The 72,089-nt window shown below is 48.0% G+C and overlaps 4 protein-coding genes across 4 annotated transcripts; 1 reads left to right on the top strand and 3 right to left on the bottom strand.

Annotated features, from left to right (window-relative positions):
• The first annotated feature begins 14,609 nt into the window (after nucleotides 1-14,609).
• Nucleotides 14,610-23,925, top strand: LOC123752957 (uncharacterized). The gene is made up of 5 exons (XM_069304383.1): nucleotides 14,610-16,127; nucleotides 21,529-21,669; nucleotides 22,030-22,209; nucleotides 22,450-23,469; nucleotides 23,509-23,925. The coding sequence occupies exons 1-5, from the start codon at nucleotides 14,610-14,612 to the stop codon at nucleotides 23,923-23,925; spliced, it is 3,276 nt and encodes a 1,091-aa protein (XP_069160484.1).
• A 27,131-nt stretch (nucleotides 23,926-51,056) lies between these two features.
• Nucleotides 51,057-51,473, bottom strand: LOC138352123 (antifreeze protein Maxi-like). Its single transcript, XM_069304382.1, has one exon. It carries the CDS (start codon nucleotides 51,471-51,473, stop codon nucleotides 51,057-51,059), a length of 417 nt encoding a protein of 138 aa, XP_069160483.1.
• Nucleotides 51,474-52,248: 775 nt separating this feature from the next.
• Nucleotides 52,249-55,525, bottom strand: LOC123763732 (uncharacterized). The gene is made up of 4 exons (XM_069304381.1): nucleotides 55,467-55,525; nucleotides 53,743-53,988; nucleotides 52,692-53,426; nucleotides 52,249-52,594 (listed from the first exon to the last, which is right to left on the bottom strand). Exons 1-4 carry the CDS (start codon nucleotides 55,523-55,525, stop codon nucleotides 52,249-52,251), a joined length of 1,386 nt encoding a protein of 461 aa, XP_069160482.1.
• A 9,285-nt stretch (nucleotides 55,526-64,810) lies between these two features.
• LOC123763733 (pulmonary surfactant-associated protein D-like) lies at nucleotides 64,811-65,389 on the bottom strand. Its single transcript, XM_045751052.2, has one exon. The coding sequence runs from the start codon at nucleotides 65,387-65,389 to the stop codon at nucleotides 64,811-64,813; it is 579 nt and encodes a 192-aa protein (XP_045607008.2).
• Nucleotides 65,390-72,089: the final 6,700 nt, after the last annotated feature.

The raw sequence follows: 72,089 nt of genomic DNA, 5'->3' as shown, positions 1-72,089 counted from the left end.
ATATATATATATATATATATATATATATATATATATATATAACTGAAAACTCACACCCCAGAAGTGACTCGAACCCATACTCCCAGAAGCAACGCAACTGGTATGTACAAGACGCCTTAATCCACTTGACCATCACGACCGGACAAAATGAGGTGATAGCCGAGGCTATTTGAACCACCCCACCGCCGGCACTCGGATAGTTATCTTGGGCATAGCATTTTAACAAATCACCTCATTCTTTGGGGCACACGTGAGGAACACAAATGCGAACAAGCCTGAATGGTCCCCAGGACAATATGCAACTGAAAACTCACACCCCAGAAGTGACTCGAACCCATACTCCCAGAAGCAACGCAACTGGTATGTACAAGACGCCTTAATCCACTTGACCATCACGACCGGACAAAATGAGGTGATAGCCGAGGCTATTTGAACCACCCCACCGCCGGCACTCGGATAGTTATCTTGGGCATAGCATTTTACCAAATCACCTCATTCTTTGGGGCACACGTGAGGAACACAAATGCGAACAAGCCTGAATGGTCCCCAGGACAATATGCAACTGAAAACTCACACCCCAGAAGTGACTCGAACCCATACTCCCAGAAGCAACGCAGCTGGTATGTACAAGACGCCTTAATCCACTTGACCATCACGACCGGACAAAATGAGGTGATAGCCGAGGCTATTTGAACCACCCCACCGCCGGCACTCGGATAGTTATCTTGGGCATAGCATTTTACCAAATCACCTCATTCTTTGGGGCACACGTGAGGAACACAAATGCGAACAAGCCTGATTGGTCCCCAGGACAATATGCAACTGAAAACTCACACCCCAGAAGTGACTCGAACCCATACTCCCAGAAGCAACGCAACTGGTATGTACAAGACGCCTTAATCCACTTGACCATCACGACCGAACAAAATGAGGTGATAGCCGAGGCTATTTGAACCACCCCACCGCCGGCACTCGGATAGTTATCTTGGGCATAGCATTTTACCAAATCACCTCATTCTTAATGGATTAAGGATTAAGGCGTCTTGTACATACCAGTTGCGTTGCTACTGGGAGTATGGGTTCGAGTCACTTCTGGGGTGTGAGTTTTCAGTTGCATATTGTCCTGGGGACCATTCAGGCTTGTTCGCATTTGTGGTCCTCACGTGTGCCCCAAAGAATGAGGTGATTTGGTAAAATGCTATGCCCAAGATAACTATCCGAGTGCCGGCGGTGGGGTGGTTCAAATAGCCTCGGCTATCACCTCATTTTGTCCGGTCGTGATGGTCAAGTGGATTAAGGCGTCTTGTACATACCAGTTGCGTTGCTTCTGGGAGTATGGGTTCGAGTCACTTCTGGGGTGTGAGTTTTCAGTTGCATATTGTCCTGGGGACCATTCAGGCTTGTTCGCATTTGTGGTCCTCACGTGTGCCCCAAAGAATGAGGTGATTTGGTAAAATGCTATGCCCAAGATAACTATCCGAGTGCCGGCGGTGGGGTGGTTCAAATAGCCTCGGCTATCACCTCATTTTGTCCGGTCGTGATGGTCAAGTGGATTAAGGCGTCTTGTACATACCAGTTGCGTTGCTTCTGGGAGTATGGGTTCGAGTCACTTCTGGGGTGTGAGTTTTCAGTTGCATATTGTCCTGGGGACCATTCAGGCTTGTTCGCATATATATATATATATATATATATATATATATATATATATATATATATATATATATATATATATATATCTATATATATATATATATATATATATATATATATATATATATATATATATATATATATATATATATATATATATATATTCACAAAATTCGCGGCAGAAATTTCTGACTATTTACAGGTGGCTGCAGAAAGCTACCCGGCCATCCCCAGCGTGTGGGACGGCGGGGATGGGTGAACACTTCCTCTTATAACCAGCGTGGCGCCTAGCCAGGAGATGACCAGGAAACTAACCTCTTCAGCAGGCAGGAGCGGCAACTATTTTATCCATGAGCTGAGACGAAACTGCTCGGGAGATGAGACCAGTTTCTTCCATGCTGACCCATGCTGACCCAGGCTGACCCAGGCTGACCTGGGGCTAGATTCACGAAGCAGTTACGCAACTACTTACGAACCTGTACATCTATTCACAATCTTTGGCGGCTTTGTTTACAATTATTAAACAGTTTATGAGCTCCAAAGCACCAAGAGCCTGTTTATAACAATACCAACAGTTGGTTGGAAAGTTTTCATGCTTGTAAACTGCTTAATAAATGTAACCAAAGTTGTAAAAGACTGAGGAAAGATGTACACGTTCGTAGGTACTTGCGTAACTGCTTCGTGATTCTGACTCCTAGCCTCGGTCACGAGGGGGTCAGTGGCGCTCAGGCTCCCCCGCGGCCAAGCCTGGGTCAGTGTTTCCAGGTGTTGCTCCCACTCCTTCAACACCACACTGCTCTCTCTCTCTCTCTCTCTCTCTCTCTCTCTCTCTCTCTCTCTCTCTCTATATATATATATATATATATATATATATATATATATATATATATATATATATATATATTTATATATATATATATATATATATATATATATATATATATATATATATATATATATATATATATATATGTATAAGAGTTTGTGAGGGTACCACCTCTGGTGCCAATGTGGGGACCCATAGCCTCGGAGAAGAAAATAAAAAGTATTCAGAGGAGACCTTGTGGTTTCTCACTGAACACTAATATTATCTTCTCCTACCACCCCCATTCTTTTGTATGTACACATATATATTTACTTTATTTGAACTTTGTTACAAAAAAGGAGTTACATATGGGTTACAAAGATGGTTGTCATAGGTTGTCGAGTTCCTCCAGCTCCTCAGATGGCGGGCAGGAACCCTGGATGCAGTGCGCATTTCCCCTCTGTATCGCCACACTGAGGCGCTGGAAAAGAAAGCTTGCAGCTCTCGGGTCCCTTGTTGTTTCAATGAGCCTAGAACCCAGTTCCTTCAAAAAACTAGTAGCACTTTTACCCCAGGCGCCGAGCGTCTCAGAAGCAATGGGGACAAAATTGTAGTGGTGATCCAGTTCTCTATACTTACGGGATTTGGCTGCTTCCCTGTGGGTGGCAGCGCCACCTGGTTGTGCAACACTGAGGTTAATGTAGGTGTTAGCCAGGGTTGATACGCACGTGTAGTCCCATACCAACTGCTTGCCATTCTTCCAGGGGTTCACTGTGATACCATCCGGGCGACCAATAAGAGCATCAGAGTTACGGGGCGTTAGGTAACGGGGCTCTCTTTCAGCTGGGCATCCAGCTGTGGTGAGGCTCCTCTTGATGATGTCGTTAACTTCACTGTGCCTCGAGTGCCATCCCCCTGTGCTTTGGCAGAGTAGGCCATGGTGACCGTACCTGTCAGCCACCACCTCGCCGCAAATACACCTATATCTGGTGTGGATTGGGGCAGCAAGGCGGAGGGCCACAGCAATTCGGAGGGCGTGTGGTGTGAGACGCGTGCCAGTTGCCGACATTGGGGTTGCTAACAGGAAATCCCCTGCATGTGGTGCTGCTACTGCTGTGAGGCGAGCAATGTCGTGTTGTGTTGTTGCAGCACCCAGGCACTCTGCAGCAACTTGGTCTACAATGGGACCATCCCAGCTGGATTGCTTGTGGGATTTTGGGGATGGTGGTTGAGGTGATTGGCCTGCACGAGAGGCCCACTCTGTGGCACAGCGTGTAAAATTGGGATCATGTACACCTGCCAGCTGATGTAAGTGGGCAGGTAGAATTTCCTTTACAAGGTCGTCGGATGCTGATAAGGAGGACAGGAAGGCTGGAACAGCAATTTGCGTTGCTGTTCGAACTCCGAGGCCCCCAAGTCTTACGGGAAGAGAGGCTTGTTTCCATTGTAGGTCATCGAGAGAGAGGTTAAGGGCTTTTTCTAGCATTGATTTCAGTAACCGGTCATACTCACTTAGTTTTTGGCTACTGTAAGATGGTGAACACCTCAGAAAGTAGGTTAACCTGGGGAGGGACAGACATCTGGTGATGAGGTAGAGTGCATCATGAGCATCAATATCCTCAATCCTCCCATCCATCCTCTTAAGGTCGGCGATTTTCTTATCAAGGACCTCATCGATGGCTTTCAACCCCAGGGGAGCTCCTAGGAGTGTGCTGTCTTCAGGTTTAGTTTTATGGATATTTGGCAGAAGACCCTCTATTCTCTCTACGATGCCCTGGTTGGAACATATTATTTCACATTTAGAAGGGTTCAGGGTGAGGCCTAAAACTGCACCTTGCTCCTGGATTTTTCTGATGTCCTCCAGGAGGGAGTCTTGGGAACCAGCTAGGGTATATATATGTATATATATATATATATATATATATATATATATATATATATATATATATATATATATATATATATATATATATATATATATATATATATATATATGCGAACAAGCCTGAATGGTCCCCAGGACTATATGCGACTGAAAACTCACACCCTAGAAGTTACTCGAACCCATACTTCCAGGAGCAACGCAACTGGTATCTACAGGATGCCTTAATCCGCTTGACCATCACGACCGGACAAAAGGAAGTGGTAGCCGAAGCGTTGTGAACCACTTCCCCGCTGGCAGTCAGATGGTAATCGTGGGCAAAGCATTTTATCAAATCACCTCATTCTTTGGGGCACACGTGAGGAACACAAATGCGAACAAGCTTGAATGGTCTCCAGGACTATATGCGACTGAAAACTCGCACCCCAGAAGTGACTCGAACCCATGCTCCCAGGAACAACGCAACTGGTATCTACAGGACGCCTTAACCTGCTTGACCATCACGACCGGACAAAAGGAAGTGATAGCCGAAGCAATTTGAACCACTTCCCCGCCGGCACTCGGATGGTAATCTTGGGCATAGCATTTTATCAAATCACCTCGTTCTCTGGGGCACACGTGAGGTACACAAATGTGAACAAGCCTGAATGATCCCCAGGACTATATGCGACTGAAAACTCACACCCCAGAAGTGACTCGAACCCATACTCCCAGTGTGCCCCAAAGAATGAGGTGATTTGATAAAATGCTATGCCCAAAATTACCATCCGAGTGCCGGCGGGGAAGTGGTTCAAATAGCTTTGGCTATCACTTCCTTTTGTCCGGTCGTAATGGTCAAGCGGATTAAGGCGTCCTGTACGTACCAGTTGCGTTGCTCCTGGGAGTATGGGTTCGAGTCACTTCTGGGGTGTGAGTTTTCAGTCATATATATATAATATATATATATATATATATATATATATATATATATATATATATATATATATATATATATATAAATATATATATATATATATATATAAATATATATATATATATATATATATATAAATATATATATATATATATATATATATATATATATATATATATATATATATATATATAAATATATATATATATATAAATATATATATATATATATATATATATATATATAAATATATATATATATATATATATATATATATATATATATATATATATATATATATATATATATATATATATATATATATATATATATATATATATATATACACATAATTTCGAGGAAGCACCCAAGAGAGTGCCAACACTGCGTGAGATACACAGTAATTCAACCCTGATATCTTTCTTATAAATATATAATTCGCTTCAGTCAGCCGGATGATCAGCCCCAGATTATGCAGAAATCATCACCGGAGGAGATGACGAGGACACCGTGTCCAGGACTGGGATGATAATTATCATTACGTGGTGAAGGCATGTTGCAATATGCATGTTGCACACTGAGCTGCATCTATGTTTGTCCGGTTAGCGTGTAATCAAGTGGTCGGTGCACAGAGCACTCACGAGACCTGCACCTCTTGCCTGCAGGCCACACACGTCACACACGTCACGCAGCCCACCCACGTCATGCAGCCCACACACGTCACGCAGGCCACACACGTCCCACAGGCTACACACGTCACACAGGCCACACACGTCACACAGCCCACACACGTCACATAGACCACACACACGTCACACAGGCGACACACGTCAAACACGTCACGCAGGCCACACACGTCACACCTGTCACACAGGCCACACACTTCACACAGGCCACACACTTCACACAGGCCACACACGTCACACAGACCTCACACGTCACACAGCCCACACACGTCACTCAGTTCACACACGTCACACAGCCCACACACGTCACGCAGCCCACACACGTCACACAGGCACCACACGTCACACAGGCCACACACGTCATGCAGGCCAGCACACGTCACTCAGCCCACACACGTCACTCAGTTCACACACGTCACATAGCCCACACACGTCACGCAGCCCACACACGTCACACAGGCACCACACGTCACACAGGCCACACACGTCATGCAGGCCAGCACACGTCACTCAGCCCACACACGTCTTACAGCCCACACACGTCACTCAGCCCACACATTTCACACAGGCCACACACCTCACGAGGCCCACACACGTCACGCAGCCCACACACGACACGCAGCCCACACACATCACGCAGGCCACTTAGCCCACACACGTCACTCAGCCCACACACGTTACGCAGGCCACACACGTCACGCAGTCCACACACGTCACTCAAGTCACACACGTCACGCAGGCCACTTAGCCCACACACGTCACTCAGCCCACAGATTTCACACAGGCCACACACGTCACGCAGGCCCATACACGTCACGCAGCCCACACACATCACGCAGGCCACTTAGCCCACACACGTCACTCAGCCCACACATTTCACACAGGCCACACACGTCACTCAGCCCACACACGTCACGCAGGCCACTTAGCCCACACACGTCACTCAGCCCACACACGTTACGCAGGCCACACACGTCACGCAGCCCACACACGTCACTCAGGTCACACACGTCACGCAGGCCACTTAGCCCACACACGTCACTCAGCCCACACATTTCACACAGGCCACACACGTCACTCAGCCCACACACGTCACGCAGGCCACACACGTCACGCAGCCCACACACGTCTCTCAGCCCACACACGTCACAAAGGCCACACACGTCACTCAGCCCACACACGTCACGCAGCCCACACACGTCACTCAGCCCACACACGTCACACAGCCCACACAAGTCACGCAGCCTACACACGTCACTCAGCCCACACACGTCACACATGCTACACTTTTCACACAGCCTACACACGTCACTCAGCCCACACACGTCACGCTGCAAACACACGTCACACAGCCTGCACACGTCACACACGTCACGCAGCCCACACACTTCACTGAGCCCAACCATGTCACGCAGCCTACTCACGTCACACAGGACACACACGTCACACAGGCCACACAAGTCACGCAGGCACCTACACGTCATGCAGCCCACACACCTCACTCAGGCCACACACGTCACACAGGCCACACACGTCACTCAGCCCACTCACGTCACACAGGGCACACACGTTACACAGGCCACACACGTCACACAGCCCACACACGTCACACAGGCTACACACTTCACGCAGCCCACACAAGTCACACAGCCCACACACGTCAGACAGGCCACACACGTCACACAGCCCAAACACGTCACACAGCCCACACACGTCACGCAGGTCCGCACACGTCACGCAGCCCACACACGTCAGGCAACCCACACACGTCACACAGCCAACACACGTCACACAGCCCACACACTTCACTCAGCCCACACACGTTACGCAGCCCACACACGTCACACAGGCCTCACAAGGCACACAGGCCACACACGTCACGCAGGCCCACACACGTCACGCCGCAAACACACTTCACTTAGCCCACACACGTCACGCAGCCCTCACACGTCACACAGCCCAAACACGTCACACAGCCCACACACGTCACGCATGTCCGCACACGTCACGCAGCCCACACACGTCACGCAGCCCACACACGTCACACAGCCAACACACGTCAGGCAGCCCACTCACGTCACTCAGACCACACACCTCACGCAGCCCACACACGTCACTCAGCTCAATCACGTCCCACAGGTCACGCAACCAACACACGTCACTCAGCCCACACACGTCACGCAACCCACACCCGTCACAAAAGCCACACACGTCACGCAGCCCACACACTTCACTCAGCCCACACACGTTACGCAGCCCACACACGTCACACAGGACTCACAAGGCACACAGGCCACACACGTCACGCAGCCCACACACGTCACTTAGCCCACACACGTCACTCAGCCCACACACGTCATGCAGGCCACACACGTCACGCAGGCCAGCACACGTCACGCAGCCCACACACGTCTCAAAACCCACACACGTCACACAGGCCACACACGTCACTCAGCCAACACACGTCATGCAGCCCACATACGCCACTCAGCCCACACACCTTACACAGCCCACACACTTTACACAGCCCACACACGTCACACAGCCCACACAAGTCACGCAGCCTACACACGTCACTTAGCCCACACACGTCACACATGCTACACTTGTCACGCAGCCTACACACGTCACTCAGCCCACACACGTCACGCAGCAACCACACGTCACACAGCCCACACACGTCACGCACCCCACACGTCACACAGCCAACACACGTCACGCAGCCCACTCACGTCTCACAGCCCACACACGTAACTCAGCCCACACCCGTCACGGAGGCTACACAAGTCACGCAGGCCACACACGTCCCACAGGCCACACACGTCACACAGGCCCCACACGTCACTCAGCCCACACACGCCACGCAGCACACACACGTCACGCAACCCACACACGTCACTCAGCACACACACGTCACTCAGCCCACACACGTCACTCAGGCCACACACGTTACACAGGCCACGCACGTCACACAGGTAACACACGTCACTTAGGATAACACGTCAACCAGCCCACACACGTCACACAGCCCCCACACGTCACACAGGCCACACACATACTACAACCCACACACGTCACACAGGCCACACACGTCACGCAGGCCACACACGTCACGCAGGCCACACACGTCACACAGGCCACACACGTCAAACACGTCACACAGGCTACACACGTCACACAGCCCACCCATGTCACGTAGGTCCACACACGTCACATAGCCCACACACGTCACGAGGGCCGCATACGTCACGCAAACTACACACGTCACGCCGCCCACACACGTCACGCCGCCCACACACGTCACACAGGCCACACACGTCACACAGGCCACACACGTCACACAGGCCCCACACGTCACTCAGCCCACACACGTCACGCAGCCCACTCACGTCAAGCAGCCCACACACGACACGCAGCCCACTCACGTCAAGCAGCCCACACACGTCACGCAGCCCACACACGTCACTCAGCTCACACACGTCACGCAGGCCACACATGTCACACAGCCCACACACGTCACACAGGTTACTCAGTCACTCAGCCCACACACGTCACACAGGCCACACACGTTACACAGGCCACGCACGTCACACATGTAACACACGTCACTTAGGATAACACGTCAACCAGCCCACACACGTCACACAGCCCCCACACGTCACACAGGCCACACACATACTACAACCCACACACGTCACACAGGCCACACACGTCACGCAGGCCACACACGTCACGCAGGCCACACACGTCACACAGGCCACACACGTCAAACACGTCACACAGGCTACACACGTCACACAGCCCACCCATGTCACGTAGGTCCACACACGTCACATAGCCCACACACGTCACGAGGGCCGCATACGTCACGCAAACTACACACGTCACGCCGCCCACACACGTCACGCCGCCCACACACGTCACACAGGCCACACACGTCACACAGGCCACACACGTCACACAGGCCCCACACGTCACTCAGCCCACACACGTCACGCAGCCCACTCACGTCAAGCAGCCCACACACGACACGCAGCCCACTCACGTCAAGCAGCCCACACACGTCACGCAGCCCACACACGTCACTCAGCTCACACACGTCACGCAGGCCACACATGTCACACAGCCCACACACGTCACACAGGTTACTCAGTCACTCAGCCCACACACGTCACACAGGCCACACACGTTACACAGGCCACGCACGTCACACAGGCCACACACGTCAAACACGTCACACAGGCTACACACGTCACACAGCCCACCCATGTCACGTAGGTCCACACACGTCACATAGCCCACACACGTCACGAGGGCCGCATACGTCACGCAAACTACACACGTCACAAAGCCCACACACGTCACGCCGCCCACACACGTCACACAGCCCTCACACGTCTCGCAGCCCACGCATGTCACTCACCTTACGCACGTCACGCCGCCCACACACGTCAATCAGCCCACACACGTCACACAGGCTACGCACGTCATGCAGCCCACACACGTCACGCAGCCCATACACGTCACACATGTCACACACGTAACGCAGCCTACACACTTCACTCAGCCCACACACGTCACGCAGCCCACACACGTCACACAGGAAAAACACACGTCACACAGGCCACACACGTTACGCAGCCCACACAAGTCACGCAGCCTACACACGTCACACAGCCCACAAACGTCACTCAGCCCACACACGTCACGCAGGCCACACACTTTACACAACACACACACACATCACACAAGCCACACACGTTACGCAGCCCACACACGTCACTCAGCCACACACGTCACACAGGCCCACACACGTCACGTAGCCCACACACGTCATGCAGCTAACACACGTCACACAAGCCACAAACGTCACACAGCCCACACACGTCATGCAGCCCTGACACGTCACGCAGCCCACACAGGTCACGCAGCCCACACACGTCACGCAGCCCACACACGTAACGCATTCAACACACGTCTCTCAGCCCACACACGTCACGCAGGCCACACACGTCCCACAGGCCACACATGTCACGTAGACCACACACGTCACACAGGCAACACACGTCACTTAGGATAACACGTCACGCAGCCCACACACGTCACACAGCCCACACACGCCACACATGTCACACAGGCCACACACGTCACACAACCCACACACGTCACACAGGCCACACACGTGTCGCAGGCCACACACGTCACACAGGCTACACACGTCACACAGCCCACCCATGTCACGCAGGTCCACACACGTCAGAAGGGTCACACACGTCACGCAGGCCCACACACGTCACGCAGCCCACACACGTCATGCAGCCCACACACGTCACACAGGCCACACACGTCACACAGACCTCACACGTCACGCAGCCCACACACGTCACTCAGACCACACACGTCACACAGCTCACACACGTCACGCAGCCCACACACGTCACTAAGTCAACACATGTCACACAGGCCCTACACGTCACGCAGGCCCACACATCACGCAGCCCACACACGTCATGCAGCCCACACACGTCACACATGCCACACACGTCACACAGGCCATACACGTCACACAGACCTCACACGTCACACAGCCCACACACGTCACTCAGCTCACACAAGTCACACAGCCCACATACGTCACACAGCCCACACACGTCACACAGCCCACACAAGTCACGCAGCCTACACACGTCACGCAGCCCACACACGTCACTCAGACCACACACGTCACGCAGGCCACACACGTCACACAACCCACACACATCACACAGGCCACACACCTAATGCAGTCCACACACGTCACACAGGCCCACACACGTCACGCAGCCCACACACGTGGGCTGCGTGACAGCCCACGTCACAAGAGAGAGAAGGGAGAGGAGGAGGTGTTGTAGCTTTGCTACTAAGAGAAGGTTGGAGTCTCGAAGAGATGGTAATTCAGAACTGTGAAGGTTTCAGTGACTACATATCAGGCACCACAGCAACTGGAGGACAGAAAATTATAGTAGTAGTCATATATAACCCCCCACCAAATGACAGAAGACCCAGACAGGAATATGATAGAAACAACTTGGCCACCATCAATATAATAGAGAGAGCAGCTTCTGTGGCTATCAGGAACGGATCCAGACTTCTAATCATGGGAGACTTCAACCATGGGAAGATAGATTGGGGGAACAGAGACCCACATGGAGGCCCAGACACATGCAGAGCTAAGCTGCTGGATGTGGCAACAAGAAACTTTCTAAGTCAACACGTCAAGGGACCGACAAGAACGAGAGGAGGGGATGAACCAGCCTTGCTTGATCTGATATTTACCCTAAATGAGTCGGATATAAGGGAAGTTAAGTTGGAAGCTCCTTTGGGAATGAGTGATCATAGTGTACTGAGCTTTGAGTACCTGGTTGAGCTAGGAATTATCACCCCCAAAAAAGAACTGGGAAACAAAGGGCTGGCGTACCGAAAGGGAAACTATGAGGAGATGAATAAATTCCTATGGGATATACATTGGGACACAGAACTCGGAACCAAGTCCGTACAAGACATGATGGACTATGTCACCCAAAAATGTCAGGAGGCTGTAAACAGGTTTGTCCCAGCCCAACAGGAAAAAAACAGAGAAGCAAAGGAAGAATCCGTGGTTTAATAGGGAATGTATGAAAGCAAAGGAGCTGAAGAAAAGGGCATGGAGGAACTTCCGTAATAACAGAACACCAGAAAGTAGAGAGAGATACCAGAGAACCAGGAACGAGTATGTTAGTGTGAGATAAGCAGCTGAGAAAAGGTATGAAAATAATATAGCTAATGAAGCCAAGACCGAACCAAAGCTACTACACAGTCACATCAGGAGGAAGACAACAATGAAGGAACAGGTGATGAAACTTAGGGTGGGCGAGGACAGGTACACAGAGAATGACAAAGAGGTGTGTGAAGAACTCAACAAAAGGTTCCAGGAGGTCTTTACAATAGAACAGGGAGAAGTCACGGTGCTAGGAGAGGTGGCAGCAAACCAGGTGACCTTGGAAAGGTTCGAAATTACAAGAGATGAGGTCAAGAAGCACCTATTGGAGCTGGATGTGAGAAAAGCTATTGGGCCGGATGGAATCTCACCATGGGTATTGAAAGAGTGTGCAGGAGCACTTAGCTTGCCACTCTCCATAGTGTATAGTAGGTCACTGGAAACGGGAGACCTACCAGAAGTATGGAAGACTGCTAATGTAGTACCAATATTTAAAAAGGGTGACAAACAAGAGGCACTGAACTACAGGCCAGTGTCCTTAACTTGTATACCATGCAAGGTGATGGAGAAGATTGTGAGAAAAAACCTAGTAACACATCTGGAGAGAAGAGACTCGACATGGGTTCCATCCCCATCGTTCCATCCCCCCTGAACCCCATCAACATGGGTTCAGGGAGGGTAAATCTTGCCTTACAGGCTTGATAGAATTCTATGATCAGGTGACAAAGATTAAGCAAGAAAGAGAAGGATGGGCGGACTGCATTTTTTTGGACTGTCGGAAAGCCTTTGACACAGTACCACATAAAAGGTTGATGCATAAGCTGGAGAAACAGGCAGGAGTAACTGGTAGGGCGCTCCAGTGGATAAGGGAGTACCTAAGCAATAGGAAGCAGAGAGTTATAGTGAGGGGTGAGACCTCAGAATGGCGGGAAGTCACCAGTGGAGTCCCACAGGGCTCTGTGCTTGGACCTATCCTGTTTCTGATATACGTAAATGATCTCCCAGAGGGTATAGACTCATTCCTCTCAATATTTGCTGACGACGCCAAAATTATGAGAAGGATTAAGACAGAGGAGGACAGCTTGAGGCTTCAAGAAGACCTGGACAAGCTGCAGGAATGGTCGAACAAATGGATGTTAGAGTTTAACCCAAGCAAATGTAATGTAATGAAGATAGGAGTAGGAAGCAGGAGACCAGATACAAGGTATCACTTGGGAGATGAAATACTTCAAGAGTCAGAGAGAGAGAAAGACCTGGGGGTTGATATCACGCCAGACCTGTCCCCTGAAGCTCATATCAAGAGGATAACGTCAGCAGCATATGCCAGGTTGGCTAACATAAGAACGGCCTTTAGAAACTTGTGTAAGGAATCTTTCAGAACATTATATACCACATATGTCAGACCAATCCTGGAGTATGCGGCTCCAGCATGGCGTTCATATCTAGTCAAGCATAAGACTAAACTGGAGAAGGCTCAAAGGTTTGCCACCAGACTAGTACCCGAGCTGAGAGGTATGAGCTACGAGGAGAGACTACGGGAATTGAACCTCACTTCGTTGGAAGACAGAAGAGTTAGGGGGGACATGATCACCACATTCAAGATTCTCAAGGGAATCGACAGGGTTGATAAAGATAGGCTATTTAACACAAGGGGCACACGCACTAGGGGACACAGGTGGAAACTGAGTGCCCAAATGAGCCACAGAGATATTAGAAGGAACTTTTTTAGTGTCAGAGTGGTTGACAAATGGAATGCATTAGGAAGCAATGTGGTGGAGGCTGACTCCATACACAGTTTCAAGTGTAGATATGATAGAGCCCAATAGGCTCAGGAACCTGTACACCTGTTGATTGACGGTTGAGAGGCGGGACCAAAGAGCCAGAGCTCAACCCCTCGAAAGCACAACTAGGTGAGTACAACTAAGTGAGTACACGTCATGCAGCTAACACACGTCACACTAGGCACAAACGTCACACAGCCCACACAAGTCACGCAGCCCACACACGTCACGGAGCCCACACACGTCACGGAGCCCACACACGTCACGGAGCCCACACAAGTCACGGAGCCCACACACGTCACACAGCCCACACACGTCACGGAGCCCACACAAGTCACGGAGCCCACACAAGTCAAGGAGCCCACACAAGTCACGCAGGCCACACACGTCACTCAGCCCACACACGTCACTCAGCCCACACACGTCACGGAGCCCACACAAGTCACGCAGGCCACACACGTCACTCAGCCCACACACGTCACGCAGCCCACACAAGTCACGCAGGCCACACACGTCACTCAGCCCACACACGTCACTCAGCCCACACACGTCACGGAGCCCACACAAGTCACGGAGCCCACACAAGTCACGGAGCCCACACACGTCACTCAGCCCACACACGTCACGGAGCCCACACAAGTCACGGAGCCCACACACGTCACTCAGCCCACACACGTCACGGAGCCCACACAAGTCACGGAGCCCACACAAGTCACGGAGCCCACACACGTCACTCAGCCCACACACGTCACGCAGGCCACACACGTCACTCAGCCCACACACGTCACTCAGCCCACACAAGTCACGGAGCCCACACAAGTCACGGAGCCCACACACGTCACGGAGCCCACACACGTCACGGAGCCCACACAAGTCACGGAGCCCACACAAGTCACGGAGCCCACACACGTCACTCAGCCCACACACGTCACTCAGCCCACACAAGTCACGGAGCCCACACAAGTCACGGAGCCCACACACGTCACTCAGCCCACACAAGTCACGGAGCCCACACAAGTCACGGAGCCCACACACGTCACTCAGCCCACACAAGTCACGGAGCCCACACAAGTCACGGAGCCCACACACGTCACTCAGCCCACACAAGTCACGGAGCCCACACAAGTCACGGAGCCCACACACGTCACTCAGCCCACACAAGTCACGGAGCCCACACAAGTCACGGAGCCCACACACGTCACTCAGCCCACACAAGTCACGGAGCCCACACAAGTCACGGAGCCCACACAAGTCACGCAGGCCACACACGTCACTCAGCCCACACACGTCACTCAGCCCACACACGTCACGGAGCCCACACAAGTCACGGAGCCCACACAAGTCACGGAGCCCACACACGTCACTCAGCCCACACACGTCACTCAGCCCACACAAGTCACGGAGCCCACACAAGTCACGGAGCCCACACAAGTCACGCAGGCCACACACGTCACGCCGCCCACACACGTCACTCAGCCCACACAAGTCACGGAGCCCACACAAGTCACGGAGCCCACACACGTCACTCAGCCCACACACGTCACTCAGCCCACACAAGTCACGGAGCCCACACACGTCACGCAGGCAACACAAGTCACGCAGGCCGCACACGTCACGGAGCCCACACAAGTCACGCAGGCCACACACGTCACGCCGCCCACACACGTCACGCAGGCAACACAAGTCACGCAGGCCACACACGTCACGCAGGCCACACACGTCACGCAGGCCACACACGTCACGCAGCCATCACACGTCACGCAGGCCACACACGTCACGCAGTCCACACACGTCACGCTGCCCACACACGTCACACAGCCCACACACGTCACGCAACCCACACAAATCACGCAGCCCACACACGTCACTCAGCCCACACAAGTCACTCAGCCCACACAAGTCACGCAGCCCACACACGTCACGCTGCCCACACACGTCAAGCTGCCCACACACGTCACGCAACCCATGCAATATGTATTGTACGTAAGAGCAGTCCTGGAGTATGTTGCCCCAGCATGGACTCCGTACCTTGTCAAGCACAAGACGAAGCTGGAAAAATTTCAGAAGAATGCCACTAGACTAGTCCCAGAACTTAGAGGCATGAGATATGAGGAAAGGCGTCATGAAATGCACCTCACGTCCCTGGAAGACAGAAGAGTTCGGGAAGACATGATCATCACAAAGAAAATTCTCAAAGGAATTGACAGGTTAGACAAGGATGGATTATTGACACGGGTGGTACACGCACAATGGGACACAGGTGGACACAGAGTACCCATATGAGTCACAGAGACATTATATAGAACTTTTTCAGTGTCAGAGTAGTTAGTAAATGGATGTAATGGATTTGAGTCAAGGACGGGTTGCATAGAGAGGGGTGTTTGGCAGGTGCATGTAATCACTTGGGCCTTTGTTTGGAGGACAGGCTGCCACTGACTGTGTTGGAACCGTTAGTGTTAACATTCAACCCCGTCATGGGTCTGGACCCACCACTGTGTTGACAGTCAACCCGGTCATGAGGTCTCGAACCACCACCATGTTTACAGTTTACCCGGTCATAAAAACGTGTGACCAGACAAATACACCTAGAAGCAGCAGTCTCGTGGCGCAATGGGTAAGACACTCGCTCGCGCTTCGCGAACGATTTGGCCTGGGTACATATCCTGTCGCGGGAGGATTAACTAGGCGCCAATCCTTAACTTTATTCTTCTGTTCATCCAGCACTGAATGGGTATCGGGTTGTTAAAAGATTTGGCAGGTCGTTTTCCAGGAAAACTTAAGAGTAAGGACCTGCCCGAAACGACATGCTAGTAATCACCTAGTTGTGCTGGCAGAGACTGAGTTTCGGCTCTTTGGCCCCGCCTCTCAACTTTCAATCAACTAGTGTATAGACTCTTATGCCTACTGGGCTCTATCATATCTACATTTGAAACTGTGTATGGAGTCTGCCTCCACCACATCATTGCCTAAATACAATCCATTTGTTAACTACCTTGAGAAAGGGTGGTTTATTGGCCTTACAAACATGTGAAAACTATTTTATACATAAATAAAATAAAAGCGGCATTTAGTTATGATTGTGATGTAGCGTTCATATTGCGGTTCTTTAATTCAACTAAACCATTTCAGTTTGAACGGCGCCGGTGTCCACATAGTTATGCTCCTGAAACAATGTTAACACTTAATGGTCATCGTATCCAAGCTCATGTTCCATAACAACTATATTAAAACCAAGTACCAGAGGGTTATGTTTTATGGAGGAGTATAGAGGCCCCCCTTAGTTATAAGTCTCCTTGGGTAGTAGTCTCCTTAGGTATAAGTCTCCTTAGGTATAAGTCTCTTTAGGTATAAGTCTCCTTAGGTATAAGTCTCCTTAGGTATAAGTCTCCTTAGGTATAAGTCTCCTTAGGTATAAGTCTCCTTAGGTATTAGTCTCCTTAGGTATTAGTCTCCTTAGGTATTAGTCTCCTTAGGTATAAGTCTCCTTAGGTATAAGTCTCCTTAGGTATAAGTCTCCTTAGGTATAAGTCTCCTTAGGTATAAGTCTCCTTAGGTATAAGTCTCCTTAGGTATAAGTCTCCTTAGGTATAAGTCTCCTTAGTTATAAGTCTCCTTAGGTATAAGTCTCTTTAGGTATAAGTCTCCTTAGGTATAAGTCTCCTTAGGTATAAGTCTCCTTAGGTTAAGTCTCCTTAGGTATAAGTCTCCTTAGGTATTAGTCTCCTTAGGTATAAGTCTCCTTAGGTATGAGTCTCCTTAAGTATAAGTCTCCTTAGGTATAAGTCTCCTTAGGTATTAGTCTCCTTAGGTATAAGTCTCCTTAGGTATAAGTCTCCTTAGGTATAAGTCTCCTTAGGTATAAGTCTCCTTAGGTATAAGTCTCCTTAGTTATAAGTCTCCTTAGGTATAAGTCTCTTTAGGTATAAGTCTCCTTAGGTATAAGTCTCCTTAGGTATAAGTCTCCTTAGGTATAAGTCTCCTTAGGTATAAGTCTCCTTAGGTATTAGTCTCCTTAGGTATAAGTCTCCTTAGGTATGAGTCTCCTTAAGTATAAGTCTCCTTAGGTATAAGTCTCCTTAGGTATTAGTCTCCTTAGGTATAAGTCTCCTTAGGTATAAGTCTCCTTAGGTATAAGTCTCCTTAGGTAATAGTCTCCTTAGGTATAAGTCTCGTTAGGAATAAGTCTCCCCTCCCTTAGGTATAAGTCTCCTTAGGTATAAGTTTCCTTAGGTATAAGTGTCCTTAGGTATAAGTCTCCTTAGGTATAAGTATCCTTAGGTATAAGTCTCCACAGGTATAAGTGTCCTTAGGTATAAGTCTCATTAGGCATAAGTCTCCCCCCCCCCTTAGGTATAAATCCTCTTAGGTATAAGTCTTCCCCCCTTATGTATAAGTCTCCTTAGGTATAAGTCTCCTTAGGTATTAGTCTCCCCCCCCCCTTAGGACTTATACCAAAGTCCCGTTAGGTATAAGTCCCCTTAGGTATGTCTCCCCCCTTAGGTATAAGTCTCCCCCCTTAGGTATAAGTCTCCCCCTTAGGTATAAGTCTCCCCCTTAGGTATAAGTCTTCCCTAAGGTATAAGTCCCCCCCCTTAGGTATAAGACTCCTTAGGTATAAGTCTCCCCCTTAGGTATAAGTCTCCCCCTTTAGGTATAAGTCCTCCCTTAGGTATAAGACTCCTTAGGTGTAAGTCTTCCCCCTTAGGTATAAGACTCCTTAGGTATAAGTCTCCCCCCTTAGGTATAATTCCCCCTTTAGGTATAAGACTCCTTAGGTGTAAGTCTCCCCCCTTAGGTATAAGTCCCCCCCTTAGGTATAATTCCCCCCTTAGGTATAAGACTCCTTAGGTGTAAGTCTCCCTCCTTAGGTATAAGTCTCCCCCCTTAGTCCCCCCTTAGGTATAAGTCTTCCCTTAGGTATAAGTCCCCCCTTAGATATAAGACTCCTTAGGTATAAGTCTCCCCCCTTAGGTATAAGTCTCCCCCCTTAGGTATAAGTCTCCCCCTTAGGTATAAGTCCCCCCTTAGGTATAAGACTCCTTAGGTATAAGTCTCCCCCTTAGGTATAAGTCTCCCCCCTTAGGTATAAGTCTCCCCCTTTAGGTATAAGTCCCCCCCTTAGGTATAAGACTCCTTAGGTGTAAGTCTTCCCCCTTAGGTATAAGACTATACCCTAAGAAACAATTGGTATGGGGCTTGGGATGGCATGGGATAAGCCACATGCCCGCTTCCTTAGCTCCCTTTCTGAAGTCTAGACTAACAAAAACGAATTTAAAAGTTGTAATCACCAGTGACTCTTCAACTTTATTCATAAAATCAAGTAAACACGCACCAATGGGCGTTCCCTTCATATATCTAGCCAGCACCCGCGGCCAGAGAAATATACAGACGGTTTAAATTGACTTCGCTCCGCATGGAAGGAAAGAATCGATTAAAACGGCAGTTTTAGAGTCCATTGAACGTTGTGAATACTCTGGCAGTCTGATGACAGGAACTAGACTCCTTGTTTGCAGACACCACGAGGAGGAACTTGGAAGATTGTTGAGGCGTATTTAACGAGGGGAGTTTGGGTTTGAACTGTCTTAGTTAAATTAAGTAGGAAGTTGAGCAATTAACCAGTTTCCTCACAGGTCAGAAATACGAAATTATGACATTGAAAATGTGCTCATCCAGTTATGCCAAGGAATAAATGATAACACAAGCAGTCGAATATTTCATCTGAAACCAATGAAAAATTGTTTTATTTTCATTACAAACGAAGAGAACAAAATTATTACAATAAGTAGAAACAATTAGATAATAATAATATTAATAATATTAATAATAATAATATTATTAATATTAATAATAATAATATTAATAATAATAATATTAATAATATTAATATTAATAATAATAATATTAATAATATTAATATTAATAATATTAATAATAATAATATTAATAATATTAATATTATTAATATTTATAATAATAATAATAATATTAATAATAATAATATTAATAATATTAATATTAATAATATTAATAATAATAATATTAATAATAATAATAATAATAATAATAATAATAATAATATTAATAATAATAATAATGAGACAATCAGTAGGAACCATGCTTCCTATGGTCTGGGTACTCCCAAGCACACGCCTTACACCTGAGGTTCGAATCCTCCTCAAAGCTCCTACTGATTTTGTCCATGATATATTACGTTAATGTGATTTCTTTGCGCATTAGAAATTAAGAGTTGCGGGCGGGACCTTTATGCCACAGTGCTGGCGGGTTATGTGTTCACTTCAGAACATTTCAGAATAGAACATTCATTTCAGTTCAGTTCAGCCCTAGAACATTCAGATCGATCCAAGATTACATTACAGCATATAGTGGCTTAGTCCTGACGCCTGACAGCTGGATTCGTAGTCCTGAGGTTCCTGCTTCAATCCCCGGTGGAGGCGGAGACAAATGGGCAAAATGTTTCTTTCACCCAGATGGCCTGTTACCTAGCAGTAAATAGGTACCTGGGAGTTAGACAGCTGCTACGGGCTGCTTCCCACGGGGTGTGTAACAAAAAGGATGCCTGGTCGAGGACTGGTCCGCGGGGACGCTAACCCCTAAAATCATCTCAAGATAATCTCAAGATAGAGATTTAAGGCGTGTGCTTGGGAGTACTCAGCATGCAAGTTTGAATCATGCACATGTCACTCAATGATTTTCTCAATAATAATCAAAATAATGAGTACCGTGACTTTCCATACATGTTTATTGATGAAGTTGTTAATTACGTGGAGCGTAACGTGCATGTTCTGAGACTGATGTGTGTTAGAGGGTCCCACGTTGCCATACGTGACCCTCCAGTACATCCCAAAACGATGCCTGGTCCTCCAGGGAGACCCAGGAGGATGCCTGAACTTCCAGGGCATTCCATAAGGATGCTTGAATCTCCAAGACGTTCTAGAAGGATGCCTGGACCTCCAAGGTGTCTCAGAAGGATGCCTGGACCTCCAATGTGTCCCAGAAGGATGCCCTGACCTCCAAGGTTTCCCAGAAGGATGCCTGAACCTCCAACGTGTCCCAGAAAGATGCCTGGACCTCCAAGGTGTCCCAGAAGGATGCCTGGACCTCCAAGGTGTTCCAGAAGGATGCCCTGACCTCCAAGGTGTCTCAGAAGGATGCCTGGACTTCCAAGGTGTCCCAGAAGGATGCCCTGACCTCCAAGGTTTCCCAGAAAGATGCCTGAACCTCCAAGGTGTCCCAGAAGGATGCCTGGACCTCCAAGGTGTCCCAAAAGGATGCCTTGACCTCCAAGGTGTCCCAGAAGGATGCCCTGACCTCCAAGGTGTCCCAGAAGGATGCCTGAACCTCCAAGGTGTCCCAGAAGGATGCCTGGACCTCCAAGGTGTCCCAGAAGGATGCCCTGATCTCCAAGGTTTCCCAGAAGGATGCCTGGACCTCCAAGGTGTCCCAGAAGGATGCCTTGACCTCCAAGGTGTCTCAGAAGGATGCCTGGACCTCCAAGGTGTCCCAGAAGGATGCCTGGACCTCGAAGGTGTCCTAGAAGGATGCCTTGACCTCCAAGGTGTCCCAGAAGGATGCCTGGACCTCCAAGGTGTCCCAGAAGGATGCCTTGACCTCCAAGGTGTCTCAGAAGGATGCCTTGACCTCCAAGGTGTCTCAGAAGGATGCCTGGACCTCCAAGGTGTCCCAGAAGGATGCCTGGACCTCCAAGGTGTCCCAGAAGGATGCCCTGACCTCCAAGGTGTCCCAGAAGGATGCCTGAACCTCCAAAGTGTCCCAGAAGGATGCCTGGATCTCCAAGGTGTCCCAGAAGGATGCCCTGACCTCCAAGGTGTCCCAGAAGGATGCCTGGACCTCCAAGGTGTCCCAGAAAGATGCCTTGACCTCCGAGGTGTCTCAGAAGGATGCCTGGACCTCCAAGGTGTCCCAGAAGGATGCCTGGACTTCGAAGGTGTCCTAGAAGGATGCCTTGACCTCCAAGGTGTCCCAGAAGGATGCCTGGACCTCCAAGGTGTCCCAGAAGGATGCCTTGAATTCCAAGGTGTCTCAGAAGGATGCCTTGACCTCCAAGGTGTCTCAGAAGGATGCCTGGACCTCCAAGGTGTCCCAGAAGGATGCCTGGACCTCGAAGGTGTCCCAGAAGGATGCCTGGATCTCCAAAGTGTCCCAGAAGGATGTCTGGACCTCCAAGGTGACCCAGAAGGATGCCTGGACCTCCAAGGTGTCTCAGAAGGATGTCTGGATCTCCAAAGTGTCCCAGAAGGATGTCTGGACCTCCAAGGTGACCCAGAAGGATGCCTGGACCTCCAAGGTGTCTCAGAAGGATGCCTGGATCTCCAAAGTGTCCCAGAAAAATATCTGGAACTCCAAGGTGTCCCAGAAGGATGCCCTGACCTCCAAGGTGTCCCAGAAGAATGTCTGGACCTCCAAGGTGTCCCAGAAGGATGTCTGGACTTCCAAGGTGTCCCAGAAGGATGCCTGGACCTCCAAGGTGTCACAGAAGGATGCCCTGACCTCCAAGGTGTCCCAGAAGAATGTCTGGGACTCCAAGGTGTCCCAGAAGAATGTCTGGACCTCCAAGGTGTCCCAGAAGGATGTCTGGACCTCCAAGGTGTCCCAGAAGAATGCCTGGACCTCCAAGGTGTCCCAGAAGGATGCCCTGACCTCCAAGGTGTCCCAGAAGGATGCCCGGACCTCCAAGGTGTCCCAGAAGGATGCCTTGAATTCCAAGGTGTCTCAGAAGGATGCCTTGACCTCCAAGGTGTCTCAGAAGGATGCCTGGACCTCCAAGGTGTCCCAGAAGGATGCCTGGACCTCGAAGGTGTCCCAGAAGGATGCCTGGATCTCCAAAGTGTCCCAGAAGGATGTCTGGACCTCCAAGGTGACCCAGAAGGATGCCTGGACCTCCAAGGTGTCTCAGAAGGATGTCTGGATCTCCAAAGTGTCCCAGAAGGATGTCTGGACCTCCAAGGTGACCCAGAAGGATGCCTGGACCTCCAAGGTGTCTCAGAAGAATGCCTAGATCTCCAAAGTGTCCCAGAAAAATATCTGGAACTCCAAGGTGTCCCAGAAGGATGCCCTGACCTCCAAGGTGCCCCAGAAGAATGTCTGGACCTCCAAGGTGTCCCAGAAGGATGTCTGGACTTCCAAGGTGTCCCAGAAGGATGCCTGGACCTCCAAGGTGTCCCAGAAGGATGCCCTGACCTCCAAGGTGTCCCAGAAGAATGTCTGGGACTCCAAGGTGTCCCAGAAGAATGTCTGGACCTCCAAGGTGTCCCAGAAGGATGTCTGGACCTCCAAGGTGTCCCAGAAGAATGCCTGGACCTCCAAGGTGTCCCAGAAGGATGCCCTGACCTCCAAGGTGTCTCAGAAGGATGTCTGGACCTCCAAGGTGTCCCAGAAGGATGCCCGGACCTCCAAGGTGTCCCAAAAAGACGAAAGGACCTTCAGGACGTAAAATATAGCGTCTCCACGTCCCTAGTTCAGGATAATTGTCGTTTGGGTGAAACTACATAGTGTAAAAGTTGGAATTGAAGTGTATGTGTGTGCGAGTGTGTGAGTACTCACATAGTTGTACTCTGGTTCTTTGGTCCCGCCACGCAACCGTCAATCTACTGATGTACAGATTTCTGAGCCTACTGGGCTCTATCATATCTACATTTGAAACTATGCATGGAGTCAGCCTCTACCACATCACTTCCTAATTCATTCCATTTACTAACTACTCTGACACTGAAAAATTTCATTCTAATATCTCTTTTGCTCATTTGGGTACTCAGCTTCCACCTGTGTCCCCTTGTGATTGTGCAATCCGTGTTAAAAAACCCATCCTTGTCAACCCTGTCAACTCCACATGGAATATTGTATATGGTGATCATGTCTCCCCATGCTCCTTGTCTTCCAGCGATGAGAGGTGTATTACACGCAGCCTTTCCTCGTAACTCATGCCTTTTAGTTCTGAGACTACCCTAGTGTCATACATCTGAACTTTTTTCCAGTTTCGTCATGTACTTGACAAGGAACGGGCTCCATGCTGGGACCAAATACTCCAGGATTGGCCTTACATGCGTGGTTCTGAAAGATTCCTTACAGAGGTTTCTGAAGGCAGTTTTGATGTTATCCAGCCTCGCATACGCCGCCGATGTTATTCATTTGATCAATTCCTAGATCTTTTTCACTGTCCGTTTCGTGAAGAACTTCCTCTCCCATTCGGTATCCCGTGTCTGGCCTTCTATTTCCCGCATCTAGAGTCATTACCTAACATTTACTCGGGTTGAACTTTATTAGCTATTTGTTGGACCATTCCTTTAGCTGGTCTAGGTCATCTTGTAGCCTCGTACTGTCTTCCTCTGTCTTATTCTTCCTCGTAATTTTTGCATCCTCAGTAAACATTAAGAGGAACGAGTCTATACCCTCTGGGAGATCATTTACATATCTCAAAAACAGTATAGGTCCAAGGACTAATCCCTGTGGGATCCACTGGTGACGTCTCGCCAATCTGAGACCTAACCTTTCACAGTGACTCGCTGTCGTTTGTTGCTTAGGTACTCCCTTATCCAGTGGAGTACCTTCCCTTTCACTCCTGCTTGTATCTCCAGCACTACTCTCTTATATGGTACTGTTTCAAAGGCTTTGTGGTAATCCAAAAACATGCAGACTGCCCACCATTCTCTTTCTTGCCTATTTTTTCCTGGTCACAGAATTCAACTAATCCTGTGAGGAATGATTTGTCATCCCTGAACAAATGTTACAAAGCTGATGTTGTGTTACAAAGTTCTTTCGCTCCAGATGTTCCACTAGTGTTTTCGCACAATCTTCTCGATCATCTTGTATGGTATGCACTTTAGGGACATCTGCCTATAAAGTGCCTCATGTCTATCACCCTTCTTGAATATCGGAACTTCATTAGCCGTCTTCCAAATTTTTGGCATTTCACCTCTTACCAGTGATTTGTTATACACTATGGAGAGTGGCAGGCACAGTGCTTCTGCTCCTTCCTTCAGTGTCCATGGTGAGATTCCATTCGGGCCTACTGCCTTTGTCACATCCAACTCTAGCAGATGCTTCCCTATCTCCCTACTGGTAATAACAAACTCATTTAGTGGTGTTTGGTTAGATATTCCCTCCCTTATCTCTGGGACTTCTCCTTGCTCTACTATGAAGACCTCCTGGAATTTCTTATTGAGTTCCTCGCACACTTCCTTGTCGACAGTAGTGAATTTGGCTACCACGTATCCTCAGTTTCATTACCTGTTCATTCACTGTTGTTATTCTCCTTATGTGGCTGTGCAGCAATTTAAGTTGCGTCTTTGTCTAGTTTGCATTTTCATATTGTCTTTCTGCCTCTCTTCTCACCCAGACGTATTTATTCGTTGCCCTCTGATATCTTACTCTGCTCTCTAGTGTTCTGTTATTTATATAGTTTCTCCACGCCCTTGTACTTAGTTGCTTTGCTAGCTTACATCTCTGATTAAATCATGGATTTCTCGTCTGCATTTCACTTTTCTCCAGTTGGACTGGGAAGAACCAGTCTGATGGTTCATTAAACTTCTATGTGATGTAGCCCATCATGTCTTAGGCCATCATTCATTTGAGCTATGTTTCCCATGGTATATCTGATAAGAATTTTCTTATCACCTCATAGTTTCCCTTTCAGAATGCCACCCTTTTGTTCTCTGGTCCCTTCATTGCGTACATTAACCCTACTTCGACCAGACACTCAAACATCAGTACGCTATGATCGATCATACCCATTGGGGCTTCGAAATCGATTTCACTTATGTCAGAGTCATTCAGAGTGAAGACTAGGTCGAGTCTCGCAGGTTCATCGTTGCTTTTCATTCCTGTGGGTTCCCTGACAGGTTGACTTAAAAAGCTTCTTGTCGCTACTTCCAACAGTTTAGCTCTCCATGGGTACCTTGTTTTCCCGGTCTATCCTTCTGTGATTGAAGTCCCCCATGATGAGCAGATGGGATTTAGTTCTACAGGCAATAGTGGCTGCTCTCTCAATTAGTGTTAACTGCCATGTTGTTTCTGTCATTCTCTTGCCAGGGTTACTACAACTACTCTTAGTCCTCCCATCGTCATGGTGCCTGTTTAGTCTCTGGACCCCTCGTAGCCTGAGATAGCCATCTCCACGTAACTCCCTTCCTATTTTATTAGTAGAGCCACTTCACCTCCTCTGCCTTCCATCTCTCTCCTTATTATTGTATAGATCTTAGTGACACACCACATTCATTATGATTCCGGAGAGTTTTGCTTCCGTCAGTCCGATTAAGAACATAAGAATAAAGGTAACTGCAGAAGGCCTGTTGGCCCATACGAGGCAGCTCCTATTTATAACCACCCAATTCCACTCATATACATGTCCAACCCACGCTTGAAACAATCAAGGGACCCGCCCCCCACGTTACCCGGTAATTGGTTCCACAAATCAAAACTCTGTTACCGAACCAATATTTACCCAAGTCTTTTCTAAATCAAAACTTATCCAATTTATACCAATTGTTTCGTGTTCTGTCATGTGTTGATACTTTTAATACCCTTTTAATATCCCCTTTGTTATATCCATTCATCCACTTGTACACCTCTATCATGTCAACCCTGGTTCTTCGCATTTCTTGAGAATGTAATTTAAGCTTTGTCAATCTTTCTTCATATGACAGGTTTCTAATCTGGGAGGATTACCTTTGTCATCCTACACTGGACGCGTTCTAGTGAATTTATATCCATTCTTTAGTATGGCGACCAAAACTGAACTGCATACTCTAAATGGGGCCTAACCATAGGAAGATATAGCTGAAGAACAACGCCAGGTGTCTTATTAGTAATAGTTCGATTACTAAATCCTAGTGACCTATTTGCCTTATTACGAACATTATGCATTGATATTTTGATTTTAAATTCTTATTAATCATAACACCCAGATCCCTTTCGCAATCCGATTTCTCAATCTCAACACCATCTACCTCGTATCTTGTAACTATATCATCATTACCTAGCCTCAAAAATTTACATTTGTCAGCATTAAATTGCATCTGCCAATCTTTTGATCACTTCAAAACCCTATTAAGATCGTTTTGGAGTAATAGGAAGTCTTTTTCCGTGTTTATTTCCCTCCCGATTTTTTTATCATCGGCAAATTTACAATTTTTGCTGCTCAAACCTGAATCTAAATCATTTATGTATATTATGAATAACAGAGGACCCAGGACAGAGCCTTGAGGCACTCAACTTACAACATTTTCCCTCCGACTTCCCCACTTATGCTAACTCTTTGTTTCCTTTGGTATAGCCATGCCCTTATCCAATTTAATATAGTACCCCCAAAACCGTGAGCCTCTAACTTTTTAATCAGTCTTTCATGTGGCACTGTATCAAATGCTTTGCTACAGTCAAAGTACAAAACATCACAAACCTTACCACTATCAACTGCCTCAACTCTGCTGGAATAAAATGATAGCAAATTTGTTAAACATGAACAGCCATTTGTAAAACCATGTTGTGAATCATTTATTAATTTATATTTTACCAAGATGAAGACGAATGGTATTTGCATTTATCGATTCAAGTAACTTTCCCTCAATAGACGTTAAACAAATTGACCGATAGTTTGATGCAAGTTATCTATCTTCTTTTGCAGTCGACGAGTCACAATAACGTGGCTGAAGTATGTTGACCAGACCACACACTAGAAAGTGAAGGGACGACAACGTTTCGGTCCGTCCTGGAAGTTTCTCAAGTCGATTGTGACTTGAGAATGTGTCGCCTGGACCATTCACAATCGACTTGAGAATGGTCCAGGACGGACCGAAACGTCGTCGTCCCTTCACTTTCTAGTGTGTGGTCTGGTCAACAATCTATCTCCATTCTTGAAAATTGGTACCACACTAGCAACTTTCCACGACTCTGGTACTCTGCCTGACTCTAATGATTTATTAAATATGGTAGACAATGGCTCGCAAAGCTCTTCTTTGCATTCTCAGATTACATCCTGGTTACATTTAAGATCCTAGATTGTTGGGGTTCCCAGATTCCCAGATCCCATCCAAGATTACATCAGGGTTCCCTTTTTTGAGCTCTTTCCCTAAGTTCACTTGCCTTGCTTGTAATCCCATCCACGTTTGAGTACAATACCTCGAAACTGACTATCTTCTTCACATCCTCAGTTTCTGTTGTTTCTACTGGAGTAGGGGCAAGGGGTGTCCTTGGTGGGAGGGCTTAGGAAAAGGGACCTGAGGGATCTGGGGTGTGAAGGGGCTGGGAGGATCGGGTATGGGGAAGCTAGGTGGGTCTGGGATGGTGTGGCTGGGAGGATCAGGGGTCGAGGGGGTCCATCTGGGCACGGGATGGGGAGAGCAGGAGGGGCATGTGGAAGGGGGGAGGAAGGTCAATGGTTTGGGAATGAAGGGGAGTCTGGGGAAAGGGAGCCGGGAGGTCAGGGATTGGGAGGGAAGGGGTGCCTGTTAGGGAGGGGGATGTGGTAGGAAGGAGACGTTCGGGTGAAGGTACCGGGGAGGGCATGGGCTGGAGAGAAAGAGGGGGGCATTAGGTGTTGGGAACAGGAAGGGTCTGGGGGGGGGGGGGGGTGCTAGAGGTTGGAGATGAAGGAGGGACTGGGGGGGGGGGAGAGGAACATTAAGGGCCTAGGGTAGGGAAGCATTGGGGACATGGTCTGAAGAGGGTCTTTACTGGTTGGGGAGGTGCAGGTGATTGGGTATGAATGGTCGTTGGGAGGGTTGATGGGAGCCTTCTGTTACATTCCTGCCTGGGGAATACAGGCGTGCTGGTAGGGGGATTCCCACTCCCATCTGACGTTACTGGAGATACTGAGCCGAGTCTTGTGGCTCTCCCATTCCCATCTCTTCCCTTGCATCTCCTCCTTGCTTCTGCAGCCTTCCTTCTCTCTTATCTCTTATCTCGGCATGACCCCCTGCAGAAACACGTCCTTGAGTGAGGGTGTACTCACCTATTTGTACTCACTTATTTGTGCCTGCAGAATCGAGCACTGACTCTTGGATCCTGCCTTTTGAGCTATCGGATGTTTACAGCAATTACTCGGGTCCTATTTCCCTATCATACCTAGTTTTAAAATTATGAATAGAATTTGCTTCCACAACCTGCTCCTTAAGCACATTCCTTTTTTCCACTACTCTCATGCTAAAAGAAAACTTCCTAACATCGCTGTGACTCATGTGAGTTTCCAGCTTCCACCCATGTCCCCTCGTTCTGTTACTATTCCATGTGAACATTTCGTCTGTATCCACTCTGTCAATCCCCCTGAGTATTTTATATGTTCCTATCATATCACCCCTCTCCCTTCTTTTTCTAGTTTCGTAAGGCTCAGTTCCTTCAGGCGCTCTTCATACCCCAACCCTCGTAACTTTTCTCAGTGTAGAGTACGCTGCTGTCGATATTCTATTTATATGTGTCTCAGGTATAGATAGAGAGAGAGATAGTAAAGGGAGAAGACAGAAAGAGGAGGCGGATATAAGGGGAGAATTGGAGGGGAATGAGAGGTGAGTGGGGATAGGGGAAGAGAGATTGGTGAGTGAAGGGAGGGGTGAGGGGGGGGAGGAGAGTAGGAAAAGGGGGCACAGAGACAGGCAAGAACTGGAGAGAGAGAGAGAGAGAGAGAGAGAGAGAGAGAGAGAGAGAGAGAGAGAGAGAGAGAGAGAGAGAGAGAGAGAGAGAGAGAGAGAGAGAGAGAGAGAGAGAGAGAGAGAGAGAGAGGGAGAGGGAGAGGGAGAGAGAGAGAGAGAGAGAGAGAGAGAGAGAGAGAGAGAGAGAGAGAGAGAGAGAGAGAGAGAGAGAGAGAGAGAGAGAGAGAGAGAGAGAGAGAGAGAGAGAGAGAGAGAGAGAGAGGAGAGAGAGAGAGAGAGAGAGAGAGAGAGAGAGAGAGAGAGAGAGAGAGAGAGAGAGAGAGAGAGAGAGAGAGAGAGAGGGGGAGAGGGAGAGGGAGAGGGAGAGAGAGAGAGAGAGAGAGAGAGAGAGAGAGAGAGAGAGAGAGAGAGAGAGAGAGAGGGGGAGAGGGAGAGAGAGAGAGAGAGAGAGAGAGAGAGAGAGAGAGAGAGAGAGAGAGAGAGAGAGAGAGAGAGAGAGAGAGAGAGAGAGAGAGAGAGAGAGAGAGAGAGAGAGAGAGAGAGAGAGAGAGAGAGAGAGAGAGAGAGAGAGAGAGAGAGAGAGAGAGAGAGAGAGAGAGAGAGAGAGAGAGAGAGAGAGAGAGAGAGAGAGAGAGAGAGAGAGAGAGAGAGAGAGAGAGAGAGAGAGAGAGAGAGAGAGAGAGAGAGAGAGAGAGAGAGAGAGAGAGAGAGAGAGAGAGAGAGAGAGAGAGAGAGAGAGAGAGAGAGAGAGAGAGAGAGAGAGAGAGAGAGAGAGAGAGAGAGAGAGAGAGAGAGAGAGAGAGAGAGAGAGAGAGAGAGAGAGAGAGAGAGAGAGAGAGAGAGAGAGAGAGAGAGAGAGAGAGAGAGAGAGAGAGAGAGAGAGAGAGAGAGAGAGAGAGAGAGAGAGAGAGAGAGAGAGAGAGAGAGAGAGAGAGAGAGAGAGAGAGAGAGAGAGAGAGAGAGAGAGAGAGAGAGAGAGAGAGAGAGAGAGAGAGAGAGAGAGAGAGAGAGAGAGAGAGAGAGAGAGAGAGAGAGAGAGAGAGAGAGAGAGAGAGAGAGAGAGAGAGAGAGAGAGAGAGAGAGAGAGAGAGAGAGAGAGAGAGAGAGAGAGAGAGAGAGAGAGAGAGAGAGAGAGAGAGAGAGAGAGAGAGAGAGAGAGAGAGAGAGAGAGAGAGAGAGAGAGAGAGAGAGAGAGAGAGAGAGAGAGAGAGAGAGAGAGAGAGAGAGAGAGAGAGAGAGAGAGAGAGAGAGAGAGAGAGAGAGAGAGAGAGAGAGAGAGAGAGAGAGAGAGAGAGAGAGAGAGAGAGAGAGAGAGAGAGAGAGAGAGAGAGAGAGAGAGAGAGAGAGAGAGAGAGAGAGAGAGAGAGAGAGAGAGAGAGAGAGAGAGAGAGAGAGAGAGAGAGAGAGAGAGAGAGAGAGAGAGAGAGAGAGAGAGAGAGAGAGAGAGAGAGAGAGAGAGAGAGAGAGAGAGAGAGAGAGAGAGAGAGAGAGAGAGAGAGAGAGAGAGAGAGAGAGAGAGAGAGAGAGAGAGAGAGAGAGAGAGAGAGAGAGAGAGAGAGAGAGAGAGAGAGAGAGAGAGAGAGAGAGAGAGAGAGAGAGAGAGAGAGAGAGAGAGAGAGAGAGAGAGAGAGAGAGAGAGAGAGAGAGAGAGAGAGAGAGAGAGAGAGAGAGAGAGAGAGAGAGAGAGAGGAGAGAGAGAGAGAGAGAGAGAGAGAGAGAGAGAGAGAGAGAGAGAGAGAGAGAGAGAGAGAGAGAGAGAGAGAGAGAGAGAGAGAGAGAGAGAGAGAGAGAGAGAGAGAGAGAGAGAGAGAGAGAGAGAGAGAGAGAGAGAGAGAGAGAGAGAGAGAGAGAGAGAGAGAGAGAGAGAGAGAGAGAGAGAGAGAGAGAGAGAGAGAGAGAGAGAGAGAGAGAGAGAGAGAGAGAGAGAGAGAGAGAGAGAGAGAGAGAGAGAGAGAGAGAGAGAGAGAGAGAGAGAGAGAGAGAGAGAGAGAGAGAGAGAGAGAGAGAGAGAGAGAGAGAGAGAGAGAGAGAGAGAGAGAGAGAGAGAGAGAGAGAGAGAGAGAGAGAGAGAGAGAGAGAGAGAGAGAGAGAGAGAGAGAGAGAGAGAGAGAGAGAGAGAGAGAGAGAGAGAGAGAGAGAGAGAGAGAGAGAGAGAGAGAGAGAGAGAGAGAGAGAGAGAGAGAGAGAGAGAGAGAGAGAGAGAGAGAGAGAGAGAGAGAGAGAGAGAGAGAGCACCACAGCGATGTACAGGGTAGTAGAGAATAATAATTCAAACGAGATGGGGGTTGAGATCATACCAACCAAAGAGAGAGTGGGGAGTCACGGCAGCTCAAGTGGGTGTGTGCACATGACAACGAGGTTTGTATTGGAGCCGCATCCCCTAGATATGTGATGCTGAACCCCTCTCCAAAAGTATGAAGCGTGCTGGGTGATCTCCCAATAAGGTGTAAGCACTCTACAGGGGTTTTGGTTTGGTGGGATGTCCGGAAGAGACAATCTATCGACCCACAACCACCGAATAATATTATTACGATAACCACAGCGTAATACTAGTCTATATTTTTTGCATTACATGTTGTTTCCCTTGTCTGCATTTCATTGTTTTTTGCATTTTTTAATTGCTAATCATATTTTTGTTTTTATTCTTGTCGCATGTTCAGTGTTAAATGTTTTTTTGAGAACTTGCATTTATACCTTTCAGTTATATGATCCAATTTGTTGTGCATAGTCTGTCCTAAATATTAATAATTTCAATTTCAACTTACATTCTAACCAGATTGCTACAATTTTTTTAAACTGTGTTTGCTTTTCATTCATTGAGATTTGCCTAACTACATTTTACATTTTTATTGGCCATTCACTTAGTTGAGCCTGTTTGACATTTTGAGTGTTGTGTTGTATTTGTTACTTGTACTCATTATAATCTATATTTCCATGTAAGTTTCACAGTAGCTACTGTGGCAAAGAATGTTGTACTTCTTTTCTGGTCAAATGGCGAGGCATCTCAGACAAATGTTTAGCATTCGTCACAGGAAATAACTATACCTCTCTTCGCTGGAGAGTCTCATTTGCTTGAGTCTTGGTTTATTAAGGTAGAAGATACGACCAAATCTCGTTTTTCTGATCCGTCTGATTGTTTAGCACTCGCTAGGTCATCTATTGGCAACATGCGAAGTGATGCCCGAGTAGTAGTGGACGAGAAAGCAATCGTTGATCATGGGATGTCTTTAAAGACTTTTCCGCTATCTATTCTTCAATGAGGGAGATTTAGACCCATATAGGTTGGCGAAGAAAATTGCAAATGCTACTATGCAAACTGGTGAATCTCATAACGCATTACCTAGCCAGTTAGATCAGCATCTTTACGCCTTGGAGACTGCATTTCTGATCTCAACATTGGTGAATAAAGAACACTTACTGACCCCAGGAGCAATTCCCAAGATGATTGTGTTTGGCACATTAATGCATTTTGCCTCGAAGCATACCTTCCCTCTTCTAGAGCAGCAAAATTTTGGCCCCCAACATGAAATTGGAGAGGTCTTTAAAGCCATGAATAATATTGTAGACAAGTTAGCCCTCCAAATGCCCAACTGTTACCACCCTCCCTGATACAATAAATGTAGTATCAAGCCCTCGTCGCTCTCCTTCCACAAGATCACAAAGTTCCTAGTCCTTCAGATATACACACAGAGCATGTAAACGCACAAAAGCAAAATAATCCCTTTGCATACTATCCAGACTCAAACTTTACAAGAGCACCCCTGCACCAATATATACCTATACAAAGCCCTAAGTGTCCCTCTCATAACATACGCCCCAGTAGTCCTAATGCTTGCAGCCAACACAAGCAAAACAAAGCTCCAATGAATCCAAAACAAAGCTCTGAGATCATTATGGGGACGGGACGGGACGTCCCCATAATGGTGGGACGGCTTCATCATGAATGAAACCCTCCACCTCAGGGCCAACACAAATCCTAAAACATATAGTGGAAACACCTGGCCAACAACCAGATACTCAAGCTAACTAATCACTTAACACGAGCACCACACCAGATTCCTCACCAACACAATACAGAGACGCCGGACCACTGACAACCTCTTAAAAATCCCACAACAGCCGGCACTCGCACAACTGTATACATAAGTTGCCACTAAACACATAACTTGCACATCTAGCCCAATGGGAACAGCTTTCCCTCCCTACCCTCTCCATATGGGGTAAACAAAAATTCTGTCAATGGCTAGTTGGGACTTGTCTCGATGCTTGGGTGGACATGATTTGGTGTTGAATATATACCACGAATACAAGGTTAGCAGCTGGGTAAAGCCCTGGCACTCTTCTTCAATTCTTCAGACTATCTTCTCTGACCTATTTCCCTCTGTGTCTACTTCCCACTTGCCCAATGGGCACTTTAATTGTACAACTGATTGATTGATGTGATGTGTATGCTGGGCGGTGTTTGGAACTCTCTTATGTTGTTGTTGGTTGAGGGGCGACGACGATCTAGAACTCTGGCTATAAAGGCAGTATGATAACTGTGGGATTGAAGATTTGGAAGATTGATTTATGGAAGATTTTGTTTTCTGCACCCTGCCAGTCGTCGTTTGACGAGGCTGGGGTCGACAGTGATGGCTAGGGATCCTTTTAGTCCTGTAGTTCGCTGTTGTAATACGGTGGTCCCCAAGATCACGTGCAAGCCGCATTACCCTCTCGGATTTGCGCTGCTCGACGTTTACCCTGCCAAATTTTTATGGCTTGAGCCATGTTTCCTTGTCTTATGTCCATGTTTCCTTGTCTTATGTCCATGTTTCCCTGTCTTATGTCCACGTTTCCTAGTCTTATGTCCATGATACTGGAATGTTTCACACTGTCCATTTATTGGGTTGGTATTTTTGTTGTTTAATGTGTTACATGCTGCTCGTGTCCTACTGAGTTTTTGTGCCCTGTGTGCCCGTTTGTTCAAGCACTGTTCTATATTTTACTAGTTTCCGTGTCTGTTACACTCGATTTTTCTGTCACGCTGTCTGTCACACTGTCTGTCACATTGTCACACTCAGTTTTATTGTGTTGCGCGCGTGCAATGTGTTGATGGGCGAGTGTCCGCATCCTTTTTTGAGGCTGCCTGTTGTAGTGTCTTATCCCATGTGTGCTTTTGGTTACTTATACCAGGACAGGTCTACATGATGGTGTGGTGTGCACCTTGTGTAGAGTGGTTTATTTTTGTGTACCAGTTTTGTGGATGGTTATCCCGTCATGTAGGTACTTGTGTGTTTCCTCGTGTTGCACTTCACAATGTTTATGTCTCACTGTACTTCTGCCCGTTCACTGTACTTATATTTGTTCACTGAACTTATGTTTGTTCACTGTGCTTATGTCTATTTCATTGTTCTTTCTGTTTGTTTATCTGTATTAATGTCTGTTTAACTGCGATTGCCTTTTTTCACTGGTTTGTATTGGCTGGTTCACGGCGCGGTTTCTATGGTGTTGTCTGTTATGCTTCAAACTTGTTGCCTGTTTACAATTTTGTTAACATGTTTTATTATTTTATAAACCTGAGGAAAAAGTAGTATTTGTGTGACCTGTAAACCACAACAAGCCAGTCGTGATGCATCAGATAACCGACTGCCTTGTCCCTCTCTGTATAGGCTTTCGGTTTTTGCTCTTTAAATTTGGTATAGTTAATTATTATTACCACTTTTCTAGATGCTTATATATGATTTACGTCCTTATTTGAAATCTAAAGTCTGAAATTTTCAATAAAGAAGGTGTCTTGAAACAGGTGTCTTCTTATTGCTCTCATAACGACAGGACTGGGAAAACAGCACACTGTCAACGACCCGCCCTGTCAGTGTTTATAACCACACTGTCAACGACCCGCCCTGTCAGTGTTTATAACCACACTGTCAACGACCCGCCCTGTCAGTGTTTATGACGACACTGTCAACGACCCGCCCTGTCAGTGTTTATGACGACACTGTCAACGACCCGCCTTGTCAGTGTTTATGACGACACTTTCAACGACCCGCCCTGTCAGTGTTTATGACCACACTGTCAACGACCCGCCCTGTCAGTGTTTATGACCACACTGTCAACGACCCGCCCTGTCAGTGTTTATGACCACACTGTCAACGACCCGCCCTGTCAGTGTTTATGACGACACTGTCAACGACCCGCCTTGTCAGTGTTTATGACCACACTGTCAACGACCCGCCTTGTCAGTGTTCATCACGACACTGTCAACGACCCGCCCTGGCAGTGTTTATGACCACACTGTCAACGACCCGCACGACACTGTCAACGACCCGCCCTGTCAGTGTTTATGACCACACTGTCAACGACCCGCCCTGTCAGTGTTTATGACCACACTGTCAACGACCCGCCCTGTCAGTGTTTATGACCACACTGTCAACGACCCGCCCTGGCAGTGTTCATCACGACACTGTCAACGACCCGCCCTGTCAGTGTTCATCACGACACTGTCAACGACCCGCCCTGGTAGTGTTCATCACGACACTGTCAACGACCCGCCCTGGCAGTGTTTATCACGACACTGTCAACGACCCGCCCTGGCAGTGTTCATCACGACACTGTCAACGACCCGCCCTGGCAGTGTTTATCACGACACTGTCAACGACCCGCCCTGGCAGTGTTCATCACGACACTGTCAACGACCCGCCCTGGCAGTGTTTATCACGACACTGTCAACGACCCGCCCTGGCAGTGTTCATCACGACACTGTCAACGACCCGCCCTGGCAGTGTTTATGACGACACTGTCAACGACCCGCCCTGGCAGTGTTTATCACGACACTGTCAACGACCCGCCCTGGCAGTGTTTATGACGACACTGTCAACGACCCGCCAGTGTGGTTCGCAATCACACTCCAGTACAGAGGGTGAACTTCAACAAACGCAAACATGATTGGAAACCGTATATCAAGAGAGAGTGGCGTCTCCAGCCTCACAAGAGGCAGTAAACCATCAGTTTAGAGAGAGAAATGAAAATGTTAGATCGAGTTGAAGCATCAGAATGGTTGGTGAATACCCGACCCGACACCTGCGACTATTGTCTCTACACCCGGCCCGACACCTGCGACTATTGTCTCTACACCCGGCCCGACACCTGCGACTATTGTCTCTACACCCGGCCCGACACCTGCGACTATTGTCTCTACACCCGGCCCGACACCTGCGATTATTGTCTCTACACCCGGCCCGACACCTGTGATTATTGTCTCTACACTCGGCCCGACACCTGTGATTATTGTCTCTACATTCGACCCGACACCTGTGATTATTGTCTCTGCACTCGACCCGACACCTGCGACTATTGCCTCAGCACTTGACCCGACACCTGCGACTATTGCCTCAGCACTCGACCCAACACCTGCGACTATTGCCTCAGCACTTGACCCGACACCTGCGACTATTGCCTCAGCACTCGACCCAACACCTGCGACTATTGCCTCAGCACTTGACCCGACACCTGCGACTATTGCCTCAGCACTCGACCCAACACCTGCGACTATTGCCTCGGCACTCGACCCAACACCTGCGACTATTGCCTCGGCACTCGACCCAACACCTGCGACTATTGCCTCGGCACTCGACCCAACACCTGCGACTATTGCCTCAGCACTCGACCCGACACCTGCGACTATTGCCTCAGCACTCGACCTGTGACTAACATTACAAGAGCAAGTGCTAAGTGTTTCACCCAGTTAAGTATTGCAAATGTTAAGAAACGCCGACACTGTTTTTTTAAGAGATTAGAAATTGCTGCATTGATTCAAGATTAAACAATGGCATTTCCTTTAGCACCATAATGATTTAACATAATAACTATCATTATTCTAGCACTCATTGTGGAATTTATTTGACTCCCTTCAAATTAAAAGAACTACAAAACTAAATAGATACAAATTAACAATGTGTTCTTAACTGCAAACGACGGAGGATTATTTCTTGTGGCACCTGTGGTGACTGATGATTATTGTGGACTGTTGGGTTGGTTGAGTGTTCCTCAGGTGCTCACAATTAAGGTGACCCCGAAGTAATGGCGCTGCCTTCATTTACCTGCCGGTTAAAATAAATCTCATTACCTCTTGGTTAAATTCAAAATATGTATAATGCATCATGCTCTGATAATGGTTACAATTTATTTTAACCTATCCTTTTAATTCTGGAATCTTCCCAAACATGAATAATATTATTAACTATGACAAGCATTAAAAACAAACATTGTATTGTTGCGAATTGATCTATTGCAAATTGTATATTTCTCTTTATCTTTAAACAGTTGCAATATATTTCAAATATGTATTTGCTAGATATTGGTAATTCTAGTTAGTTATATTTAATTAAGTGGCAAGTAGTTTACTTACTGACATGGCTCCTAAGTCTATGATAAAGGAGTGTGCAGAGGAAAATAGGGTTATGCGAAAGACCTACCAGTAAATGGATCCGCTCTACCTTGATAATCTCAACAAAATCTTACTCCAATTATTGATATATATATTGCAGACCGTATGTTCAGTTTTATATTCGTTAAGACTTAGCCCTCTTGTTGGACCTGAGCTGGTAGTAGAGTTCAGTATCGTTGTTGACATGGTGTTGTAATGGCGTCTGTGGATTCCGTCGGCTCTTGGCGTCTGGTGTGGTCCAGCAGCAGTGCTACACCTCATGGTACACTTTATTTATGCATTGACACACATTAGTTAACTTTAAACAATGTGTCAATGTTTATTTTAGTTTTAAACCACACAAAGGTCCACAGGTATGTTACACGGCTGAGGTTCATCAACTTGAACCTCGTTGTGTGTTATTGTCGTTGATCTAAGAGCGACGACGATCGTGGGATCGGATGCGCCCCGGCGTATCTGCAAAGGGTTAATCGCGAAGCCGATTGGCGAAATGCATGACGCGTATCACCAAAAGCTAATGTGCCTCGCGGCCAATAAACGCACAGACAGACAAATGATTGGGGAGCCCCAGGGGTCCCTCAGGGTGACAAGCACCGGCCCCGCCCCGCACAGAGAACACTGGGTAGCAAAACCAAAAACTTAGCTCCGGGTCACCCCTGTTAACATCTTCCAGGAGGAGGATTTTCCACCGCTGTCGGCCCCGGACCTATCTCAACGTGATGAACTGTGTGTTGATTCCCCTGCTGGTATCTGCCCCTGTGTTGGGTGGTGGTGGTGGGGAGTTTGACTTGGGGGTTGGAGCGGCCCCGTCCCCGCCACCGGGTTTCCCACCTCCGACGTCCCTGCCCCTGTCGCCCCGCCCGCCCCGTCTCGGCCGCTCATGCCTGCTCCGTCCCTGCATGCTGCGTCTCCAGTCCCTTTGGATGTTTGTGGTGAGGAGTCTCCTGCTGTGTGTGGTTCGGTGCCCCCGGCTGTGGAGGCTGCAGTTCTCAGGGGCTGGGCCTTGAAGGCGCATCCGTCGGAGAGTTCTGCTGTGTTACGGGATGATGGGGGGTGATAGCTCGGATGACCGGCAGCCCGTCTCCAAACGCTCGAGGCGGGTCCCGAGTGTGTCTCCCCTTCGTGGGGTGCATTGGGGGCAGGTGGAAGAGTACGTTGGTGTGGCGTCTCCTGCCGAGGTTAGCAGTGATGTAGGGGGCTCTGTGCTGCCTCCGGAGTCGCCATGGTGGGAGGTTGCTCCTGCCGGACGGGACCTCGTCGTGGTCTTACGGAAGGATTTGCACCAAGGTGCCTCTGCTCCTATGCCCAGTGGCAGGGGCCCTGACTCGACTGTGTCCTGTGTGGGTTCCCCTAGTATGCAGCCCCGTGTGAAGCCCCGCGAGAGGCCTCGTGAGAAGCCTCGTGCGCCTGCCGGTACAAAGCCCTGTGCGGCGCCCGGAGCACCTCCCAGTGCCGATTCCAGTGAGGACCCACCTAGTGTAGACCCCTTCCCTGTGTTCGCGGCGGAGGGGCGTGGTCCCACAGTCATGGGTTTTGGACCTCATTTGGGATGACAGGGTGCGTGAGGGCCCGTGGTGCTCATCGACTATTTGGGTATCGAGGTTAAAGGGGTTTATTTATGGGGTGCCTGATTGGATGCCTCGGCCTTGTGCATCTCCTGGTAGACCAGTGTCCGAAGACGTCCAGCTGGTCTGGGAGAGGTACTGCTTGCGCTTCCCAGTACGGGAGTTTCCGGAGAAGTATCAATAATAGTGCCTGTGTTTGCTTGTATACTCCATGTCTGTGATTTTGTTCCCGTGTCTGCGGTTCTATGTCTGTTTTGTCTCTGTGTTCGGTTTCGCCCTGTTGGGAACTGTGCTTGTGTGCGTGTTCCGGATGCATTTTTTTTTTTTTGGTTGTGCGGTGCTGTGTGTTTTGTGTCCTGTTGCTTGAGTTGTTTCTAGGGCTGTTTGTGTGTGTGTGTGTTTGCCGGTTCCTGCGTGTTCCGGTTATGACTTCCTATCTGTCTTAGATTTTAGTACTGCTTGTGTAGCCCTTCAGGCTGGCTTGTGTTACTAGATTTGTATTTATTTTGTACCATATCGTTCTGTGTCTTTTTCATGTTTCCTATTGTTTTCCTATGCTTATTTGCTTTCGGTTTTATGTTTCCTTTCTCTGTTGTTCACATGTTTGTTTGTGCTTTATGGATCACTGCTTGTACTGTTTTGCCTAACTGTTTTTATGTGTATTTGATGTACTTTATCAATAAAAAAAGTCACCTGAATTCGTCGGGGGATGGAAGTCCCCAGACGGAATTCATATCATTGATGCTATAATTGCTGAACCAGTGTGAAAGGTGACGTATTTGTGTATTTATTAATTATTGATCTTTGGGATAGTAATTAATTGTTCAAGTGAAGTCGAGGTTGATTACCGTTCTCTTAGCACTTTGGATACAGAAATTGTAGTAAACTATCGAGGGGCGATAGTAACCGATGACGTAACTCTTACTGTGATTAATCAGCTGTCTGGAGTACAGGGATTAATGAGAATTACTCACTGAATGCTCGACAGGTAGGGTGTTTGTGTAATTCTGATTTACTAGTGACAGTTATAAAGTTTGATTTGTCTGTGGGAGACAACATTAAGTTAACGTAAGTGTTACTTTGATATTAACGTAATCAATTAGTCATTGATTTTTTATCTTTCGAGGGACGGAGTGTTAACGTAAGAATTTAATTAGGAGGGTTGCTGGAGTTGCCAGTAACCCCATTAGTCAGTCATGTCATTGATAGGCTACAAATTTGATTGCATTGCAACTGCTTTTTGCAGGGAAGGTGTTACAGATCTGAGTCCAGCGTCGTAGCACGGAGCAGTGACGACAATGCCATCTGTGAGTCCGCTCCCGAAACCCCCTCTAAATGGACGACGCCATCTAGTGAGGACGGGATATACCGGCCACAGGTGCTGGATTCCCGTCTTAATCAGCTCGTAACATAGCCGCTGCTGACCTCTGTTGAGGTGGTGCTTAGACAGCAACACCATCTATTGAGCTGATAGGTGGACGTTTGTGTCTAAGCCTGTAAGTGAGGTGCCCTAGAGCGTCCCCAGTACTAATGACGTGTCTGATTACAGAGTCGACCTGGGACTGCTCTATTGGATGAAGGATTAGTCTACCCAAGGCAGCCAAGGTCTCTCCACGAGTTTGCTGAAGAAGTTGTGAGCCACCCCCGGACGAACACTGCTGAGAGTGTTAGCCTACCTGTGACGTGGCAGTATCAGGAATCGCCTTATCCGAGGCTGGCTGGTGGAAGAGACTAACCACTGTGGTGTTTAGAGAGGAGAGTGATCAGCGGGATCACACGAGGCTCCTGCCTAGGGCTCACAACCCTAGTATCGGTCGTGGAGTGGCCTACACAGCGGAGCTGATTGGAACCTGCCAGCTACAGGCTGGATTGTGGTTGAAGGCCTCCACGACGGAGCACCCAGTGGGACTGTGATTTGGCTGGCCTGTGGCCAGGGTAGATTCGCCGAGAGAAGCCAAGAGGATTCATCGTGGGCCACGGAGGAGGGAACCAGGGCTACTCAAAGTGCGCACCGTGGAGCATCCTGTGTCTTCAGAGGAAGACAACCCTGTATATTTTCGTGTAGTTATAACCCCCGTGTGATTGTTATTTATTTATATGGTGGTGGTGAAATAATATATATAAATCAGAACATTTGTATCCCTCCCCCCCTTAATTTAACTCGCGTTACGGAACACACCCCTTGAAAGCCACTACTAACTTGGGGCCGGATTCCCAAATTCTAATAACACCAGAAAAGAACCCGGTTACGCCCCAGTAGGGCCGTAACATAATTGGCATCCCCAGTGGGATCCGACCCTTTGTCAAGTGTGTTTGACAGGGGTGGTGATGTAGCGCATCCCCCTGTAAATAATTCCCCCTGTGTGCAATTATTAGGACGTTGTACGTCCCGTGCGGTGCTCGGTGCGGTTACGTGCATTATTGTAGTACGGTGCCCGGTGTGATTACGTGCAATATTGTAGAGTGCGGTGCCCGGTGTGATTACATGCAACAGTGGCAAGTGCGGTGCTAGGTGCGATTAAGTGCTAAAGTGCAATATTGGCGTAGTAAAGTGAAGCGGTGTGTTAAGTGCTAGTGCTCCATCTAAGTGACAATGGCAGAAAAAGCGACCATCGACGATCTGGACGATGTTCAGGCCTTTCTGAACAAGGAAGGTCTTGCCAGATTAAAATATCTGGGAAAACAGGAACTTGTACTAGTGAGGGCCTATCTGAAGATAAAAATACGTGCCAGTGATTCCCGTGTGGAGATCATGTCCAAGGTTCACCGGCATTTGAAGGCCGAGGAGAAACAGGAAAGCGAGGCACAAATTACAATAGAAAGTGAGGAAGTAGCTTCCACTGAAAAGGAAGATAAGGGCAGTGATATTGAAAGTGATGCAGGTGAGCTGTATATAAGCTTGCTAACTCTCAAAATTCATGCCTTGGAAATAAATCGCGAGATAGAATGGAAGAAATTAGAAATGGATAGAGAGAGACAAGATAAAGAATTGGAGATGAGGCGTTTAGAACTAGAGAGAGAAAGGGAAGAGCGAGAAAGAGAAGAGCGAGAAAGAGAAGAGAAACGAGAGAGAAGAACGAGAAAGAGAAGAACGAGACAGGCAAGAACGACGAGACAGAGGAAAAAGACAACATGAGTTAGAAGTATTGCGATTAGGTGGTCGGAGGCAAACAACGGACACAAGCATTTTCAATCCAGTAAGGAACATCAAAATGGTCCCGAAGTTCAACGAGAAGGAAGTTTCGAAGTTCTTCGCAGCCTTCGAGAAAGTTGCAGCCTCTTTGGAGTGGCCAAAGGAGAATTGGGCCATCATGATACAGTCCGTCTTGACTGGGAAGGCCCAAATTGCCTACTCCACGTTGTCCCTTGATGACTCCTGTGATTACGACAAGGTGAAGAAGGTAGTGCTCACGGCTTACCAATTGGTACCTGAGGCATACAGGCAGAAGTTCAGAAACCTGAAAAAGACCTCGGAGCACACGTTCACCGAATTCGCGACCATCAAGGAACGACTTTTCCAGGAGTGGTGTGCTTCTCGGAAGGTGGAGACCAAAGAAGACCTCGAGTAGCTCATACTGTTAGAGGACTTCAAAGATTGCCTAGCAGGGGATCTGAAGACATACCTAGAAAAGCAGCAGGTGGAGACCTTGAGTGCAGCAGCCACCATGGCTGAGGAGTACATCTTGACGCATAGGTCTTCCACTAGGTATGTCCCGAAGAATTACCCTCGTCTGTTTGGCAAACCTCGTCATGACGAAGAGAGACCCGTCCCACAAAGCGCTATGAAGACTCCCCCAAGTAGCCCTCGAAGGACTAGTCCTAACAGTCCGAAACACCGTAGTCCAAGGAGGAATATGGTGTGCTGGACTTGTGGGCAGAAAGGGCATGTAGCTGCTATGTGCCGAGGCAGAAGAGGTAGCGGCCCACGTAGGGAGGTGATGTTGATGGGCTGTGTGACACCACCAGTAGGAAGCCAGTCTATGACTAGTCAGGCAAGACCAAGATTGTTTGCCCCTCACACTTCAGGCGGGTATGTATCGAGTGATCATACTGGTAGATCAGTTGTAGTGCTCAGAGATAGTGGAGCAGCCCAGTCCCTGATCGTGAGACTCGTTACCCGAGGGAGTAAGTGTAGACGGGAGACAAAAGGTTGTCCTGGTTGGGTTTCCTAGGACGCGATATGTTGCCCCCTTAGTGCCGGTACATCTAGACTCGCCTTACTTCAGCGGCACATGTGCGTTGGCAGTAGTTGATACCTTGCCTATAGCTGGGATTGACGTGATACTAGCCAACGACTTGGTGACAGATTGGGACTACAAACATCTCAAGGTTGTGGACGAGTCAGCCGGAACAGCAAGGTCCGAGGTAACAGCTGGAAATGGTAATATCCAGGTACAGGCAGGCGGACTACTTAACATGTTTAATCTTTCCTCTACCTGACAGATCGAGGGCCTTCTAGTAGAGTCTCCTAATTCTTCTCCTGACAAGAAGCATGAGGTTATGGTGGCAGAAGTGACTGAGCGAGAAGAGAGGCCTCGTGTACAAGCACCCACGGATACCCAAGAGTCTGGAGTGAAGGCGGATGAGTACTTGCGGTATGGCAAAGTACAATGTATACTGAACTTGCCAGAGATTCCCCAGACGTCAGAGGTATGTGAAGTATGTGCGAAGGTTCTAGTGCCCTCTTCGGTCCAAACCAGGCTAACGGATATAGCCGGCTATGGACATTACAGGCTCATGAAACTTATCCCTAAATTAGCCAAATGGTTCTTGGCGGTATTTTGTTTTGTTCTCGTGTGTGTTCTCAGTAAGGACCAGTGGGCGACCCGACAGATGATGGCTCCCGTGAACATCGTGAAGAGATCCCAGGGATTAGAGACGTGCACTTTGAGTGTTGCAGTCGAAGAAGGGACCTGGAAGGTGATGGTAGACACAGGAGGTATGAGAAATGACATTATGAATGAATGTTTCTGACAGGTTGACACCCCCCGCGTGATTGCTGAGCCTAGATGCAGCGTTATACGGAACGTTGGTCGACCTGACGGTGACAGAGCGAATACCATCTTCGTTGTACAAGCAGCTCTGTTGGGACTAGGTGTGGGCCTAGTAAACAGTGGTGCTGTAAGTACTGTCTTAACAACTATCGCTGTCACTCTAAATTATCAGACCCCTGTATTCCAGGTTCCCGTCTCCCTGAAGGACTACCGGACCGGTACCAGAAAGGCCGTCTGTGACCAGCCATCAACGGTGCCACGACACAGAGAAGTGTCGATTCACCCCAGATCACGTCTATACCGATCCTTACTCGAGGCACGTGAGATTATGCCCCTGCTTGATATCTCAGTGAAGGGGTGGGAGTCACATCAGGCAGGTCATTGCCTTCCATCTGCAAGTTTCCTTCATGCCAGAGTCTCTCATTAGGATAGTTTTCCGGACAAGACATCCTCGCCACTCCAGTTCATAGTTTATGTGAGACCATTTGGAGTTGTACCCACGTATTAATTTGGTTTGTCTTCTCTTTTATAGAAACCCAAACCAAATTCTTTTTGGTGGGGAGGTGTCACGGACCCGAGTCCAGCGTTGTAGCACGGAGCAGTGACGACAACGCCATCTGTGAATCCGCTCCCGAAACCCCCTCCAAATGGACGACGCCATCTAGTGAGGATGGGATATACCGGCCACAGGTGCTGGATTCCCGTCTTAATCAGCTCGTAACATAGCCGCTGCTGACCTCTGTTGAGGTGGCGCTTAGACAGCAACGCCATCTATGGAGCTGATAGGTGGACGTTTGTGTCTAAGCCTGTAAGTGAGGTGCCCTAGAGCGTCCCCAGTACTAATGACATGTCTGATTACAGAGTCGACCTGGGACTGCTGTATTGGATGAAGGATTAGTCTACCCAAGGCAGCCAAGGTCTCTCCACGAGTTTGCTGAAGAAGCTGTGAGCCACCCCTGGACGAACACTGCTGAGAGTGTTAGCCTGCCTGTGACATGGCAGTATCAGGAATCACCTTATCCGAGGCTGGCTGGTGGAAGAGACTAACCACTGTGGTGTTTAGAGAGGAGAGTGATCAGCGGGATCACACGAGGCTCCTGCCTAGGGCTCACAACCCTAGTATCGGTCGTGGAGTGGCCTACACAGCGGAGCTGATTGGAACCTGCCAGCTACAGGCTGGATTGTGGTTGAAGGCCTCCACGATGGAGCACCCAGTGGGACTGTGATTTCGCTGGCCTGCGCCAGGGTAGATTCGCCGAGAGAAGCAAAGAGGATTCATCGTGGTCCACGGAGGAAGGAACCAGGGCTACTCAAAGTGTGCACCGTGGAGCATCCTGTGTCTTCAGAGGAAGACAATCCTGTATGTTTTCATGTAGTTATAACCCCCGTGTGATTGTTATTTATTTATATGGTGGTGGTGAAATATTATATATAAATCAGAACATTTGTATCCCTCCCCCCTTTAATTTAACTTGCATTACGGAACACACCCCTTGAAAGCCACTACTAACTTGGGGCCTGATTCCCAAATTCTAATAACACCAGAAAAGAACCTGGTTACGCCCCAGTAGGGCCGTAACAGAAGGGCTACAAGAAGCGTAGAGTAACTGATAGGAGGTTACTGGAGGTGTCTGCCCAAACCCACCTTGTTGTTGTTGCATTAGTGATTATAGAATTAGTATGTCTTGCTTGCTTGATTGATTCCTCTGTGATCACTCAGTATGTTCAAGTTGGTTAATTTTGCAGCACTTGTGGCTTGTGTCTAGCTGTCAGTAAAGGGGTCACAGGAAGGATTTCGAGTAACATCATATATATTTCTTTCGTTGTTGTAGCAGTTAGTACTTTGTTGAATAAACTATGTTGTTATGTTGAACATTGTCTTTTTGTACACCCCACACATTTTACTGATATATTATTGTCCTGCCATGTTAACTGAAATTACTAATACTATTCATATTGAGACTGCCTTTGAGATTTGGGCTGAATTCATAAGCACCACATAACTTTATAAATAACGTTGTGAGAACCCATGACCTACTACTTTCGTCATTCGCTCCATCGAATGACGAAAGTCGACAGCCTAAGTGAAGGGGATTTCAAACATTTGAGGTCTCAGTGTTTGCTCGCGCCTAGTCAATTGTTTCTCTATGGTCTCCAGAGCGAGGAATGAGCTGCTTACTTCACTCAACGTGTTAGATAAGCAAGTCCTTCCTCAGGAGACCCATCTAGACTTTCAGTTAAAGTTGACGGATGTAATAGTAGAATATCATGACAGGAATAAGGATGAAGAAATTAAATGTTTTTCAAATCCACAAAAATTCCAAAATCATGAAAATACTTTTTCACACACCTAAACCATCCTGTCCACATAAACCATCCTGTCCACATAAACCATCCTGCCCACATAAACCATCCTGCCCACATAAACCATCCTGTCCACATAAACCATCCTGCCCACATAAACCATCCTGTCCACCTAAACTATCCTGCCCACATAAACCACCCTGCCCACATAAACCATCCTGTCCACATAAACCATCCTGTCCACATAAACCATCCTGTCCACATAAACCATCCTGCCCACATAAACCGTCCTGTCCACCTAAACTATCCTGCCCACATAAACCACCCTGCCCACATAAACCATCCTGTCCACATAAACCATCCTGTCCACATAAACCATCCTGTCCACATAAACCATCCTGTCCACATAAACCATCCTGTCCACATAAACCATCCTGTCCACATAAACCAGCGATCGGTTTATTCGAGGGTGACGTATCTCTTAAATAGTGGCATAAGAGTAGGGGCGACCTGAAGCGAGTTGGGTGTTCGTGCCTTGAGGAACCAGAGCTGTGAATCCTACATGAGTGTTAGGCTGGTGTACCTCATTGGCACCTGTGCCGTGACTCTTTACACGCAAGTTAAGATTGAGAGGAGCCGATTAGTGGCATAAAAAAAAAGTGTGTGGGCGACTCAGCAGAGCGCCATATTTGGACGTCGTGCAACGAGCGTCAGTACTTCCATATTTTGCGGTAAGTGTTTATATAACTGCCACATGTTGCTTGTTGTAGTGACATCGGTTGCCCGGCGATCTTGTATAGTGTTTATAAATGTAGATTAGAAGGTTTGTGAAGGTAATGAAGTGATATAATGAGTTTAAAGGGAATTGGCATAGTGAAGATGGGAGCGACGTATGCTCTCTCGCCTAGGGTCAGGGGCTGACTGAGGGGAAAAGTAAACTGGTGGACAGAGACGTTGGGTGTGGACGTGTCCAGATAGGGGAGTATCCCCACAGTAGAGGCCGGCGTGCGAACAATGGAATTGTGAGGAGAATTTTCTTTGGTGAATGTTATTTGTGTTTCGATGGTATAGTTTATTATTTTGTTGTTATGGAATTACAGGTTCATGCCTAATGGACATGTCGCATCCAGAGTTGGAGTAATAGTAGTGGTACATGATGGACACTGTTTGTCACTAAGTGATGTAGCTGCGAGTGCAGAAGCTGAAAGAGGATCTACTTAATTTGAAGACCCAATGATGGATGGTCCCAGTTGTGATTACCAGGAAGATCAATCACCATAGAGGAGACTTTTGTAGTGAGACAGGCTGGTCTTCAGGGCGAGATACAGAGGGTTGTTTAGACATCATTATATGTTTGAGAGGCGGATGGATCCATGTGGTATGTATGCCTGACGCAATGAAAGGTGAGAGCGTTGATGTTTTTTTTATATTGTTAAATTACACGTACAAAGCCTAACCCAGATGCTGAGGTGACTGAGGCACAATGGGTGGCTGAAGAGAAACAGGCAGCAGCCTGGCAGAGACAATCACGTGGTGTATTGTTCATAGGGAAGAATGATGCTATTTATATAGAACCATTATCTTATATTACCAGTCTGTTCTTTATTACTGAATGTTTGTGATATATGTTTGTCAGTTAGACAACCGTGATTGTCCGGTGATGAGTTCTAAGAGGAATGAGATAAATAATTACAGGCCGGACGACTGCATACATAAAACAATAAGGGGAACTTGAAGGAGGTCAGCCATAGACCAGGAGAAAGGGTAAGTCATAGTGGCTCAGTTAGGGTGTGTACTCGTGACGATGGGCCAGTTCTGAGCCGACAACACATTTAAAAGACGTTAAGTCACTTGTTAACTTTCAGGTTCTTTACCGGGTGACTCTCCAGTGTGTGCTCCGCTGGTGTTAGTAGCAGTAGTAGTGGTGAAAACATGATAATATTGTTTTTTTATATTTTATTTAATTGGCTGCTTCCTGACGAAGAGAAAGTCCGGGGTAAAATTAGGTGACAGAAAGTTCAAAGTGCCCTAATGCCCATGCACCGTTTCACCCTCCGCCTCCACACCACCCACACACACTCTCACCCTCCAGCTCCACACCATCCACACACACTCACACTCCGCCTCCACACCACCCACACACACTCTCACCCTCCAGCTCCACACCACCCACACACACACTCTCACACTCCGCCTCCACACCACCCACACACACTCACACTCCGCCTCCACACTACCCACACACACTCTCACCCTCCACACAACCCACACACACACTCTCACCCTCCACCTTCACACCACCCTCTCACACACTCACTCTCCGCCTCCACACCACCCACACACACTCTCACCCTCCAGCTCCACACCACCCACACACACTCTCACCCTCCGCTTCCACACCACCCACACACAAACACTGTCACGCTCCTCCTCAACACCACCCACACTCACACACTCTCACCTTCCACCTCCACTCCACCCACACACACACTCTCACCTCTCCACCTCCACTCCACCCACACACACACTGTCACTTCTCCACCTCCACTCCACCCACACACTCTCTCACCCTCCACATCCACACCACCCACACACTCTCATCCTCCGCCTCCACTCTACCCACACACACTGTCATCCTCCGCCAACCCACATCACCCACACACACTTCGTCACCCTCCGCCTCCACACCACCCACACACACTCACCCTCCAGCTCTACACCACCCACACGCACACTCTCACCCTCTACCTCCACACCACCCACACACACACTGTCACCCTCCACACCACCCGGGAGCCACCCGGGAGGGAGCCGGTCGGCCGAGCGGACAGCACGCTGGACTTGTGATCCTGTGGTCCTGGGTTCGATCCCAGGCGCCGGCGAGAAACAATGGGCAGAGTTTCTTTCACCCTATGCCCCTGTTACCTAGCAGTAAAATAGGTACCTGGGTGTTAGTCAGCTGTCACGGGGTGCTTCCTGGGGGTGGAGACCTGGTCGAGGACCGGGCCGCGGCGACACTAAAGCCCCGAAATCATCTCAAGATAACCTCAAGATAACCTCCACCTCCACACCACCCACACACACACTCTCCCCCTCCACCTCCACACCACCTACACACACTGTCACCTTCCGCCTCCACTCAACTCAAACTCACTCTATTCCTTCACCTTTACAACACCCACAAACACATTCTCACTCTCCACCTCCACACCACCCACAGAGTCTGTCACCCTCCGTCTCCACACCACTCACACACCCTCTCACCCTCCACTTCCACACCACCCACACACACCCCTCTCACCATCCATTGCCACACCACCCACACACCCTCTCACCCTCCACCTCCACACCGCCCACACACACTCTCACCCTCCACCTCCACACCACCCACACACACACTCTCCCTCCTCCTCCGCACCACCCACACACACTCTCGCCCTCCGCCTCCACACCAAAAACACACACACACTCTCACCCTCCACCACCACACCATCCACACACACACACTCTCACACTCCACCTCCACACCACCCACACACCCTCTCACCCTCCGCCTCCACTCCACCCACACACACCCTTTCACCCTCCACCTCCACACCACCCACACACACACTCTCCCTCCTCCTCCGCACCACCCACACACCCTCTCACCCTCCGCCTCCACTCCACCCACACACACCCGCCCCACCTCCCACTGGCTAGTGATGCAATAACACAGTTGCGACTTTATGTTGCCTGACTGTTGATGTTGCTGCCATAACTGTTGTTGCTGCCATAACTGGTGTTGCTGCCATAACTGTTGTTGATGCTGCTATAACTGTTGTTGCTGCCATAACTGTTGTTGCTGCCATAACTGTTGTTGCTGCCATAACTGGTGTTGCTGCCATAACTGTTGTTGATGCTGCTATAACTGTTGTTGCTGCCATAACTGTTGTTGCTGCCATAACTGTTGTTGATGCTGCCATAACTGGTGTTGCTGCCATAACTGTTGTTGCTGCCATAACTGGTGTTGCTGCCATAACTGTTGTTGATGCTGCTATAACTGTTGTTGCTGCCATAACTGTTGCTGCTGCCATAACTGTTGTTGATGCTGCCATAACTGTTGTTGCTGCCATAACTGTTGTTGCTGCCATAACTGTTGTTGCTGCCATAACTGTTGTTGATGCTGCTATAACTGTTGTTGCTGCCATAACTGTTGTTGCTGCCATAACTGTTGTTGATGCTGCCATAACTGTTGTTGCTGCCATAACTGTTGTTGCTGCCATAACTGTTGTTGCTACCATTACTGTTGTTGCTGCCATAACTGTTGTTGCTGCCATAACTGTTGTTGCTGCCATAACTGTTGTTGATGCTGCTATAACTGTTGTTGCTGCCATAACTGTTGTTGCTGCCATAACTGTTGTTGATGCTGCCATAACTGTTGTTGCTGCCACAACTGTTGTTGCTGCCATAACTGTTGTTGATGCTGCTATAACTGTTGTTGCTGCCATAACTGTTGATGCTGCCTTAACTGTTGTTGCTGCCATAACTGTAGTTGATGCTGCTATAACTGTTGTTGCTGCCATAACTTTTGTTGCTGCCATAACTGTTGTTGCTGCCATAACTGTTGTTGCTGCCATAACTGTTGTTGATGCTGCTATAACTGTTGTTGCTGCCATAACTGTTGTTGATGCTGCTATAACTGTTATTGCTGCCATAACTTTTGTTGTTGCGGCCGTAACTGTTGTTGCTGCCTTAACTGTTGTTTCTGCCATAACTGTTGTTGCTGCCATAACTGTTGTTGTTGTTGTTGCCCTAACTGTTGTTGCTGCCATAACTGTTGTTGATGCTGCTATAACTGTTGTTGCTGCCATAACTTTTGTTGTTGCGGCAGTAACTGTTGTTGCTGCCTTAACTGTTGTTTCTGCCATAACTGTTGTTGCTGCCATAACTGTTGTTGTTGTTGTTGCCATAACTGTTGTTGGTGCCATAACTTTTGTTGTTGCGGCCATAACTGTTGTTGTTGTTGTTGCCATAACTGTTGTTGCTGACATAACTGTTGTTGCTGCCATAACTGTTGTTGTTGCTGCCATAACTGTTGTTGCTGCCATAACTGTTGTTGGTGCTGTCATAACTGCTGTTGCTGCCATAAATGTTGTTGTTGTTGCCATAAATGTTGTTGTTGTTGCCATAACTGTTGTTGCTGCTGCCATAACTGTTGTTCTGGCTGCCATAACTGTTGTTGCTGCTGCCATAACTGTTGTTATTGTTGCTATAACTGTTGCTGCTGCCTTAACTGTTGTTGCTGCTGCCATAAATGTTGTTGGTGCAGGCATAACTGTTGTTGTTGCTACCATAACTGTTGTTGCTGCTGACATAACTGTCGTAGCTGCCATAACTGTTGTTGTTGCTGCCAACTCTCAACAGTTGTTACTGCTGCATAACTGTTGTTGCTGCCATAACTGTTGTTGTTGCTCCGATAACTGTTGTTGCTGCCATAACTGTTGCTGCTGCCATAACTGTTGATGCTGTTGCCATACGTGTTGTTGCTTCTGACATAACTGTTGTTGTTGCTGCCATAACTGTTGTTGTTGCTGCCATAACTGTTGTTGTTGTTGCCATAACTGTTGTTGCTGCCATAACTGTTGTTGTTGCTGCTATAACTGTTGTTGTTGCTGCCATAAATGTTGTTGATGCCATGACTGTTGTTATTTCTGCCATAACTGTTGTTGTTGTTGCCATAACTGTTGTTGCTGCCATAACTGTTGTTGTTGCTGCTATAACTGTTTTTGTTGCTGCCATAACTGTTGTTGCTGCTGACATAACTGTCGTAGTTGCCATAACTGGATTTGCTGCCATAACTGTTGTTATTTCTGCCATAACTGTTGTTCCTGCTGTAACTGTTGTTGTTGCTGCTATAACTGTTGTTGTTGCTGCCATAACTGTTGTTGCTGCCATAGCTGTTGTTGTTGCTGCCATAATTGTTGTTGCTGCTGACATAACTGTCATAGCTGCCATAACTGTTGTTACTGCCATAACAGTTGTTGCTGCCATAACTGTTCTTGCTGCTGCCATAACTGTTGTTGCTGCTGCCATAATTGTTGTTGCTGCCTTAACTGTTGTTGTTGCTACTGCCATAACTGTTGGTGCTGCCGTGACTGTTGTTGTTGCTGCCATAACTGTTTTTGTTGCTGCCATAACTGTTGTTGTTGCTGCGATAACTGTTGTTGCTACCATAACTGTTGTTGCTACCATAACTGTTGTTGTTGCTACCATAACTGTTGTTGCTGCCTTAACTGTTGTTGCTGCCATAACTGTTGTTGTTGCTGCCATAACTGTTGTTGATGCCATAACTGTTGTTATTTCTGCCATAACTGTTGTTGCTGCTGTAACTGTTGTTATTACTGCCTTAACTGTTGTTGCTGCCATAACTGTTGTTGCTGCTGCTTAACTGTTGTTGTTTCTGCCATAACTGTTGTTGATGTCATAACTGTTGTTGATGCCTTATGCTTGTTATTTCTACCATACCCGTTGTGGTTGCTGCCATAACTGCTGTTGTTGCTGCCATAACTGTTGTTGCTGCTGCCATAACTGTTGTTGTTGCTGCCATAATTGTTATTGCTGCTGTATCTGTTGTTGTTGCTTCCATAACTGTTGTTGGTGCCGTAACTCTAGTTTTTGCTACCATAATTGGTGTTGCTGCCATAACTGTTGTTGCTGCCATAACTGTTGTTGCTGCCATAACTGTTGTTGCTGCCATATCTGTCATTGCTGTATCCGTCCTCAGGGTTGTAACCCATCCTCAGGCTTGTTACTGTCCTCATGCTTGTACCCGTCCTCAAGCTTGTACCCGTCCTCAAGCTTGTACCCGTCCTCATGCTTGTACCCGTCCTCATGCGTGTACCCGTCCTCATGCGTGTACCCGTCCAAAGGCTTGTACCCTGTTCTCAGACTTGTGCCCGTACTAAAGCTTATACACGTGCAAAGGCTTGTATCATTCCTCAGGTTTGTATCAGTCTTCAGGCTTGTAACCCATTCTAATGCTTGAATCATTCTTCAAGCTTGTAAACAGAATTCAGGCTTGCATCTGTCCTCAGGTTTGTATCCGTCCTTAGGCTTGTAACCCGTCCTCAGGCTTATATCATTCATCCGGCTAGTAACCCGACCTGAAACTTGTACCCGTCCTCACACTTGTAACCAGTCCTCAGGCTTTTACTCGTCTTCATGCTTGTACTTCTACTCAGGCTTGTAACCCGACCTCAGGCTTGTACCCCTTCCCATGCTTGTACCTGTCCACAGACTTGTACCCGTCCTCTGGCTTGTATCAGTCCTCAGGCTTGTATAATTTCTCAGGCTTGTAACCAGTCCTCACATTTGAACCCGTCCTCAGGCTTATAACCCTTCCTCATGCTTGTACTTGTCCTCAGGCTTATAACCCGTCCTCAGGCTTGTATTAGTCCTCAAGGCTTGTATAATTTCTCAGGCTTGTAACCAGTCCCCAGGCCTGTACATGTTCTTAGGCTTGTACCAGTCTTCAGGCTTCTATCAGTCCTCAGGCTTGTAACCAGTTCTCAGGCTTGTACCCGTCCTCAGGCTTGAATCAGTCATCGGGCTTGTAACCCGTCCTCAAGCTTATAACCCGTCCTCGGGCTAGTAACCCGTCTTCCTGCTTGTAGTTCTTCTCAGGTTTGTAACCCGTCCTCAGGCTTGCACCCGTCCTCAGGCTTGTACCCGTCCTCAGGCTTGTACCCGTCCTCAGGCTTGTACCCGTCCTCAGGCTTGTATCAATTCTCAGGTTTGTATCAGTCTTCGGGCTTGTAGCCCATTCTCAGGCTTGTATCATTTTTCAAACTTTGTAAGCAGTCTTCAGGCTTGTAACCCGTCCTCAGACTTGAATCATTCCCCAGGCTTGTAACCCGACCTGAAGCTTGTACCCGTCCTCACACTTGTAACCAGTCGTCAGGCTTTTACCCATCTTCATGCTTGTACTTCTACTCAGGCTTGTAACCCGACCTCAGGCTTGTATCCGTTCTCATGCTTGTCCTCAGACCTGTACCCGTCCTCAGCCTTGTATCAGCTTTCAGGCTTCTATAATTTCTTAGGCTTGTATCCAGTTCTTAGGGTTGTACCTGTTCGAAGGCTTGTACCCGTCCTCAGTCTTGTACCCATCTTCAGGCTTGTAACCCATCCTCAGGCTTGTAACCCGTCCTCAGGCTTGTAACCCGTCCTCAAACTTGTATCAGTCTGTCTGTCTGTCTGTCTGTCTGTCTGTCTGTCTGTCTGTCTGTCTGTCTCTCTCTCTCTCTCTCTCTCTCTCTCTCTCTCTCTCTCTCCCTCTCTCTCTCTCTCGTTCTCTCTCTCTCTCTCTCTCTCTCTCTCTCTCTCTCTCTCTCTCTCTCGTTCTCTCTCTCTCTCTCTCTCTCTCTCTCTCTCTCTCTCTCTCTCTCTCTCTCTCTCTCTCTCTCTCTCTCTCTCTCTCTCTCTCTCTCTCTCGTTCTCTCTCTCTCTCTCTCTCTCTCGTTCTCTCTCTCTCTCTCTCTCGTTCTCTCTCTCTCTCTCTCTCTCTCTCTCTCTCTCTCTCTCTCTCTCTCTCTCTCTCTCTCTCTCTCTCTCTCTCTCTCTCTCTCTCTCTCTCTCGTTCTCTCTCTCTCTCTCTCGTTCTCTCTCTCTCGTTCTCTCTCTCACTCTCTCTCGTTCTCTCTCTCTCTCTCTCTCTCTCTCTCTCTCTCTCTCTCTCTCTCTCTCTCTCTCTCTCTCTCTCTCTCTCTCTCTCTCTCTCTCTCTCTCTCTCTCTCTCTCTCTCTCTCTCTCTCTCTCTCTCTCTCTCTCTCTCTCTCTCTCTCTCTCTCTCTCTCTCTCTCTCTCGTTCTCTCTCTCTCTCTCTCTCTCTCGTTCTCTCTCTCTCTCTCTCTCTCTCTCTCTCTCTCTCTCTCTCTCTCTCTCTCTCTCTCTCTCTCTCTCTCTCTCTCTCTCTCTCTCTCTCGTAACCTTTTCCAAACAGTGATTGATTTGGAATTTTTGTGGGGTAGTGGATACCTTCACGACTTCCAAAAGGCACTGAAGTACATAGAGAGGTTTGGAAAATAACTTGAATTGTCATTGATATATGGGAGTGTGCGCAGGATCTTTTTTTTATTGAGAAACATCAAGCCAGGTCCGTGCATATGGGGTATTGCCAACAGTCTGGTGAAATACATAACAATCACACATATCACTGTAATATACTGGACATACACATGAAACCTTTGCAAGTTTCGCAGAGTACAGTTTCCGAGGGGGTTACATAGAGCAGTTTTTTATTTTTTTGATTGTTGCTGCCGGAGGCAGCTAGTTTATTGTGCACCCCATACCCATCCTGTGAGAGGTAGCGCAAAAAGCATTACAGAGGGCACAAAAGGTCTTTATCAGACCTCATCTTAGATTATTACATAATCTAAGATGTAACAAACAATTTCATCTATCCTTCACACCTTATAGTTACATTGTCAGCTAGTTACAGAGAAAGTGCTATTTCAAGAGCTCTACATTTACAGTAAGTCATTATACATTAATGGTAGGTCTTATCGCTAATACATAATAGTTTGACCAATGGAGATAGTCATAGGGTAGCTTCTGTTTATTATTAGTCTTCACAATACACTACTTGTTTCTTCTTCTCATATGTCGTTTATCTACTGGAAGCGAAATATGGATACAGTGCAAGGATTTCAGGTAATTTATCCATGGTAATAAGATAGGTTGTCATATCATACAGAGTGAGCTTAGATCTATCCCTAAATGGCTCAATTTTACTACAATCCAATATATAGTGTTCGAGTGTGTGTCCCTGTCTTTGTCCACACACTTTACACTTTACTTCGTCTAAATCCCTATACAAGCCGAACTGCCAGAGATACTTGTAGCCAAGTCCTATACGAGCTGTAACAACATCTGTTAGTCTACTGACTTTGTTACTTGCCCCATACACATGTTTTACTTCACACATTTCATTGTGATGAACAATGGACCTGCTAGTTCCAGTTTGCACAGTTCTAATTTATTTAAATCCATCCAAGAGTTCTTGTCTAATGACACTTTTAAGGGACCTATTTGATAACTCAAGATTCCGTTCAATACTGTCTTTGTTTACTGCAGCCTTAACAAGGGTGTCAACTTTATTATGTTCCTGCTGGCCAATGTGAGAAGGAATCCTTAACATTTTTATATTTACCCTCTTGCTAAATATTCTTATATATCTATGTCTAGCTTCCAAGACAAGCACGTTATTACTTGATTGCAAACTGTTTATTGCTCGTCGTGAGCAAAGGGAGTCGGAAATAATTAAGCGGTCTACTTTAGTGTTGTCAATAATTTTGAGTGCTACCAGTATTGCTACCAACTCGGCTTGCATTGAGGATGCCCAGTTACTAATTCAGATATTCCTTTGAATTTTGCTGCCATCGGGCTGATGAGCAATAACAGCACTTCCTGCCCTCCCTATAGCTGTATTGAGTGATCCGTCAGTGTATATAGTCTGTGCTATGTTGTTTTCAGCTTGTATATTGTGAATGTGTTCTATGGTGCTTAATTTAGCAGTAAGCTGAGCATGAGGGTTGTTTATGATTAGTTTTTTGGTGGGGGTATGTAGGGGTCAGGATGTCAAAAGGTACTATCTGCCAGGGTGGAAGGAAGTGCTGTACTCTTTCATCTGTGCAGTCCCATCATTTTATTATGAGTGGCTGTTCTTTGAATCCATTTAGACTCGCTGGTTACATTTCGTTTGTGTTCTAACAGTTCAACTGACACAATGTTGTTTTTGTTATCACGCAGAAGCTTTAGTCCAATCATAAGATTAATTTCAAATATTCTGTCTCGTATGCTAAGTATATTTAATTCTTTCCGCATGTTGAGAACTTTAGTAGTTATAGGACAGCCAAGTATAATTCTGAGTGCTTCATTTTGCATTTTTTTTCAGTTTGTCAATACTTTTGCCATTTTGCCGGACCAAAGCTGGTGCATGATAGTCTATCAGAGACCTTATATATGCTAAATACATCATTTCTGCTATTCTAATATTAACACCGTACTTAGGGCTGTACCCCACTACAGTTCTGAGAGCCCTGAGCCTGTCTCTACACTGTTGATGTAACTTATTGACTGCAGTTGTGGTACAAGGGATAGTTTTCGGCCCGCCTCTCAACTCAACCCGTCCTCTTAAAAATAACGTCACTTTTCGCTGGTATGTGCGCTATGGCCAAATTTGGACGTAATTTGAAATGAAATCGACTCACACAAGTGACGTACGGTTCCGTTTTCTGTTTGAGTCGTCCGGCTTACTCGGCCAGCTTAGAAGAGGCAACTTTCCATTAACGTTTTTCATACCGTTTTGAAACTTTATGAGAATTTCCTGCCCACCTAACTTATCAGAGGACCCTTAACTTACTGCTGTTGAAAAAAATACCAAATTTATTTTAATTTTGTTTCATTTTAAAATTACGTCCATATTCGGCCATACGGGCAAACGGCCAACGCGACTTTCTTTTTAAGAGGACAGGTTGTAGTTGTCAATCAACGGTTTCTATTACTACTTTCTTTTTCCCCACCAGACACACACACACTCCAGAAAGAAGCCCGTGACAGGTGACTAACTCCCAGGTACCTATTTACTGCTAGGCAATAGGGGCGTAGGGTGAAAGAAACTCTGCCCAGCGTTTCTCGCTGGCGCCCGGGATCGAACCCGAGACCACAGGATCACGTGTCCAGCGTGCTGTTCGCTCGGCCACCGGCTCCCCACTGGTGTGTGTGTGTGTGTGTGTGTGTGTGTGTGTGTGTGTGTGTGTGTGTGTGTGTGTGTGTGTGTGTGTGTGTGTGTGTGTGTGTGTGTGTGTGTGTGTGTGAGTGTGTGTGTGTGTGTGTGTGTGTGTGTGTGTGTGTGTGTGTGTGTGTGTGTGTGTGTGTGTGTGTGTGTGTGTGTGTGTGTGTGTGTGTGTGAGTGTGTGTGTGTGTGTGTGTACTCACCTAGTTCTAGTTCTCACCTAGTTGTGCTTGCGGGGGTTGAGCTCTGGCTCTTTGGTCCCGCCTCTGAACCGTCAATCAACTGGTGTACAGGTTCCTGAGCCTATTGTGCTCTATCATATCTACACTTGAAACTGTGTATGGAGTCAGCCTCCACCACATCACTTCCTAATGCATTCCATTTGTCAACCACTATGACACTAAAAAAGTACTTTCTAATATCTCTGTGGCTCATTTGGGCACTCAGTTTCCACCTGTGTCCCCTAGTGCATGTGCCCTTTGTGTTAAATAGCCTGTCTTTATCAACCCTGTCGATTCCCTTGAGAATTTTGAATGTGGTGATCATGTCCCCCCTAACTCTTCTGTCTTCTAACGAAGTGAGGTTTAATTCCCGTAGTCTCTCCTCGTAGCTCATACCTCTCAGCTCGGGTACTTGTCTGGTGGCAAACCTTTGAACCTTTTCCAGTTTAGTCTTATGCTTGACTAGATATGGACTCCATGCTGGAGTCGCATACTCCAGGATTGGTCTGACATATGTGGTATATAATGTTCTGAAAGATTCCTTACACAAGTTTCTAAAGGCCGTTCTTATGTTAGCCAACCTGGCATATGCTGCTGATGTTATCCTCTTGATATGAGCTTCAGGAGACAGGTCTGGCGTGATATCAACCCCCAGGTCTTTCTTTCTCTCTGACTCTTGAAGTATTTCATCTCCCAAATGATACCTTGTATCTGGTCTCTTGCTTCCTACCCCTATCTTCATTACATTACATTACATTTGCTTGGGTTAAACTCTAACAACCATTTGTTCGACCATTCCTGCAGCTTGTCCAGGTCTTCTTGAAGCCTCAAGCTGTCCTCCTCTGTCTTAATCCTTCTCATAATTTTGGCGTCGTCAGTAAACATTGAGAGGAATGAGTCTATACCCTCTGGGAGATCATTTACGTATATCAGAAACAGGATAGGTCCACATACAGAGCCCTGTGGGACTCCACTGATGACTTCACGCCATTCTGAGGTCTCACTCCTCACCGTAACTCTCTGCTTCCTATTGCTTAGGTACTCCCTTATCCACTGGAGCGCCCTACCAGTTACTCCTGCCTGTTTCTCCAGCTTATGCATCAGCCTTTTATGGGGTACTGTGTCAAAGGCTTTCCGACAGCCAAAAAATGCAGTCCGCCCATCCTTCTCTTTCATGCTTAATCTTTGTGACCTGATCGTAGAATTCAATCAAGCCTGCAAGGCAAGATTTACCCTCCCTGAACCCATGTTGATGGGTTGTCACGAAGTCCCTTCTCTCCAGATGCGTTACTAGGTTTTTTCTCACAATCTTCTCCATCACCTTGCATGGTATACAAGTTAAGGACACTGGCCTGTAGTTCAGTGCCTCTTGCTTGGCACCCTTTTTGTATATTGGTACTACATTAGCAGTCTTCCATATTTCTGGTAGGTCTCCCGTTTCCAGTGACCTACTATACACTATGGAGAGTGGCAAGCAAAATGCTCCTGCACACTCTTTCAATACCCATGGCGAGATTCCGTCCGGCCCAACAGCTTTTCTCACATCCAGCTCCCATAGGTGCTTCTTGACCTCATCACTTGTAATTTCGAACCTATCCAAGGTCACCTGGTTTGCTGCCACCTTTCCTGGCGCCCTGACATCTCCCTGTTCTATTGTAAAGACCTCTTGGAACCTTTTGTTGTGTTCTTCACACACCTCTTTGTCATTCTCTGTGTACCTGTCCTCGCCCACCCTAAGTTTCATCACCTGTTCCTTCACTGTTGTCTTCCTCCTGATGTGACTCTGTAGTAGCTTTGGTTCGGTCTTGGCTTTATTAGCTATATCATATTCATACCTCTTCTCAGCTACTCATCTCACACCAACATACTCGTTCCTGGTTCTCTGGTTTCTCTCTCTACTTTCTGGTGTTCTGTTATTACGGAAGTTCCTCCATGCTCTTTTGGTCAGCTCCTTTGCTTTCATACATTCCCTATTAAACCACGGATTCTTCCTTTGCTTCTCTGTTTTTTCCTGTCGGGCTGGGACAAACCTGCTTACAGCCTCCTGACATTTTTGGGTGACATAGTCCATCATGTCTTGTACGGACTTGGTTCCGAGTTCTGTGTCCCAATGTAAATCCCATAGGAATTTATTCATCTCCTCATAGTTTCCCTTTCGGTACGCCAGCCCTTTGTTTCCCAGTTCTTTTTTGGGGGTGATAATTCCTAGCTCAACCAGGTACTCAAAGCTCAATATACTATGATCACTCATTCCCAAAGGGGCTTCCAACTTAACCTCCCTTATATCCGACTCATTTAGGGTAAATATCAGATCAAGCAAAGCTGGTACATCCCCTCCTCTCATTCTTGTCGGTCCCTTCATGTGTGTGTGTGTGTGTGTGTGTGTGTGTGTGTGTGTGTGTGTGTGTGTGTGTGTGTGTGTGTGTGTGTGTGTGTGTGTGTGTGTGTGTGTGTGTGTGTTTACCAGTTGTGTTTTTGCGGGGGTTGAGCTTTGCTCTTTCGGCCCACCTCTCAACTGTCAATCAACTGTTTACTAACTACTTTTTTTTTTTTTTTTTTTTTTTTTTCACACCACACACACACACACACACACAGGAAGCAGCCCGTGACAGCTGACTAACTCCCAGGTACCTATTTACTGCTAGGTAACAGGGGCACTTAGGGTGGAAGAAACTTTGCCCATTTGTTTCTGCCTCGTGCGGGAATCGAACCCGCGCCACAGAATTACGAGTCCTGCGCGCTATACACCAGGCTACGAGGCCCCCTCGTAGTGTGTGTGTGTGTGTGTGTGTGTGTGTGTGTGTGTGTGTGTGTGTGTTTGAGTGTGTACTTACCTAGTTGTGTTAACCGGGGTTGAGATCTGGCTCTTTGGTCCCGCCTCTCAACGGTCAATCAACTAATGTACAGGTTCCTGAGCCTATTGGGCTCTATCATAAATACACTTTAAGCTGTGTATGGAGTCAGCCTCCACCACATCACTTCCAAATGCACTCCATTTGTCTAGTGCTCTGACACTGAAAAAATTCTTTCTAACGTCTCTATGGCCCATTTGGGCACTCAATTTCCACCTGTGTCCCCTAGTGCATGTGCCCCTTGTGTTAAACAGTCTGTCTTTATCTACTCTATCAATTCCTCTGAGAATCTTGTATGTAGTGATCATGTCCCCTCTAACTCTTTTGTCTCCCAGTGACGTGAGGTTTAATTCCCGTAGTCTCTCCTCGTAGCTCACACCCCTCAGTTTGGGTACTAGTCTGGTGGCAAAACTTTGAACCTTTTCCAGTTTAGTCTTATGTTTGACTAGATATGTACTCCATGCTGGAGCCGCATACTCCAGGATTGGTCTGACATATGTGGTATATAATGTTCTGAAAGATTCCTTGCACAAGTTTCTAAAGGCCGTTCTTATGTTAGCCAACCTGGCATATGCTGCTGATGTTATCCTCTTGATATGAGCTTCAGGAGACAGGTCTGGCGTGATATCAACCCTCAGGTCTTTCTCTCTGAGTTCCACATACAACCTCGTATGTGGAACTCTGTCAAAAGCCTTTTTTAGGTCAGATACATGCAGTCAACCCAACCATCTCTTTCCTGTAAAAATCTGTGTGTGTGTGTGTGTGTGTGTGTGTGTGTGTGTGTGTGTGTGTGTGTGTGTGTGTGTGTGTGTGTACTCACTTTTTTGTGCTTGTGGGGGTTGAGATTTGGCTCTTTGGTCCCGCCTCTCAACTGTCAATCAACTGGTGTACAGATTCCTGAGCCAACTGGGCTCTATCATATCTACACTTGGAGCTGTGTATGGAGTCTGCCTCCACCACATCACTACTAAATGCATTCCATTTGTTAACTATTCTGACACTGAAAAAAGTCTTTCTAATGTCTTTGTGGCTCATCTGGGCACTAAGTTTCCACCTGTGTCCCCTTGTTCGTGTTTCACCCGTGGTAAAGAGTTTGTCTTTGTCCACCCTGTCAATTCCCTTGATCATATCCAACCTGATGAATTCCCCTGGTCATGTCCAAGTCCACCCTGTCAATGGTGATCATGTCTCCCCGAGCCCTTCTGTCTTCCAGAGATGTGAGGTGCAGTTCACGCCGCCTCTCCTCGTAACTCATGCCTCTTAGTTCTGGGACAAGCCTAATGGCATACCTCTGAATTTGTTTTAGCTTCGTCTTGTGCTTGACAAGATACGGGCTCGTTGCAGGAGCGTCATACTCCAGGATTGGCCTTACATATGTAGTATACAAGGTTCTGAAGGATTCCTTACACAGGTTTCTGAACGCCATTCTGATTTTAGCAAGCTTTGCATATGCCGCTGTTGTTACTTTTTTGATGTTCGTTTCAGGAGACAAGTTTGGCATAATATCAACTCCTAGATCTGTCCCTCGTTCTGATTCATACAGGACTTCATCTCCCATTCGGTATCCAGCGTCGGGCTTCCTATTTATTCCGCCTAGTTTCATTACTTTACATTTACTTGGGTTGAACTTTAGAAGCCATTTGATAGACCATTCCTTCAGTTTGGAATGAATCTTGTAACCTCATACTATCTTCCTCTGTCTTAATCCTCCTCATAATTGTTGCATTATCAGTAAACATTGAGTGGAACGAGTCTTATCCGTCTAGATCATTTACAATTATCAAAAACGGTATAGGTCCAAGGACAGATCCCTGTGGGACTCCACTGATGACGCCTCGCCACTCGGAGACCTCCCCACTCACAGTCACTCGCTGTTTTCTGTTGCTTACTCCCTTATCTATTGGAGTACTTTCCCTTTCCCTCTTGCCTGCATCTCCAGCTTGTTCACTAGTCTCTTATACAGTACTGCGTCAAAGACAAAGGAATTTTCTTATCTCCTCATAGTTTCCCTTTTGAAATGACAGCCTTTTATTTTCTTAGCCCTTCATTGAGTACATTAAGCGCACTTCGACCACATACTCAAACATCAGTACACTGTGGTCGCTCCTTCCCAGCGGTCGCCTCAAAACCGATTTCCCTTATGTTGCGTGTGTGGCATAGGCCATTCAGGGGTATGCGTAACACTTATTTCAATAACAAACTAACTATTTTAATAACATAACAACTTCCAACAATTCGCAAAACAACACTCTCTCAATTTCTAAAATACAACTATTCCGTATTCTGAAATTCGTTGACTTTCCTTTTTTCCATCACAATAATCTGTCTCCAAAATACGGCTGCCCACTACACATAAAACAACTCTGATTGCGTGTCCACATCACATGACTGAGGGTTTACATTTTAAAAATAACAACACCGCTCCTCCCTAATCCCAAAAACAGGATTGCTTTTCCCGAGAGCCAATACAGCCTTCTTGCTGTTTCCAAAACAGCACTTCATCCCATTTTCCAAAATGTCATTACTCTTTCCCTCATGTTTCCTCTCTCCAAAATAGTTTCCTTACAGTACTACTCGTAATTGTTAGCAGCAACAATACCCAGCACTTAGCCTGGAGTCAGGCGGAGAGCGGCCTGCAGCAGGAGCTTCCTGACACAACCGTCACGATTACTGCAGACAGGCAGCCCATTAGTCTGGTTCAGGAGCACCGGGCTACAGGGGAGTGCTCGGGCTGCCACCCACTCCACGGCAAAACTTCCACTGCTCTCCTGAACTGTCTTAGGCGTTCCTGACGTCCCAGACGTTCCTGACGTCCCAGATAACCCAGGCGTTCCTGACGTCCCCGACGGTCCTGACGTACGAGGCGTTCCTGACGTACGAGGCATTCCTGACGTCCGAGGCGTTCCTGACGTCACAGGCGTTCCTGACGTCCCAGGCGTTCCTGACGTCCCAGGCGTTCCTGACGACCCCGGCGTTCCTGACATCCCAGGCGTTATTGACGTCCCAGACGTTCCTGACGTCCCAGGCGTTCTTGACGTCCCAGACGTTCCTGACGTCCCAGACGTTCTTGACGTCCCAGACGTTCCTGACGTCCTAGGCGTTCTTGACGTCCCAGACGTTCCTGACGTCCCAGACGTTCCTGACGTCCCGGGCATTCCTGACGTCCCAGACGTTCCTGACGTCATGGGCGTTACTGACGTCCAGACGTTCCTGACGTCCCAGACGTTCCTGACGGCTCAGCAGTTCCTGACGTCCCAGACGTTCCTGACGCCCCAGACGTTCCTGACGTCAGGGGCGTTCCTGACGTCCCAGACGTTCCTGACCTCCCAGACGTGCCTGACGTCTCAGCAGTTCCTGACGTCTCAGCAGTTCCTGACGTCCCAGACGTTCCTGACGCCCCAGACGTTCCTGACGTTCCCTTACGTCATGGGCGTTCCTGACGTCCCAGACGTTCCTGCCGTCCCAGCAGTTCCTACACGTCAGGGGCATTCCTGACGTCCCAGACGTTCCTGACGTCCCAGACGTTCCTGACCTCCCAGACGTGCCTGACGTCTCAGACGTTCCTGACGTCTCAGCAGTTTCTGACGTTCCTGACGTCAGGGGCGTTCCTGACGTTCCTGACGTCAGGGGCATTCCTGACGTTCCTGACGTCAGGGGCGTTCCTGACGTCCCAGACGTTCCTAACGTCCCAGACGTTCCTGACGTTCCTGACGTCTCATACGTTCCTCACGTCTGAGGCGTTCTCACTAAGAACCCTCCAGGTCCCTCACCTAAGAACCCTCCAGGTCCCTCACCTAAGAACCCTCCAGGTCCCTCACCAAGAACCCTCCAGGTCCCTCACCTAAGAACCCTCCAGGTCCCTCACCTAAGAACCCTCCAGGTCAATCACCAAGAACCCTCCAGGTCCCTCACCAAGAACCTTCGAGGGCCCTCACCAAGAACCCTCCAGGTCCCTCACCAAGAACCCTCGAGGTCCCTCACCAAGAACCCTCCAGGTCCCTCGCCAAGAACTCTCCAGGGCCCTCACCAAGAACCCTCCAGGTCCCTCACCAAGAACCCTCGAGGTCCCTCACCTAAGAACCCTCGAGGTCCCTAACTAAGAACCCTCCAGGTCCCTCACCAAGAACCCTCCAGGTCCCTCACCTAAGAACCCTCCAGGTCCCACACCAAGAACCCTGCAGGTCCCTACTAAGAACCCTCCAGGTCCCTAACCAAGAACCCTCCAGGTCACTAACCAAGAACCCTCCAAATCCCTCACCTAAGAACCCTCCAGGTCCCTCACCTAAGAACCCTCCGGGTCCCTCACCTAAGAACCCTCCAGGTCCCACACCAAGAACCCTCCAGGTCCCTCACCTAAGAACCCTCCAGGTCCCACACCAAGAACCCTCCAGGTCCCTCACCTAAGAACCCTCCAGGTCCCTCACCTAAGAACCCTCCAGGTCCCTCACCTAAGAACCCTCCAGGTCCCTCACCAAGAACCCTCCAATTCCCTCACCTAAGAACCCTCCAGGTCCCTCACCTAAGAACCCTCCAGGTCAATCACCAAGAACTCTCCAGGTCCCTTACCAAGAACCCTCCAGGTCCCTCACCAAGAACCCTCCAGGTCCCTCACCAAGAACCTTCGAGGGCCCTCACCAAGAACCCTCCAGGTCCCTCACCAAGAACCCTCGAGGTCCCTCACCAAGAACCCTCCAGGTCCCTCACCAAGAACTCTCCAGGGCCCTCACCAAGAACCCTCCAGGTCCCTCACCAAGAACCCTCGAGGTCCCTCACCTAAGAACCCTCGAGGTCCCTAACTAAGAACCCTCCAGGTCCCTCACCAAGAACCCTCCAGGTCCCTCACCTAAGAACCCTCCAGGTCCCACACCAAGAACCCTGCAGGTCCCTACTAAGAACCCTCCAGGTCCCTAACCAAGAACCCTCCAGGTCACTAACCAAGAACCCTCCAAATCCCTCACCTAAGAACCCTCCAGGTCCCTCACCTAAGAACCCTCCGGGTCCCTCACCTAAGAACCCTCCAGGTCCCACACCAAGAACCCTCCAGGTCCCTCACCTAAGAACCCTCCAGGTCCCACACCAAGAACCCTCCAGGTCCCTCACCTAAGAACCCTCCAGGTCCCTCACCTAAGAACCCTCCAAGTCCCTCACCTAAGAACCCTCCAGGTTCCTCACCTATGAACCCTCCAGGTCCCACACCAAGAACCTTCCAGGTCCCTAACCAAGAACCCTCCAGGTCCCTCACCTAAGAACCTTCCAGGTCCCTCACCTAAGAACCCTCCAGGTCCCTCACCAAGAACCCTCCAGGTCCCTCACCTAAGAACCCTCCAGGTCCCTAACCAAGACCCCTCCAGGTCCCACACCAAGAACCCTCCAGGTCCCTCACCTAAGAACCCTCCAGGTCCCTAACCAAGAACCCTCCAGGTCCCTCACCTAAGAACCATCCAGGTCCCTAACCAAGAACCCTCCAGGTCCCTCACCTAAGAACCCTCCAGGTCCCTCACCAAGAACCCTCCAGGTCCCTCACCTAAGAACCCTCCAGGTCCCTCACCTAAGAACCCTCCAGGTCCCTCACCAAGAACCCTCCAGGTCCCTCACCTAAGAACCCTCCAGGTCCCTCACCTAAGAACCCTCCAGGTCCCTCACCTAAGAACCCTCCAGGTCCCACACCAAGAACCCTCCAGGTCCCTCACCAAGAACCCTCCAGGTCCCTCACCAAGAACCCTCCAGGTCCCTCACCAAGAACCCTCCAGGTCCCTCACCAAGAACCCTCCAGGTCCCTCACCATGAACCCTCCAGGTCCCTCACCAAGAACCCTCCAGGTCCCTCACTAAGAACCCTCCAGGTCCCTCACCAAGAACCCTCCAGGTCCCTCACTAAGAACCCTCCAGGTCCCTCACTAAGAACCCTCCAGGTCCCTCACCAAGAACCCTCCAGGTCCCTCACCAAGAACCCTCCAGGTCCCTCACCAAGAACCCTCCAGGTCCCTCACCAAGAACCCTCCAGGTCCCTCACCAAGAACCCTCCAGGTCCCTTCCTTGTGGATGTTCCAGGAACCAACGTCCCCGCGGCCCCGCCTCCTGTTTTGTCGTCTGGTCAACCAGGCTGTTGGCCGCGGCAGCTCGCAGACTGACGTATAAATCACAACTTGGTTGATCAGGTTTCCTCTGGAGGTGTTTGATGAGTACTCTCCTGAACACTGTGAGAGGCCGGCCAGTTATGTCACCCATGTGTAACGGTAGATGGTTGAAAAGTCTTTCGCTCTTGATGTTGATATAGTCTGAACATACCTATTGCACCGCTGCATTTCAACGGGAGTATTTTGCACATCCTGTAGGGCCTACTGTTTTCATGTGATCTTATTTTCGTGGACTAGAGACCAATCTCTATTATTTTCCACGTGTAGATTATTATGTATCTCTCGCATGCGCTCTACATAATTAAAATTTAGAACTTCAGATCGGTCCCAGTAATTTTGTTGTTTTATTGAGTGGATTTCATCAATAAAGGTTCTTTTTCCTTTCTCCAGGCGAACAATTTCTCCGGCACTGATTGGGGCTGTTAGTGTGCAACAATATTCCACCCTAGAGAATACTAGTGTCTTGAAAAGTATCATCACTGGTCTGGCGTCCCTTATTGGACGGTCCTTGTTATCCACCCTGTCATTTTTCATGCAATCGTGACAGCAACTTTATTGTGTTCTTTAAAGAAATTGCCTTCCGACTTGATTTTTCCTAGACCCTTTACATTGTTTTCGTTCTATAGTGTGATATGATTGCGTTTTATATATGGTTTGCAGTTTTTATAGATATTTTTTTTCCATAGCGCGGAAGCTGGAAGTTATCTTCATTTAACATCATATTATTATAATATGTGGTCCACTGAAAGACACGATTAACATCAGATTGGAGGTTTGGTGCTTCCGCTGTATTGTCTACTCGCATGAAAATGAACCATTTGCAAAATAATGATTCAAAATAATGATACAGTACAGTACTAGTTTCATTTGCAAATAATGATACAGTACTCTCCAATATTATTGTCTATGACTGATATGAAGATAAAAAAAAGTACCGGAGCAAGTTCGATGCCTTAGGGGACTTGCAAATCCGGTGGATGATGAGGATTTTACTTTGTTGACTATTACACTTGGCGTTCTCTTGGTTAGGAAGTTAAAGATCCATCTCCCTACTTTGCCAGTAATTCCTTTTGCGCTCATTTTGTGCACAATAACACCACGGTTACATGTTTTGAAAGTTTATGGATAGGTTGTGTATATTACATCTGCTTTTTGCTTGTCTTCCATGACACCTAAGACCATGTCATGGTGGTCTAGCAGGAGCGCCTTGTTCTGAATCTGTGTTGTCCGAAGTTATGTACATGTATTGATTCTATGTAATTCGTAATCTTTTATCTTAGCACTTTTTAAATGATTTTTGTGATGTGTGAAGTTAGAGCTATTGATTTATTATATTTTGCCTCTGCAGTACTGGTTCCTTTGTGACGTGGCGCTATGTCCGCTGTTTTAACTACTGTATGTCGGGGATAACGCTAGTTTCTAGATTCAGTTTCCAAAGATGTTCAGATCCTGTGGTTATGGTGTTTTGCACTTTTTGATGAATATAGAATTCCAGCAATCTGGGCCAGGTGCAGAGTGAGTTTAGGGTGTATAGTATAGTGAGTTTAGGGTGACATCTGATATATGGTTCGATGTTGGTGTCACATTCTTGAAGAATTTGTTTGGATCATTGATGTGCAATGTGTTCAGAGGGTCACTGACAACAGAATGTACTGAAGCCTCAGCATTTCACTCATTTCTTTGCTATCATCCGTGAAGGTTCCGTCACCCCTAGCACAAGGGCCACTTCTGGATGTAGTTTTCGCTCTAGTTTTTACATAGGCGAAAAAGTATTCTAGATTCCTCACTATTTTGTACGTTTGCTGTCTTTGCCGCTCTAAGATTTAAATGATACTTGCAGCATGAGCTCGATCATCTTAATTTCGGTATTTAGCCTCCATCGTCGTTCTTGGGATAGAGTGGAGTGTTTGAGAGGTTCTGATACATGTTTTCTTCACCAATAAAGGGAGCGCCGTTCTTGTTCCACTTTACAACTTTTTATCTTTTTTCTTAGTGGCATTTTCTTTCTACATATTTCTAGCGCTATTGTGCATATTTTCTCTGAGCTCTGGTTAAAGTTTAAATTTTCTAGTTGTTCTATCCAGAATATTTCTGCGAGGTCTTGGTTATTCGTTCCCAATCAATCAATTTGTTATTAACATTTAATATGATGAATTATTCTCCTCTTGGATTTGTGACAGGCTGCACAGGTCTGTTGACCATGTTTGTTGGAACTTCGTTTAGGTTGTGATCTGAGTAACATGTATTTGTAATCATTATGTTCCTAATCAGTTATTCGTTGTTTCGAATACAGTTGTAATCCATCTTTGTTCCTCACCAGAAACCTTCCAGATCTCTCACCAAGATCCCTCCAGATACTTCACCAAGAATCCTCCAGGTCCCTCACCTAAGAACCACCCAGGTCCATCACCAAGAACCCCTCTAGATACATCACCAAGAACCCCTCTAGATACATCACCAAGAACCCCTCTAGATCCATCACCAAGAACCCTCCAGGTCCCTAACCTAAGAACCCTCCAGGTCCCTCACCTAAGAACCCCACAGGTCCCTCACCTAAGAACCCCCCAGGTCCATCAAAAAGAACCCCTCTAGATACATCACCAAGAACCCCTCTAGATCCATCACCAAGAACCCTTCAGGTCCCTCACCAAGAACCCCACAGGTCCCTCACCTAAGAACCCTCCAGGTCGCTCACCTTAGAACCCTCCAGGTCCCTCACCAAGAACCCTCCAGGTCTCTCACCTAAGAACCCTCCAGGTCCCTCACCTAAGAACCCCCCAGGTCCCTCACCTAAGAACCCTCCAGGTCCCTCACCTAAGAACCCCCCAGGTCCCTCACCAAGAACCCTCCAGGTCCCTCACCTAAGAACCCCCCAGGTCCCTCACCTAAGAACCCTCCAGGTCCCTCACCTAAGAACCCCCCAGGTCCCTCACCTAAGAACCCTCCAGGTCCCTCACCTAAGAACCCCCCAGGTCCCTCTCCTAAGAACCCACCAGGTCCCTCACCTAAGAACCTTCCAGGTCCCTCACCTAAGAACCCCCCAGGTCCCTCACCAAGAACCCTCCAGGTCCCTCACCTAAGAACCCTCCAGGTCCCTCACCTAAGAACCCCCCAGGTCCCTCACCTAAGAACCCACCAGGTCCCTCACCTAAGAACCCTCCAGGTCCCTCACCTAAGAATCCCCCAGGTCCCTCACCAAGAACCCTCCAGGTCCCTCACCTATGAACCCTCCAGGTCCCTCACCTAAGAACCCTCCAGGTCCCTCACCTAAGAACCCACCAGGTCCCTCACCTAAGAACCCTCCAGGTCCCTCACCTAAGAACCCTCCAGGTCCCTCACCAAGAACCCTCCAGGTCCCTCACCAAGAACCCTCCAGGTCCCTCACCAAGAACCCCCAGGTCCCTCACCAAGAACCCTCCAGGTCCCTTACCAAGCACCCTCCAGGTCCCTCACCAAGCACCCTCCAGGTCCCTCACCAAGAACCCTCCAGGTCCCTCACCAAGAACCCTCCAGGTCCCTCACCAAGAACCCCCCAGGTCCCTCACCAAGAACCCTCCAGGTCCCTCACCAAGCACCCTCCAGGTCCCTCACCAAGCACCCTCCAGGTCCCTCACCAAGAACCCTCCAGGTCCCTCACCAAGCACCCTCCAGATCCCTCACCAAGAACCCTCCAGGTCCCTCACCAAGCACCCTCCAGGTCCCTCACCAAGCACCCTCCAGGTCCCTCACCAAGAACCCTCCAGGTCCCT

The sequence above is a fragment of the Procambarus clarkii genome, chromosome 52 (genome assembly GCF_040958095.1).
Source record: "Procambarus clarkii isolate CNS0578487 chromosome 52, FALCON_Pclarkii_2.0, whole genome shotgun sequence".
Lineage (NCBI taxonomy): Eukaryota > Metazoa > Arthropoda > Malacostraca > Decapoda > Cambaridae > Procambarus > Procambarus clarkii.
The sequence above is the reverse complement of the archived record's forward strand: the minus strand, read 5'-3'. Positions and strand labels throughout refer to the sequence as shown.

What these genes read in the sequence shown, in the direction of transcription:
- LOC123763733 (XM_045751052.2), bottom strand. Translation starts at nt 65,389, where the DNA reads ATGACGTCAGGAACGTCTGGGACGTCAGGAATGCCCGGGACGTCAGGA.
- LOC138352123 (XM_069304382.1), bottom strand. Translation starts at nt 51,473, where the DNA reads ATGGCAGCAACAACAGTTATGGCAGCATCAACAACAGTTATGGCAGCA.
- LOC123752957 (XM_069304383.1), top strand. Translation starts at nt 14,610, where the DNA reads ATGCAGCTAACACACGTCACACTAGGCACAAACGTCACACAGCCCACA. An exon ending in CGCCCACACACGTCACGCAG is followed by an intron (nt 16,128 to 21,528) that starts GCAACACAAGTC and finishes AACGTGTCCCAG; the next exon opens with AAAGATGCCTGGACCTCCAA. An exon ending in AGGATGCCCTGACCTCCAAG is followed by an intron (nt 21,670 to 22,029) that starts GTTTCCCAGAAA and finishes TTGACCTCCAAG; the next exon opens with GTGTCCCAGAAGGATGCCTG.
- LOC123763732 (XM_069304381.1), bottom strand. Translation starts at nt 55,525, where the DNA reads ATGGGTTACAAGCCTGAAGATGGGTACAAGACTGAGGACGGGTACAAG. An exon ending in CAGCAACAACAGTTAAGGCA is followed by an intron (nt 53,427 to 53,742) that starts GTAATAACAACA and finishes CAATTATGGCAG; the next exon opens with CAGCAACAACAGTTATGGCA. An exon ending in CAGCAGCAACAACAGTTATG is followed by an intron (nt 52,595 to 52,691) that starts GTAGCAACAACA and finishes CAATAACAACAG; the next exon opens with TTATGGCAGCAGCAACAACA.